We start from the raw sequence: 70,928 nt of genomic DNA, 5'->3' as shown, positions 1-70,928 counted from the left end.
TTGTTTGGTAGTAGTCTAATTTGGCTGTTTATATGGTTATCTTATAAAGTCTGCTGAAACCTGGGTGAAATTATTAGAGGAGAGAGGCTAGCAAAATAGAGGATTGATAGGAGCAGATGAGTAACAATATTGAATTTGGGTTTTAAAAATTACTCTGATAGAAGCTAGAGGTGGTTTAGAGAGTACAGCAAATAGGGGAGACCAGTTAGGAGTTAACTGCAATAGTCCAGGCAGTAGATGAGATCCTGACCTAAGGCAGTAGCAGAAGGATGGAGGTAAGGTTCATTTTGATAAAAGACTTGTTCGATCTTGGAGAATGGATGTGGAGGATGTGACTGAAGGAGAAATAAATAAAAGTTCTAGCTTGAATAAATAGGAATGCCAAAAACTGAAAGGAAGGAATGAAGAACGTCCCAGTTTTGCAGAGTGGCTGGCAGCTGAACTCAAATGCGCCATGTCTGAGGTCCAGTGGCAATATCCAGCAAGGAATTTAACGTGTTCATATGGACAGAATTCAGGAGGGAGATCAGGACCATAGTGGAAGGGTGGGAGGAAGCTATGAGAACAGCTACAGTGAAATTCTGTTCAGCCCAACATTACAGACCGTAAAGGAAGAAGATGTGAGGAATAGTGAAAGAACTAATATCCCCCCCACCCCCCGAAACAGTCTCCCCAGACCTGAAGGAGGGAGTAATCATTGGTGTAGATAGTGTCAAATACTGCAGAGATGCCAAGTAAGATACCATCAGCCACTGGATCTGGGTGGTCTTGGGTAAGCTAAAGTGAACGCAGTTACAGAGGAGAGTGGGAGCAGAAGCCAGACTGCAGACCATGAGGAATGAACCCGCTCAGACATGTGAAACCCTGGCTTTACCTTCACCTCCACAGTGAATGGTGGAACACAGGCATTTTCTGCTCTGCCCACTATCACTTCCTCTAAGGGGTCCCATTCGTTGTAAGAGGAGACAGGGCAGTCCTTGGGCAGAGGATCAGTGGCCTTGTCGTCAGCTGCACAGGAATTCCGGGAGGAAGCCGTAGCTGCCTGGGTGCTCTGGAAAGTTCGCTGCACCCATCCTGTTACAGTTCTTCCAAGCTTCCAAGAACAAAGAAAAGATTATTGTGTGGTCCTGCACAGTACTTGGGGGAGGGGGAAGTAGAGGTGGGATGAAAACCCAGGACAACACAGCCAGGCATTTAAAATCTTTTAGGAGAATGTAAACCGAGATGTTAGTGGATAGGTGGGTAGTGGGGTTACAGATTTTACTTTTGTGTTTATTTATACATTATCTTTTAATCTATTATGTTAATTGGTATAACTCTTTAAAACTTCTCAGAAGATTTTGTCCCCAAAGACCATACACCCCCATTTATATCTCGGAATGGTTTTCTGCAATCAAGCCTTAAGCAAGTTTTCTGCAGATGATGGGTCACCCTTCTTCCCAGAAAACTACAGAAAGTGGCTCCGGATCTCCCTGCCAAGTCCAGCTGGGGGAGGGAGCCTCCTGTTCCTTTCAGTACCAAAGGTTACTAGTGTTAGGATCCTCTCCCCCCGCCCCACGCAAATGAAAATATAGAAGCATTTTAAATGACTTTATCTTTCAGAATAATCAGCTTCAAACCATCAATTTGTCCTCACTGACACACACTTCACATTATTTGGCACTGCAATTATGAGAGAGTGACCAAGTGCCATGGGCTTATTTTACAGATGGTCCACAGTACCCTAGCCAAGATAAGGATTAACTAACCCAGGTACAAACTTAAACAACTAGGAAGGAGATCTAAGAACTTCAAAAAAGGCTTTTGAAAATGTAGAGCCCATAAACTCTAGAGCAGGGAGAGTCCCGCATACACCGGGCAAACCTCAACCCCACAAATCTCTATCCGGTTCTGTGAAAAGCCTTAGGAAGGAGGCAGGAGGGGAGCCAGGGTGGAGACTAAAAAGCAGGAGGGAGTGACAGCTGTTCTGAAGCCAATTGCTGGGGGAAACCAAACTGCCTGGCTATTCCTGTCCCAGGAGCTAGGGAGGGTTTGCTGCAGGCGCGTGCTTCCATACCAGGGAAGCGGAGGGCAGGACCGGGCAGAAATCTGGGTACAGACCGAATTCGCTCCAACTCCTCTCGCGACTCAGGACTCCACGTTACACTTGGAATGAGCCTGCTCGCTCCCCCTCCGTCCCCGAGTCCCACTTCGCCCCTTCTCCAGTCCATCCACGGTACACGCATGCCCAACTCTCTGCCCACCCATAGCGATGAGCCGCCAAAAGGCCGCCCGTTTTCACTAATCGGTGTTGCTTGTCGCCCTCACCCCCTCCGGCTGGGGAGGGCGGCGTCCCCCGCCCTGACGGCCAACGCAGCCTGAGGCGCGCAGACCGCAGCTGTGCCCACTGGGTGTGGCCCCAACGCACGCCCCCTTCCCCTGGGACACCGCCAAGCTTCCGGCAGCCGGCAAAGGCTCCTAAAGACGAGCTTCCAAGGGGGCCCAGAAAGGACAGGGTCGTGCAAGGCCGGCGGGGGAAAGCCAGGGAAGGAGAGGGGGAAGAGAGCACGCGGCCGCCCGAGGCGGCGGCGCACGCACCCGAGACCCGATGTAGTGCACCGCTTCGGCGCCGCGGCTCCCGCCGCGCAGACACCGCACCCGCAGCATCGCCTCGCGCCCGCCTGGTCCACAAGCCGACTGTTCCCAGCGCTCGGCCACCTCCTTCCGAGTGCCCCGAGAGCGCGCCCGCAGCAGGGTGTCCCGGTGCGCGGCCTTTTGTAGCCTCGCCCCGCCCCGGCCGCCCCCCCGCGCGCCCCATTGGCTGCTGGGAGCAGGTGGCGGGGCCGCAGAGCGCACGGCGGCGCGCGGGGCCGCCCGGGAGTTAGGAAGGGCAGGGAGCGCGGGGGACGCGGGGTCAAGTCCCACGGGCTGGCCTTCTGTTAGCTTGTCAGTCCGCCCACTGGTTTCTGCTGAGCTCTGCCAGCCCCGCCCGGGTCCGCCGAACCAGGCCCCCTGTCTCAGGGACGGGGAGGAGGACGCGATTTCTGACGAGTCAACGTAATGATATATACAAGTATGGTTTTAAATTTACATTTATAGATTTAAATATGCAAAGCGTGAGTACAGTCTCACGTTTAAATTCATCTCCGTGCACTGACCCAGTCCCCTCATTTTGTAGTGAACAAAACCACCTCAAGTTTAGGTGGCTTCTTAGGGCAACACCGGGATGGAGCCTGGAGGGGACCAAGTCTGGAACTCAGGTCATCCGCTCCCCGGGGTGCTGCGTGGTCCACCCACTAGCCTGTTACGTGTTCTTTGGAATACTTGTCGTTTCAAATAGTCTTCGGCCGTGTGTCCCTGGCTTGAGAAACTCAGTCATGAAAATAGAGATAAATGTGGGCCAGAAATAAGGGAGGACTACCGGGAGTTTTTTCCCTTCTATTTCATGTATTTAAAATTTTGTTTCAATTTGATAAGGATACATTTGTTAGAAAAGTAGCTCCCAAACAGTGCAAAGTTTTAATTGCTGCGTATTTGTGCAAAACTAGAGAACTCGGTTTAACATTTATGTTGTTAGAAGGAGAGGGGACAGAGTTTCATGTCTGTGCCTACAATATATGTAATTATTTATTTTTAATGAGCTGTCTTTTAAACTGTGGTGTCTCGCACTCATTTTCCAGTTCAGGCGCTAGACAAGCAGGATAGCATGGTGGAAACAGCCATGGAGAGGGAATTGGGAGAACTGGTTTCTGGTCTTGACTCTGTTATAGACTACCTTGTGTCTTCTTGAGTTGCAATCTTCTTATCCTCAAAGGGAGAACAATTGCATTTATTGTCCCCAGCACACAAATGGGCCAAAAGGAGAGATCGTACACGTAGAACTTAATGTGGCACTAAGAGCTATACGAATTTGAGGTGATATTTTACCAGCCCTAACAATAAGGAGGCTTCCAAATGTGATAATCAGGTGAAAGGAGTCAATAAATCTAGGTTCTTGTCTTAGCTTTGCTACTAACTTGCTGTGTGACCTGGAATCAAATTCTTTCCCGTTTCTCATGAAGGTGTCACACTTCTAGTAAAGGCTTTGGGAAATCTCTAACATTTCTCAAAATTTACAGAGTGCCTTCTCCCAGCAATTAAATGCAGCCACCTCTAAGTTCTAATTCTCTCAGTGTACTTAGTGTGGCCAGAGATGTGCTGCTCTTCAATAAAGGAATGTAAGGGGACAGTAAGTATACACAGCAAGTGGTATTGACATTACTTGTTCCATTTCTGTCTGAGATCTGAGGACATCCTCATGTCATTCATTAAAGGCACTATTTTGATTCTGTAGATGTAAGAATTGGGATTGTCTGGAAGTAATAAGGCCAGGAGGTTATTAAGTTTTACATTACAAAAAAAACCTCATTATAGTCATAGAACATACCTTTATCTCCTGGAATCCAGAGGAAAGTGTATGGATAGAGCCACCCAGACCAGTCCTACCACTGTAAAAGCAAATCAAAGCACTTTCCTCACCTCCTAATTTTCCTTTCCTATTTATTAATTAATTAATTAATTTATTTTTTATTTTTAAAAATTTATTTATTATTTTTATTTTGTCTTTGTCTGTGTTGGGTCTTCGTTTCTGTGCGAGGGCTTTCTCTAGTTGCAGCAAGCGGGGGCCACTCTTCATCGCGGTGCGCGGGCCTCTCACTATCGCGGCCTCTCTTGTTGCGGAGCACAGGCTCCAGACGCGCAGGCTCAGTAGTTGTGGCTCACGGGCCTAGTTGCTCTGCGGCATGTGGGATCTTCCCAGACCAGGGCTCGAACCCGTGTCCCCTGCATTGGCAGGCAGATTCTCAACCACTGCGCCACCAGGGAAGCCCCTTATTAATTTATTATTCATTTGTTTTTTGCTCTTGAAAAAGTTCTGTAACAATTTTTAGATTGACCTTATCAGTTGGAAGCACACGTCTTCCACACTGGTTTGTTTGTGTACTGCTGAGCCAACTCTGCAAAGTATTTGATGGTGATACCTGTTAACACCTTGGTCTTTGGTTGCTGCTTTTTTCAGAAGAAATGGAATACACTGTGAACTCTACCGTCTTTTCCCTCATTGGCAATAGGTTAGTATGACACCAATAACTTTGACTGAGCCAGTACCTGTAGGATCTTGGTGGTCTCGTAGCTAATGGTTATGCATATTCATGTCTAATAGTAGTATACTCTTGTAGGTTAATCTAGAGGCATAATTTAGGGTAATGTGGCAGATGGGGGGGCAGGTAAGAGGACAAGGAATAGAAAACACATCAGAAGCATGGCAAATTCTGCTTTCCAATATCTCCCTCGTTACTGTTGCTTTGGGGATATGCCCAACTCTACCTGGTTCCAACCAACAAAGTACAGAGTTTTTGAAACGTGTCCTGAGATTAAAACAAAAAGCTAGTATAGTTATAGGGTCCAGAAAATAAATAACAAAAGAGCTTATTGTAAGAAATCATTATTTCACTATCATGACTGACATCAGAATCTGTACATAGGAAGCAATCATAATGTGTTCCTAGAACTTAGAGATACAGATACTCTGTGAAGCTCACACTCACACACACACACACACACACACACATACACACATGGATGAGACTGGCTATCGGCAGAAGTTACCCACTCTAAGAGACATTTGTACCTATAGTTTAAGAGACAGGATATCTCTCAAATGAAATCAAAAAAGTGGGATTACTCAAATTCAAACAAGGTGACAAATATATTCTCATGACTGGAATGTAATTAAAGGAAGATGCAATTTTTAAAAAGTATTATTTGGACTGCATTAATAAAATATCTCTGGAAGGGTACACAAGACACGGATAACTTAAGTTGGCCCTGGGACAGGGGCCTGGGTGACTAGGGGACAGGGCAAGAGGGAGATTTTTCACTGTATACCCTATTGTACTTTTACATTTTGAACATGTGAATGAATTACCTAATGAACAAATAAATATGTAAAGGACTGCATTTATAGAGGTATGATTGCCAAAATGGAGGTTTTACAAAGGAAGCCAGAGTGTACCATCTATCAGAGTCTATTCATCCAGCTCTATCTAAGGATGGAATCAGAATATTCTGGTGTCTGGAAAGGTGATATCTATTGAGGACAAGAATGATTTCATGGGTTTTGATGAAATATCCTTTAAGAATATTCACCTCCTTCAGATTCTGAGTTTACCAAGCAAGCTTCCAATTCCTGGGAATGGGGACATGGGGAGGGGGTTACCCTGCAGGATGAGCACAAGTGAAAGATAAGGCTGGAAAGACAGAACCTTCATCGTCAAGTATTAAATCCTTTGTCTAGCTTATCCTTCACAGTCTGGTGAGTGTGGTTAGTGTAGCTCAGTCCTTGTTGTCAAAGTATGTTCTCCTTCTTAATGTTCTCCCTTTCCTGCCTGCCTAGTCAATTCTGAGTAAACTGATAAAATTCAGTTTCTGGACCTGAAATGCTGGGGGACCAGCTTGGCCCCCCAGCACCCCATTCTCTTACCTCACAGCATCTGTCACACTGCACTGGAATTGCCTGCTGATCTCTCTCTCACTGGGCCGTTGGCTCCAAAAGGGCAGGGAGCCTCTTTTATCTGCCACTGTATCCTGAGCACAGCGCCTGACAAAACATAGGCCCTCCATCAATCGTCCAGTGAAGGGAGGTGCTGCTCTGAAAGCCCAGGCTAGGATCACCGGACCTCCCTCTTTGAGTCATTGCAGTCATTGATTTCAACATCCTTTATGTCTCTAGAAATCCTCTCACATAACTTCAGCTATCCCCACTATTCAGCTGACTTCCAAGTTGTTCTTTCCAAGTAGCAGCGCTTTCTCTCCTGAGTGTCTGATCTGCATTTCCAACTACTTGCAGCTCAGAATGTTAGCCTAGGAGCTCTGATACCAATTTTCAGCTATACCTTGGGCAAGTCACTCGCCTTCACTCAGCCTGAGGTTACTCATTGAAAATAAAGGCACTAGTCACTAGATAATCAATACGGTCGCTTCCAGCTCTGAAAATGCTATACTTCTACACTGGTGTTTTGTCAGCACCTCAAACTCAGTGTGCCTGCAGGGGAACTCACACCAGCCCTTCCTGCTAACTCTTGTCAACGGCTCTGTCATATTTTAGTCATTTTGGCTTGAAACTCTCTGGGCATTTTTGCCTCCTCCTCCTAATCTAGTCCTCCATATCCAATGAGTTGCAAAATTTTATGAAAGCAGCCTCTGAAACACTGTCCTCTTACACATCTTTTTAGGATTTTTATTAGTTGTCAACAGCAGGGTTATTACTGCCCAGCATTTCTCAGTGTGGTGGAGTCTTTCATCAGATGACCACTGCAAACCGTAGCTCCAACTAAGTTAAACCCAGCTTCCTCCAAGTATTTAAAATAATCTTGGCTTAAATCGGCATTCAAACTGACCTGGCTTTAAGAAAATTAAGGAAGAAACATGTAGTGTCTGCTTCAAGGAATCTTCTAATTTCTTTCACTTCAGTCTTTAGTTACCCTCTGGAATTTAAAAGCAGTAAACACTCTTCTACTCTTTCAGGTCCTAAGTAAACTTAAACTAAAAGGCAAAGGTCATAATGATAATATGTGATAATGTCTTGATACATGAGTATATGGCAGGCAATTTTTGTTAATGGAAAAACAACTGCACCTGTTCCAGCCCAGTCTTTTACTTTTAAATAGCAGCTTTATTGAGATATAAATTCACATAGCATAAAGTTCACTCTTTTAAGGAGTACAAGTTGGCGGTTTTTAGTATAGTCACAGAGTTGGCCATCTATCATCACTAATTCCAGTACATTTTCATCATCCCCCAAAGAAATCCTGTACTCATTAGCAGACACTCCCCTTCCACCTCCTCCCAGCCCCTGGCAACCACTAATCTACTTTTTATCTATTGATTTACCTATTCTGGGCATTTCATGTAAATGGAGCCATGCAATATGTGGTCTTTCGTGTCTGGCTTCTTTCAATTAACATAATGTTTTTAAGGTTAATCCATATTGTAGCATGTGTCAGTACTTCATTCCTTTTTTTTTTCTTTTTAACATCTTTATTGGAGTATAATTGCTTTACAATGGTGTGTTAGTTTCTGCTTTATAACAAAGTGAATCAGCTGTACATATACATATATCCCCATATCCCCTCCCTCTTGCGTCTCCCTCCCACCCTCCCTATCCCACCCCTCTAGGTGGTCACAAAGCACTGAGCGTATCTCCCTGTGCTATGCAGCTGCTTCCCACTAGCTATCTATTTTACTATTCCTTTTTAAGGCCAAATAATATTCCATATCTATTCTATCCATAGATAGATTTACCACATTATATTTATCTATTCTTCAGTTGATGGACGTGTATAGTTTTCATTTTGGGCTATTATGAATAATGCTGTTATGAACATTTATGTACAAGTTTTTTTGTGAATGTATTTTTCATTGATCATGGATGTATATCTAGGAGTGGAATCACTGTATCATATGTTAACTCCATGGTTAACACTCTGAGGAACTGGCAAACTGTTTTCCAAAGTGGCTGCATGAGTCTTACATTCCCACCAGCAATGTGTGAGGGTTCCAGTTTCTTCACATCCTCATCAACACTTGTAAGTCTATTGTTTTTGATCATATCCATCCTAGTGGGTGTGACATGGTGTCTCACTGTGGTTTTAATTTGCCTTTCCCCAGTGACTAATGATGTTGATGGTCTTTACATGTGCATATTGGCCATTTGTACATCATCTTTGGGTCACTTCAGTCTTAGGACAGATAAAAATTAAAATACCTTTATTTAGAGAGGAACTGATGCCCATTTATAGGAACCAACAGCATTCTTTCAAGTGAGGCCAAATTAATAGTTGTTTAAAAATGCAAAGGGGGAATACGTCTTTAAATATATAGCATAGGGCTCTGGGGTTAAAAACACACTTTTATCTTTAAAGAGTTACAAAAGTTAACCTCAAAGCTAAGTGATTTCTCTTAAGGAAAGCTAAGGAAATTTCTCTTTTAGAGCAGAAAAATAAATAGTAACTACTGCTCACATCAAGAATTAAACAATGGGGGGCTTCCCTGGTGGCGCAGTGGTTGAGAATCTGCCTGCCAATGCAGGGGACACGGGTTCGAGCCCTGGTCTGGGAAGATCCCACATGCCGCAGAGCAACTAGGCCCGTGAGCCACAACTACTGAGCCTGCGCGTCTGGAGCCTGTGCTCCGCAACAAGAGAGGCCGCTATAATGAGAGGCCCGCGCACCGCGATGAAGAGTGGCCCCCACTTGCCGCAACTAGAGAAAGCCCTCGGACAGAAACAAAGACCCAACACAGCCATAAATAAATAAATAAATAAATAAATTTAAAAAAATAGTAAGGTTATGATGCTGGTATATGGTATTTGTATTATGTACAACAAGCATTTAAAAAAAAAATTAAGCAATGGGCTTGTAAGAGACATTACCACCAATATCCCCATCTTTTGGAGGAGCCTCTGAGACTTGCTTAGGACTTAGTAGATAATGTAACAAATCTACTGTTTCGAAAAAGATAAAGTTATCATTTTAATATAAATGAACCCACAGAGAAAAACTCAGTTCACATGAAAGATAAAGTATAAGGGGAGGGGGGCTATCATACAGCCCTGCCCCTGACAGTGCTCAATTAATATTTGTTGACTGAATTAATCTGAAAATAACTTCCAGTCTACTTAATAATAGCTACTATTTACTGAGTGCTTAAATGTGCCAGATTAAGAGCTTTATGTATGTTACCTTATTCACTCATCTATGAGGAAGTATTCTTTTTTTTTAAAATAAGGACAAATTTTATTTATTCATTTATTTTTAAATTTGTTTGATTGATTGATTGATTTTTGGCTGCGTTGGGTCTTTGCTGCTGTGCACGGGCTTTCTCTAGTTGCAGCGAGCAGGGCTACACTTCGTTGCGGTGCATGGGCTTCTCATTGCGGTGGCTTCTCTTGTTGCGGAGCACGGGCTCTAGGCGCACGGGCTTCAGTAGTTGCAGCACGTGGGCTCAGTAGTTGTGGCTCACAGGCTCTAGAGTGCAGGCTCAGTATTTGTGGTGCACGGGCTTAGTTGCTCCGGGCTTGTGGGATCTTCCCGGACCAGGGATGTGTCCCCTGCATTGGCAGGCGGATTCTTAACCACTGCGCCACCAGGGAAGTCCTGAGGAGGTATTCTTAAAATAATCTCAAATCTCATGTAGATGAAGAAATTAAGCCTTAGGGAGGTTAAATAAATTGCCCAACATCAAACAGCTGCCAAGTGACTGACAGAGGCAAATTCAAACACAGGCACAGACTTCAAAGCCTGTGCCCTTACCTTTCATACTCTTGATTTTCTCCAAATTCTCAGGGAAATACGTATTGCAACACAAGGTATATGTGTAATCCAACTACTTTCAATATCAGATACTCTCCTGTAAGCTTCATGTTGTGTCACATGCTTCCATTTATCCTTCAGGATATCTGAGTGTTTCTTCTGGGAGTTATTTATCAGATAACTGCCCTTCTTAGGATAACACTGTACCTATAAAGATTGCGTGGTAGAGTCTTTGACAAATTGAACTTCTACAGGTCAGCTACAGCTGAATGCCAAAGACAGGGAAAGACCAGAACATAGTATGAGCCCTCCAATGCTCGCTTCAGCAGCTTGTATACTAAAATTGGAACAATACAGAGATTAGCATGGCCCCTGCACAAGGATGACATGCAAATTCATGAAGTGTTCCATATTTTTATGTAAAAGAACGAAATTAGAACATTCTCTAACACCATACACAAAAATAAACTCAAAATGGATTAAAGACCTAAATGTAAGACCGGATACTATAAAACTCTTAGAGGAAAACATAGACAGAACACTCTGACATAAATTGCAGCAAGATCTTTTCTGATCCACCTCCTAGAGTAATGAAAATAAAAACAAGAATAAACAAATGGGACTTAATGAAACTTAAAAGCTTTGCACAGCAAAGGAAAGCATAAAGTATGAGCACTCTAAACAAGCACAGGAATGGCTTAGGTGTTTTACTGAGAACTCTACAAAGGCAAGAGAAGGTATTTTAGCGTAGGTGTAGCTGTTGCCCCTGCACTTCAGTCAAAGAGGGGAGAACATCAGGAAGGGGATGGATGTGCCACAAGGGTCTATCCTATGGGGATGGTTCTGGAAATAGACTACATATTCATCCCCACTTGAGTCCACCCTTAAGACTTTTCGCAGGGGCTAAAATAGCTCCACTCGCCCTGCTGAAAAAGGTGCCTCACATTTCCCCCTGAGTTGGCACTTCCCTTTCCTAACCCAACAGCCGCTAGCACTGGTGGTGCTGGCCAAGGGTGGGCCACATCTAGTCAGCACCCAAGAGTGAGGAAGGCATTTGGCCAATTCCAGAAATGGTGGAGAAGTTACTGAATCACCATCATTCAGTTATATAATGTCAGTGCCACAAAGATTTCTTTGCCCATGAACAATTCCTGATTTTGCAGGAAATATCCTTGGATGCCTTAGTGGTGGGAGAGCAGCTTTCACTGGACCCTCTCCCTCGTCTCATTCATTCAGCCTAAATTCCTCTCCCAGTATTTTTTCAACCTTCTTTAACTCTGACTCCCTATTTTCACGTCTGGCCTAGATCCTCAAAAAAAAAAAAAAAAAGCTATGAAATAAGGGATTGAGTGGCCAACAACTAGCAGATGGGTAAGGAAATTAAAACACATTCAGCACTGGGCTCTTAAGTGAAAAAATAAAAAATTTTAATGAATATTTCTTAAATGAATGAATAAATTTAGGATTTAGAGTAAATAAATTTCATCATAGGATAAAACATGCAGCCACTAAGAAGAATGTTTACAGAGAATTTTAATAACCTAGGGCAATTCTTCTGTCATGATATTAAGAGAAAAAGAACAGAATATGAAATTATACATATAGCATGCTGTCAACCGTGATGAATACCTATGCATGTAAAATCCTGGAAAGAAATTCACTAAAATTTTAATAGTTACTATCCTTGGATAGAGCTATAATGGGTGTTCTTTATATTCTTCTTTCTGCTTTTCAGCAACTTGTGCAGTTTTCTCTATGAGCCATTCTTACATTTATAATCAGGAAAAAAAACCCATAAATGTCAATTTTTTCTTTAGAAGAAAAGGATTCTGTGTATACTGCAAAGAACTCTCTTTGTGTCCCAGATGTTTTCCCTCACAGCCCCAGGAAAACTGTAAACCCTGCTCTGGGAGAACACCTCCCATGGCCACCTGGCTCCTCTGTGTCCACACAAGTGTTGACCTGGCAGGACGCGGGGATTAGCATGGGAAGGCACGTCTGTCTGTTGTGCACTTTGCCCAGCTCTCTCAGATCTGTGCTTGCTGTTTCACTCCCATCTGTCTCACTTGTTGCTGGTGAGGAATCTCCCCAAATTATCACTCCCAGCAGAAAGCATTTCTCTAACTAGGCCTTGGGAAATGGAGACGTAACATTTGCCAGTTTTCTGTACCCCTCTCTCGGGTTGGCTTGGGCAACATCCCAGGAGAAAGCACTTATCCCCACCCCCCCAAGATCATTTAAGTGGCAAAGCTCCCCCTACAGTCATGTCATGTTCTCACTAAAGAAAGCCCTGCCTAAATAGAATTATTCAGAATTTGCAAGTTTAGGGTCCAAGTAGGAGCCAATTTTGAATTTTTGCTTAGGAATCCTAAATTTCCATTTCTTCCAGGCTGTTCAGAATTTAAAAGCAAAGCTATGTACTAAGACTGAGGATTGTAAGGCCTGAGCCACAAATGTTCAGCCGTAAGATGGAAATGAAATGATCTGAGAGACATGAATGTTTAATGAGGCCTGATTTAGAAATGACAGAATATGTTGCCCACACATGGCCTTTTCTAGAAAGTTATCTTGTTCATGTGAATGTTGATGCATATCAACATTCCCCAGAGAGTGCATCCGCCATGTGAGACGGTGTACTTTTCCGGCCCAGCTCTGAAGCAGCAGAATTACTGACTCAACAACCAATGTATGGCTGGGAAAATCCAGTAATCCCAAATTCTCATACACAGCCAATTAAAATAAACGTCTACTACTATAGGACAGATTCTTCACTGACTCTGGTTAGATCAACTTGTAATGTTTCATTGTTGTCCTTGTTTCTCAGGTCCAAAGCCGTCTCTAGCCTCCACAGGCAGAGCGAAGCAATTCCTCCCTGAGTACCAGTGCACCTTGCTAATACCTCTTTTACAGCACTTGTTACATGCCTGTAACAGCTTGTTTCCAGATCTGTCTCTATCACCAGACTGAGACCTCTGGAGAGCAAGGGCTATAGGTCCCGTACCAGAGCACAGTGATTGCCGCTTAATAAATGTCTGTGGAATTAATTGCCTAATCAAAATGTTCATTGTTTTCCCCTCTCAGAATCGATACCGCACTTTAAACAATGTTTAACATATTTGAGAGAGGCATATTTATAGAATTTTAGAACCGGGAGGGACCTTACTTTGTCGATGGGATAACCACGGCTCAGAAAAGCCCAATGACCCATACGAATCCATCAAACGTTGCTGAGATCAGTGCAATTCTCTGTGCGAGAGTTAAATGAGCTTTAGGAAAATGGACTTTTATTTTGCGTTCTGGGAATTCAAATCTGTAAAACTTTAACTTCCAGGCTTAGCAAAATGGTGCTAACAGGCCTCAAGAAGTATTTTAAAGGTGGATAGTATAGGTCGGCGTTTGGCCCAAGTCTGCCCTCTAAACTTGCAGAAGATACGTTTCAAGAGAAATCTTACTTTAATGTGTTAAAACTATTCTCATGAGTTTGTGGGACATTTTATTTTTATTTTCCATTACAGGTTTTAGATTTATAGAAAAGTTACAAAGGTAGTACAGAGTTCCTATACACCTGTCACCCAGTGTCAGTTCCCCCTTATGCTGTCATCTTACATTACCACGGTACATTTGTCAAAACTAAGGAACTAACACTGTGTATTCCTATTAACGAAACTCCAGACTTTATTCAGATTTCACCAGTTTTCCTACCAATGTCCTTTTTCCATTCCAGGATCCCGTCCAGGATACCACATCATGTTTAGTTGTCGTGTCTTCTCTGGTCTTCTCTGGTCTGTGACAGTTTCTTAGTCTTTGCTCTATGACAGTTTGATTGTTTTTAGTTTTTATTGGAGTATGGTTGATTTACAATGCTGTGTTCATTTCAGGTATACAGCAAAGTGAATCAGTTATACATATACATATATCCATTCTTTTTTAGATTCTTTTCCCATATAGGCCATTACAGGGTACTGAGCAGAGTTCCCTATGCTATATAATAGGTCCTTATTAGTTATCTATTTTATATATAGTAGTGTGTATATGTCAATCCCAATCTCCCAATTTATCCCTCCCCCCCTTACCCCCTGGGAAGTATAAGTTTATTTTCTACATCTGTGACTCCATTTCTGTTTTGTAAATAAGTTCATTTGTACCCTTTTTTTAGATTCCATATATAAGCGATAGCATATATTTGTCTTTCTCTGACTTACTTCACTCAATCTCTAGGTCCATCCATGTTGCTGCAAATGACATTATTTTGTTCTTTTTTATGGCTACCATGATAGTTTTGAAGAGTACTGGTTGGGTATTTTGTAGATTGTCCCTCAAATTGGTTTGGTCTTATGTTTTCCTCATGATTAGACTGGGGTTATGTGTTTTTGGAAAGCATACCACAAATGCCAAGTGCCCTTCTCATCACATTACATCAGGAGGTAAATGATATCCCCGTGCTATCACTGGTGAGGTTAACCCTGATCACTTGGTGAAGGTGGTATGTGCCAGGTTTCTTCACTGTAAAGTTAGTATTTTTCCTTTCCATTCTCTATTCTTTAGAAGTGAGTCACTAGGACCGGCCTGGAAGGGAAGAGAGGTTTATCTTCATATAGTATTTGGAATTCTTTCATTAGGGAGATTTATCTCTTATCCTCCCTTTATTTATGGAGATTTTAGTTTAGTAGATAATAGCAATTCCTTGAATTTGTGGGAAGTTAATCTAAAATTATAACTGTATAAGACAGTAAGTTTGGGCAGATATAAAGTAAGCATATGGTGTTAGAATATGAATTTAAGAGATAAACACCTCTTTGGGGGACACCACCATGGCTGAGAAAGTTCACATCAATAAACTTTCCAGATTACTGAAATGTATTCCTTCAATCACCAAGAGCTTTTTTTTTTTAATATATAAATTTCTCCCATTCTTCTGGCTGCCTTTCTACGGTATATCATATGCTTTTATCTTCTTGAAGAGAATATCCTGAACAAAAATTTAGCCTTTTTACAAAAATTGATCATGATACTGAAATTCACAGCAATGATGATGGTTAAACTTGATGACCTCTAAAGTTTTTTCCAATCCAAGTTTAACAACTATCAGACAAGATTAATGAAGTTACGTCCCCAAATAACCAAAGACTTCTTATGTTAAACCTAAGGTTTTTACTTTGGGCTGGGGTACAGTGGTCTCAGCCTTACTTCTAGACCAGAGAGAAGCAACAGGTGTTCACACAAGAGCAGGCAGGACAGCTCATACAAATCACATGGGGAGGTTGTTAAAAGCCAGATTCTGATTCAGGCCTGAGATTCTGCATCTCTAACAACCTCCCAGGTGATGCCAGTGCTGGTGGTCCATAGATCATTCTTTGAGTGATAAGGACCCAGGGAACCCTACATACCCAACTTTGTAGTCTGGCTGTTGGCAAGGCTTTTAGGAGGCCAGGAAGTTCCTGGGACAGGGCAGAACTTTTCTCTCATGCTGCAAAGAGCTTTGAATAGACATGGATCACTCACAAAGTACAGTCAGAGCTTAGAAAAAGAAGGAGCTAGGTGACAAAGATAAATAGCTCATTCTTCTAAAATAAGCCAAAGGAGGGAAAGAGAATTCTCTTCCTTAAGAGAACTACTTTAGAGGTAAACAGTTCTTGGACTTTTTGGTTCCTTTGATGTTGAAAAGAAGCACCCAGACTACATCAAAAGGGCAGTAAACTAGTTTTACATAAAGATCAGTTTTATGGAGAGAGGTCCACTTCTAGAACTTGAGGCTTCTTATCCTAAAATTACACTTGAGGATTTTAAAATGGATGACACTAATGTACATTTTATATGATTGCTTCTATTTTCTCACAAACACAAGGTGGGTTTGTCTGTCCTTCAGGATCTAAGCCAAACCCTTAGCTGCTTTCAAATTAAGCTAATATGACATATGGAATCTACTTATTTAAATCTAAAGTCATTCCTCACTATCCAAGGGGGATTGGCTTCAGGACCCCTGTGGATTCCAAAATCCATGGATGCTCAAGTCCCTTATATAACATGTTTGCATATAAACTACACACACCCTCCTGTATATTTTAAAACATCTCTAGATTACTTATAATACCTACTACAATGTACACACTATGTAAATAGTTGTAAATACAATGTTAAAACCGTGTGAATAGTTGCCAGAGTGCAGGGAATTCAACTTTCGCTTTCTGAAACTTGCTGAAAATTTTTTTCCAAATATTTTTGACCCGCAGTTGGTTGAATCCACAGATGCAGAAGCTGGGGATACAGAGGGCAGACTGTACAATGAAATTATGATTCCTGAGTGTAATGTAGTGTCTTTATTAGGGCAACTAATGAAGGGTTTCTTGACTGTGAAAAGGCTTTCACATCATCGTATGCATTACAGCAGCCTGTCTGAGATAGTTCTAGTCAGAAATGCAGTACTGAGGAAAGAACACTGTGCAGGCTAATCTGGAGACCTGAATTCTAGCCCCCATTCAACCAGTAACCATTTGGATAACATTAACTACTTGGGCAAGTCACTTAACCTCTCCAGGCTTAACTGTACAAACTAGATGATTTCAGGGTTTCTTTCAAGTCCTAGTCTTTCACCACTCCATTCCCATAGCTCAGAAAGATATTTTGCATACATTTCAAAAGCTTATCCCTGTTTACAATGTCATTAATAAAGCTGATTCTGCCAACTTGTGCCTAACCCTTGAGCAAGTTGCAGCTTTAATGTTATATCAAGTAATCATCAGAGGAAAAATAGCTGAGATTTGACCTCATTTCTTGAGTAGATATGTTTGTGGTTGTCAGCTAGCTAAGCTAGTGGTTTAGTTAATATTATACAGAGTTATTGCTAAACTCTTTTTTTCCCCAGATAATGACTAAAAATCAAAGTTTATAGCATGAATTATTACCAGTTGATAAGATTCTGAATTTATCATACTGGGTAACAAATATTATATGAGTTGATTAAAGTAATTAGTTAATTAATTTATATATTTTTAATTTTTTGGCTGCACTGTGAGGCATGTGGGATCTTACTTCCCCGACCAGGGTTCCAACCCGCACCCGCTGCAGTGGAAGCACGGAGTCTTAACCACTGGACCACCAGGGAAGTCCCCAGGGTTGATTTTAGATGAAAAAATGACTCTGGTATCATTGACTGAATTATAAAAGGTAAAGAAGAAAAATGTTGACTGCTGCCTGAAAAAATTTAGCTTGGTAAATATATATCTAAGACAGTGGCAGGCACTATGGCAGGGTGAGATGCAGTCAGCATAGTAGTGGGAACATGGGCTCTAGAGCTGTACTTCCAGGTGTGAAGTCTGACTCTACCACTTGTTGGCTGTATGACCTTGTGAAGTTGTTTAAACCCTCTGGATCTCAGCTTTCTTGAATGTATCAGGAATAATACTAGTACATAACTCACAGAGTTGTTATGATGATTAAATAATATATGTAAAGCACCACTCACTACACATTCAGTATTGTTATTATTATTCATAGGAACTGGGGGACTTCCCTGGTGGCGCAGTGGTTAAGAATCCACCTGCCAATGCAAGGAACATGGGTTCGAGTCCTGGTCCGGGAAGATCCCACATGCCACGGAGCAACTAAGGCCATGTGCCACAGCTACTGAAGCCCGCACGCCTAGAGTCCGCGCTCCGCAACAAGAAAAGCCACTGCAATGAGAAGCACGTGCACCTCAACGAAGAGTAGCCCCCTCTCGCCACAACTAGAGAAAGCCTGCGAGCAGCAACGAAGACACAGCGCAGCCAAAAATAAATAAATAAAATAAATTTATTTTTAAAAATAGGAACTGAAATGGGGAGAAGGGGAACTAGTCAAGACAGGAAGGCAAGCGTGGCCACATTAAGAAAAAGATGCTGAGAGCAAGTTCAGAAATGGGGAAGATAATACTTTCCACATCTGCTTCCTACATCAGGTATTCTCTGGACGTGACTACAACACTCTTGTATATAACTCTTCACTATTTGCATGTGTGTTTGTGTGTGTGTGTAATATTTCAAAGTGATTTCCTATATATCATTTCATTTGATTATCAGCAATCTAGGGAGGTAAAATCTCTTATGCAATCTAGCAAATACTGCTGACTCTCACGGTATGTGGGTAAGGCAAGCACAGGATGGACCCTCAGAGCACCAAAGTACAGTGCAGGAGAGCACAGTAGAGCATAGCAGGCCATCCCTTCCTGTCTGGATTACCAGAAGTGTTGCTGGGCTCTTTATATGTCACTGGAGATGTAATGTGGGGCTATTTTCTTTCCCAAGATGACCTTATTGTACATTTCCTGAAAGCATTATATTTGATGATCCTCACAGCTTCACATTCATCAAATATATTGGGTTGGCCAAAAAGTTTGTGCGGGTTTTTCTGTAAGCTGTTACAGAACGAACTTTTTGGCCAACCCAATACTTCACGTTCCTTGGTAGTAAGCATATTTTGCATGCCTCACCCAGCCTTAGCTATGTATCAGAAAGTAGCCATTTAAAGCACTTTCTCTGTTTAGCCCTGAGAGATACTTGTATTGCTGTTTTGTTTTGTTTGTTTTTGCTATGATAGCAAGGCAATATCCTATAGAACAGTGCCACAAAAATATTTCAAATAGAATTAAGGGACCAGTAGAAATGACAATATGGTGATGATCAGAACATAATCTCTAGCTGAGTAATAGGAAACGTGTCAGAGAAGTTATTGGCTTATTGTTATTAATTAAAACAATAATTAACATTGGCCACTTACCATGTGCCTGGCAGTATGCCAAGTGTTTTATGTGAATATAATCAACGTGATATTGCAATATGCCCAGCATATAGCAAACAGGAGGAGTTTAATAGATATTTGTTGAGTAAATAAATCTGTGACATAGGAATTACTTTTATCAATTTTACAAATGATGAAAATTAGGTTTAGAATTTTAAGCTTTGCCTAAGGTCACATAACTAATAAGTAACAAGTGAACCTAGCTGGTAAACCGAAATTTGATTGTAGCATAACATAGTGTAGTGGTTCAGAGTGGGAACCACAGAGCTAGTTTTGAATCCTAGCTCTGCCACTTACTAACTGTGTGACCTTGGGGAAGTTACTTAGCCTTTGTGTGCCTCAGTTTCTTCATCTGCAAATTAGAAATAATCATCCCAACCTCCCAAGGTTATTGGGAGGATTAAATGAGATCACACATGTAAAGCACTTAGAATTGTGACTGGCACCCTCTAAATATAGCTATTACTGTTTAGTAGAGCCTTATGTTACATACCAATAGAGTTTTCTACTTTTCAAAAGAAATTTTTATACATTATCTCATAACGTCCTTATAAGGTGGACAATAATCATTGCAATTAAGATAATAGAACCTCATGGAATATAATCTATAAAAATATTGAATCACTGTGTTGTACACCTGAAACTAATATAATATTCTAAATCAACTATACTTCAATTTAAAAAATAATATTATCTCACTTAATCCTCAACAATAATCCATTTTATAGATTACAAGAATCAGGCTCAGAAAGGTTAAATGGATTGCTAAAGATCATACAGCAAGTAGTTAGGCCCTGTTGAGAAAAGGTAGAATGAAAGATTAAAGATAACACAGTGTCAACTCCTAAAATAAGAAGGGACTAGAGGGAAGACAGGTAGGAAAACAACTAGCTCATTCAAGGCATAATGAAGCCATGTACTAAAAGGGGTGCAGGTGACATGCTGAGGAAAGCCAAAGGAAGAATTGATGAATTCTGTCAGGAGGTGGTATGTTTGCCTTGAATCCATCCCAGTGGCACCAAAGCAGGTCAGACACTGTTTCATGGCAATGAAACATATTGAGTCTGCTTGAAGTCAGAAAAGTTTGAGGGTCTGGGAGTAGGAGAGAAACATGGAAAGAAGTTTCCCAAAGAAAACTTTGAAAAATGCCTAAGCATTCATGACTACTCCCACACATTTTTTGGACGTGGGAGGGAAACAGTGACCTTCATTTCAAAGGACAAATGAAGTATTCATTACCGAGGATAATGTGAACAATGTGGGAAGTGAGTTATACATGGCCTGAGGCATGTAGAAATTATGTGAAAATAAGTAACTCTATAGTCAACAGATTGTTTCATACACCTGGGTGTGAATCTTGGGAAAACCTAGAACCACAGTTGAGAACACTTCAAACTCAAATTTTACAGCCTTAGGGCTTATTTGGTTCTGGACTCCCTCTAGTGGTTCAACCTTTGGTGCTTTAATTGCTACTCTTCAGTTCGTAGAATCATCAAATTTTGGGTCATATTAAAAACAAGCAAAAGGACCACACAACTCCTATTAGAGTGGTTTCCCACAAGAAGAAAACTATGTGATTGAATGGTATGATAATGTGGCTATTAAGGTAGTTGAAATAATAGTGTTGCAAATGGTCTGACCTAAAGGGACGCAGTGCATTTCACTGGCTGACTAGAAAAGCCAGTTATAGTTCTGCTGAGAATGTGTGGATAATAGCTGAAGGTCCAGGAACAGGATTTCTGTTTGCTTTTGTTTGCAACCTAAGGTGAGAATTCAACCTTTTAGGGATAGAGAGAAGTGACTATTTTCTGGGTATATGGGTCCTACAAGGTCAGAGAATTCTAGCTTGACCTTGTATAAAGTCAACCTTTCAGACCAACCCAAAGCAACATGTGGTTTCCTTCATATCATATCCCTAATATTGCAGCCTGTACATCTGTTTTAAACCAAATTCAGAAAATTCTAAGAGTGATTTAACTTTATTTGCTTCCCTATATTGGCTTTGGTTATGCCCCTTGGCTATGTCTCCTACTTCTTGCACATGACCACATGAGGAGGCAGACTGTTGTGTTCACTCCATTAAACTTTCACTTCCTGGCCAGTTCTGCATTATAGATATACATAAATCTGCCAACTCTTTAATATGACGGCCCTTTGCATATTTAGGACAGTTATCATGTCCTGTCTTCTTTCCCTTTTTTGGATCCCCAAAGCTTCTTGGAACCAGAATAAAAGAACCTCTGTGAGGTAGAGGTATCATAATTGAATAACTTAATGGGCATTTTGTTCACATCTTCAGAGGTAAAAACACTGGCTTTTTAAAGAAATTTTTATTGGACTATAGTTGATTTACAATGTTGTGTTAGTTTCAGGTGTACAGCAAAGTGAATCAGTTGTGCATACACACATATCCATTCTTTCTTAGATTCTTTTCCCATATAGGTTATTACAGAATATTGAGTAGAGTTCCCTGTGCTGTACAGTAGGTCCTTATTAGATATCTATTTTATATATAGTAGTGTGTATATGCTAATCACAATCTCCTAATTTATTCCCCCCCCCCCCCCGCCTTCACCTTTGGTAACCATAAGTTTGTTTTCTCCAACTGGGACTCTATTTCTGTTTTGTAAATAAGTTCATTTGTACCCTTTTTTTAGATTCCACGTAAAAGAGATATCATATGATATTTATCTTTCTCTCTCTGATTTAGTATGATAATCTCTAGGTCCATCCGTGTTGCTGCAAAAAAAAAAAAAATAATAACATTGGCTTTTTATTTCAGAAAATACAAAGCTGTTCTTGAAAAGTCTGAGTTTAGAGTCTTTGTTCTCCAAAGAGAATAGAAGGCAATACGATTAAGAGAAAGAAGCAAACAGGATGTAATGGGTGATTTACCCATTTCAGGACCTCCTCTTAGTATGCTATTTTCTAGTTCCTTTTAAGTTGTTCCAGCACAGTAGTTGGAAACATACAGCAGAGATCTGATAAGTGACTGTGGACTCCAGAAGTTAGTCATAGTGTCTGCCCTGAGGTTTGGATAGAGTGAGGCCAGGAATGGGCATTAGTCATAAGATCCCAGATCTGACAGTACTTTCCACTGAGAAGAGACCACTATAGAGTCTGCAGCTGATTATTTGCATCAGTAGGAAGAAAAAGCACTCAAACCCCAGTGACTTAAGCATTCCGTCTGCAATCTCAATTTTGTAATCACATAAATTTGGGTTTCAGTGAAAGTGGGAAAAACAGAGGTAGAAAGATGTGAGTAGGATAAAAAACAAGGCATGTTATCTTGACTTTGAATATCTGTAGCTCTTTTTGATGAGCAGAATTTAAAAGGATAGGAGGAAAGAGTAATTCCCGGTGGGGAGGGGAGAGGAGAGGTGGAAAGAGAATATTAGGTGGAGGTCTTAATAATGTAGACAGGCATTGCCTCTAATACAGGACTTAGTATTGTTGTGCCCCAGATAGACAATAAGGACTTAATCACATGAACAGAAGAGGTTATGATAAAGTTGTTGTCAAAGAACATTCAAAGGAGAAGTCAGGAATATGAACAGAATGTACTGGTGTGCCACAACTAAGTCAGATGGCCTGCTTTTCCTTCTTTCCCTTCTTCAAGGGATTTAAAATGCTACACTGTGATTCTCTTTTGCTCAGCTGGTGCTTTTGCATACGAAGGACATGCATGGACTTTACAAACAGGTTGGAACCCAGGTTATTGAAGGTGCCAAGGCTGTATTTCTCATCCACTCCAAGTCACCTAAGACATTAGCACCAGAGCACTCCAAAATACTGTGCCCCTGAGGACTGTCGAGGTTTTTTCACAAAATAGCAAAGTCTCTAGGCTTATACTCCAAAAGCGCAGATGGTGATGCTCGAGTCCGGGAGCCAGGGAAAGAATGCTATGTGGCGACTCCCCAAACCACCAAGGTACATGCTTAATGACCTAGTGAAGGTAGCTTACGCTGCCTCCCAGACACCCGTGACGAAGACCTTGTCCGTAAAGCTATGGAAAGGACGACTGGAGTTCATCAATCCCAGCACCACAGCAAACTAGCCCCGAGGATCCGAGCGTTGTTTAACTTCGTCTAACTTCGTCTAACTTTCCGATTGGTCCTTTCTGCTTCATGTAAGGGAACGGCAACTGATCCCTGGCGCATGCGCATCACGTGCTTCCGGCAGAGGCGCTCTGTGTACCGGTCTTTCTGGCCCGGGTGGAATTCCTGCCCCACTTTCCTGGGCCCTGCGTCTTCCTTGAGTAATGGCTCCGGACTCAGGTCCCTTTCCCGAAGGGCCGCTCTTAAAGCTGCTACCCGTAGACGCTAGGGACCGGGGCACCCAGCGCTGTCGCCTGGGCCCGGCGGCCCTCCTCGCCTTAGGCGCGCACCTGGGTTCGGCGGTGGAGATCTCGCTGCCTGACGGCGGCTCCTGCCTCTGCACTGCCTGGCCGCGGCGGGATGGAGCGGACGGCTTTGTGCAACTGGATCCGCAGTGCGCGAGCCCGGGGACGGCAGTGGGGGTGCCGGGGTCCCGGGGGAGTCTCAACCTGAGCCGACTCCGCTTAGTGCCCTGCCCACCCCTTCGGCATCTCGCCGTGTGGCCGGTGTTGCGGGAGCTGGCGGGCGTGCCCGGTGCCCCAAATCCAGCTGCGGTGCTGGAGGCGGCGCAGGAGCTGCTGAGGAACCGTCCGGTCTCTCTGGGCCACGTGGTGGCCGCTCCTCCGGGCGCTCCCGGCCCGGTGGCCGCCCTGCACATCGTCAGCGGGGCACCCAACCCGAATCCGGCCGGGCTGGTCACCCCTCGCACCCACATCAGTCTGAGCGGGCTCCCTCCGTCGGAAGCGGAGCCGCAGCCCGAGGTGCCCCTGGGGGGCCTTTCCGAGGCGGCCGACTCGCTGCAGGAGCTCCTCCACCTGCCGCTCCGCTACCCCCGCGCCTTGGCCTCGCTGGGGCTAGAAGTGCCACGCGGGGTGCTCCTGGCCGGCCCCCCTGGAGTGGGCAAGACCCAGCTAGTGCGGGCCGTGGCCCGAAAGGCGGGCGCGGAGCTGGTGGCCGTGAGTGCCCCCACGCTGCAGGGCTCCCGGCCCGGGGAGACCGAGGAGAACGTGCGGCGGGTCTTCCAGCACGCCCGGGAGTTGGCCAGCCTCAGGCCCACCCTTCTTTTCCTGGACGAGGTGGACGCCCTGTGTCCCCGGCGGGGCGACCCACACCAAGCCCCCGAGAGCCGCGTGGTGGCCCAGGTGTTGACGCTGCTAGACGGCATCAGTGAGGGCCGGGAGGTGGTGGTTGTGGGATCCACCAACCGGCCGGACGCGCTAGACCCAGCGCTGCGCAGACCTGGGAGATTCGACCGAGAGGTAAATAGGCTCAGCCAGCTAGCCCATTGCCCCTGGAACCCCGGCCTCTTCTGGCCCTGGTTGGCTGCCCCGAGGCGTTTGCCACTTAGGTTTGGAAGTCAGTGAAGCTAGAGTGGGGCTCTGTAAAGCAGAGAACCCATTCTCTGCTCCACAAATGATCTGCGAGCCAGGACCCTTTCCCCCTCCAGAGTCAAATTGTTCTGAGAAGCAAGGGGGCCGTTAGGGATGAGTTGTGCAGGTCCTGAGAATGGGGAGTACTATAATCAGTAGTGTTAGTTTTTAAGGGAACTAGGACTGCTACAAGCATATTAAACTCTTACGGATCTGGAATGAGAATTTAAAGTAGGATAACCTCAAGAAACAAATGTATTGAAATAAGGGGTAAGGCAGGGAAGGACTAAATCAGCGCAGACATTTAACTCTTCTAGATTTATTCATTCCTTGTCCGAACGCCAGCCTCCTATCCCACAATTGCTCCCTGAGTTGCCAGGAAGGTTGAATATTCAAAGCTGTCCTATTTTATAAACTTCAATCCTAAATTCATTCTTGACTTCTACTAAATATTTTGAATAGTGATTATTTAAATGATGTTTGAACTTTGTGGTAGGATTCTAAAGAGACAGGTGATAATTGCCCACTTTAGCATAATCTGTTTAGAACTTGAGTGGATTTCTTCCTCACACCATGTAGTACCTGTCTCCTGAATAAGCTCCATAAGGGCAGGGACATAGACTATCTAGTTTACTGGCTCCTAGAACGTGGTAGGTTCTCAAAAATAACAAAAACTTATTAAATGACATATGTAATTTTAATTGTGCAACTTTCTAGCCAGTGTTACTCCTCTGGAAGATAAGGATTTTCATGTATTCAGAATCTAAGGTATGCTTAAGAGTACACAGTAATAGTTCCAAATTTGTTCGCTAAATTATTATACATGTTTGTGAGGATTAAAAAAATAATATTTTAAGCTGTAAACTTTTTCTTTCCTTGCTTTGCACATAGGTTGTCATTGGAACTCCCACACTTAGACAAAGAAAGGCGATTCTACAAGTGATTACCTCAAAGATGCCCATCTCCAGTCAAGTCGATTTGAGCCTCCTTGCAGAAATGACGGTTGGCTATGTTGGCGCAGACCTGACCGCACTCTGTAGGGAGGCTGCCATGCACGCTCTGCTTCATAGTGAGAAGGTAAAAAGGATTGATTTATGACCTTCTATGTGAACCCTTTTATTAATGTAACAAGTTAATTTGGAGATTGAAAAAAGTGGTAAGTACATTTTCTTCAAACTTTTGATACCATCAACAGCTGTTTCTTAACATATTTTTTAAAAAATAAATTTATTTATTTATTTATTTTTGGCTGCGTTGGGTCTTCGTTGCTGCGCGCGAGCTTTCTCTAGTTGCGGTGAGCGGGGGCTACTCTTCGTGGCGGTGCACGGGGTTCTCACTGTGGTGGCTTCTTTTGTTGCAGAGCATGGGCTCCAGGCATGCAGGCTTCAGTAGTTGTGGCGCATGGGCTCAGTAGATGTGGCTCACGGGCTCAGTAGTTGTGGCGCATGGGTTCAGTAGTTGTGGCTCACGGGCTCAGTAGTTGTGGCATGCGGACTCAGTAGTTGTGGCTGGTGGGCTCTAGAGCTCAGGCTCAGTAGTTGTGGCGCACGGGCTTAGTTGCTCCACAGCATGTGGGATCTTCCCAGACCAGGGCTCGAACCTGTGTCCCCTGCATTAGCAGGCACATTCTTAACCACTGCGCCACCAGGGAAGTCCTCTTACATATATTTTTACATCTGAACTCCATATAAATAGTATATGACTGAAAGTAGGGACAGAGAGCTGAGTTCTTCAGGTTTGCCCAGAGCGTTTTCCCGCACTCCCATAGTAACTCTTTAGTGCTGAAGCCCAGAGCAGTCAGGAAAAAGACAGTGTGGCCCCAGAAGAAGCAAACCTATTTCTTTTTAATTTCTGTTTTATTTTGAATCTATTTCAGACTTAGAGAAAAGTTGCAAAAATAGTACAAAGAATTTTTGTATATCCTTCACACAGATTCGTCAAATGTAACATTTTACCACTTTTGCTTTATCATACTCTCTTCATGTGTATGAATGTCTATGTGTGTGTGTGTATATATATATACTCATACTCTCAAATGCAGCCATGATGCCCCTTTAGCATTGAAAATTTAAGTGTATATTTCCTAAAAACAAGGACTTTAAAACCACAGTACAATTATCAAGATGAGGAAATTAACACTGACATGATACTTCTACCTAATCTATATAGACCTTAACCAAATCTCACCATTTGTCCCACTAATTTCCTTTGTAGCAAAAATTTTAAAAGGAAAAAAGAAAAAAATATTTTTTAATCCAGGATTACACATTGTATTTAGCTGTCATGGTTGCTTCATCTTTAATCTAGAAACATTCTTCAGTCTTTCTTTTACGACTTTAATTTTTTAAAAGTACAGTTCAGTTATTCTGTAGAATAGTCCTCAGTTTGGGTTTGACTGATGTTTTCTCATGATTTGATTCAGGTTTTGCATTTTTGGCAGAAATATCACAGAAATGATACTGTGTTCTTCTCGTTGCATCTATTAGGTAGCAAATGATATATCTTTGTCCTGTTACTGGTGAAATTAACTTTGATTTCTTGGATAAGGTGGTATCTCTGAGATTTCTCCATTGTCAAGATACTATTTTTCCCTTTGTTGTTAATAAGCATCTTGAAGGGAAAATAAGCTTTTCTAACTCAGGAGATGATTAGGTGCCTGGATTTTTATTTAAATTCATCTTTGACATTCAAATCCTTAATTCATGACTGCTTTTCTTAAAAATAGTCAGGATATTATCTTAAATATAGTAGTTATCAACACTATAGATTGGAAAATCTGTTCACTTTTATGTAGTGTCATCCTGAATCCCTAAACCCCTTCAGAAGAAAATTATTTTCAGCATGCTGAGGATTCTGTTGTAACGTTAAAATTGTTCTTTGACCTTATAATTTTTTAAAACCTAATTCTGAGTTTGTTTAAGCTATAAAAGGATGATTTATCATCCTAAATTTTGAAAACCTTTTTACCTAGGTCATTTATATCCTTCCTCATTTTCTTTGCCTTTATTTTTACTCTTACACCAAAGGTGGGGAAGGAGTTATGTGAACTTGTTAAGTCCTCATCTTTTCGGTTTAGAACCAAAACTGCTTGAAGATTTAATGACAAGTCCCATGTGTGAAGATTTGAGGATATATGCCTCTTGAGGGGAGGACAAGAATACCAGGGTGTGGGAAAGGAGGTTTACATTTAGAATTCCCTCTGCTTTGAAGTTCCAGGTTTGACCTTAAGCACGTTGGCTTAGGTGGACCATCCAGCTGCAGCCGTCCTAGGGTGGAGCCCACTGCTACTTCAGGAGGGGCCTGCCCAGGCATAGTTACCACAGGTGATGGCTCAGTTCATAAACAACCAGGGGAAGTGGAAGAAAGAAAGGCAAAAAGGAAGAAGGGACAGAGGCATCTGGGAAGGTACTGGCTCCATCTTTTTCTTCTTTCCCTCCCCAGGCAGCTGAGGGGCTGCTGCCTCTATCTGTGCCAGGGCAGGCAAGGGCACATCACAGTTTGTTCAGCTTTTTGTCAAGTATGCCTATTAAAGGGTTAGAAAGACAGTTTAACACACACACATATACACATAGAGGGGAAAGGATTTTTATCTGCCTGAAAGGATTATGAAAATCAAGTGAATAGTGTACACACAAGTAATCTGCAAGTGTAAATGGCATTTTCAAATGTTAGTTGGTGTTACCTAAAAATTAATTAGTATTCAGTTACCCAATATCTAATACTGCTAGCTAGTTAAAAAAAAAAAAAAAGCACTATTTCAGAAAACTATTTAATAGCATTCTTTGTGAGAAATTAAATAAGATAAAAATTATAAAGAAAGTAAAAATTGTCTGAAATCTCACCTCCCAGAGATTATAATTATTGACATTTTTTAGGAACACTGTTCAGAAAAGCTCCACGTATACATATTCACTTATTTAATCTTTCATAAATGGGATAAAATAGTTTGTTATTGAAAATGGGAATTTTGGGATAACTAAATGTTCAGAATTTGTTGTAAGAGGGCAAATACTTAAATATAATACAGATATTACAAATAGAAATATAAGTTTTTAATAGCCAGAAAGGAAATGAGTTACTGATTTGACCATTTTAGAATGGCAAAACAATACTATTAAAAAAAAAAAAAAGAAAGATGACAAGTTCAAAAGCAAAACAAACAAACAAACAATACTATAAGCAAAGGCAAGACATGAGACAGACTGGGAAAAATACTTTCAGCCCATGACAAAAGACCAATTTCCTTGGTGTAGAAAGAACTCTCACAAAGCAATAAGAAAAGACCAACAATCCAAGAGAAAATGGGTAGTAAGCTATGAACTGGTAGTTGGCAGTAAAAGGATTACAAATGGCTTATACACATGAAAAATCCTCAACTTGCTTTAAAAATTAGTCTTTTGATTCTTTTTCTTTTTTAAAAACTTATTATTTTGAAATAATTAAAACTTCAGGGAGAGTTGTGAGATAGAGAACTCCTGCTAAATCCTTTATCCAAATTCACCAGTTTTTAACATTTTGCCAAATTAGCTTTATCATTCTCTCTTTTCTCTTCTTCTCTCTGTACAGTTGACCTTTGAACAACACAGGTTTGAACTGCACTAGTCCACTTATACATGGATATTTTTCAATAGTAAATACTATAAGTACTGCACGGTCTGGGGTTGGTTGAATCCATACAGGCGTGGGGAACGGCAGATATGGGGGGCTACCTCTATTTAAACGAGGATTAACTCCCATGTTGTTCAAGGGTCAACTGCCTAGGTATACACATTGTTTTTTTCTGAATCATTTGAGAAGGGGTTGCATGCATCTTAACCCATTATCCCTTAATAGTTTAATGTCCATTTCCTATGAACAAGTATGTAAAATCTCATTATATTCAGGAAATTTAACATTGATCAAAATGTTGTCAGATTTACAGTTCCTATTCTAATTTTGCTAACTGTATCAATTTTTGTAGCATTCTTTTCCTCCAGTACAGGATCTAGTCCAGGATAATGTATTGTGTTTAGTTTTTTGTTTCTTTTTATCTTGAACGCTTCCTTAGCACTTTTTTGGTGTGTGTGCGACATTTGACATTGACATTTTTCAAGGATGCAGGTCAGTGATTTTATAGAACTTCTGTCAGTTTGGGCTTGTCTGTTTCTTCACAGTCAGATTCAGGTTATGCATGCCCATTGGGGATACTACATAAGTGATAGTGTGTCCTTCTTATGATGTCACATGTGGAGGCACAATATGTCCACCTGCCCCTCATTGGTGGTGTCCCTAATGGTGACGGATGTGATCAATCAGTCAAGGTTTTGTCCAGTTTATCTACTGTATAGCTGCTATTTTTCCCTTTGCAACTAATAAGAAATCTGTGAGGTAACCCTCTGAGACAATGCAGATAGCCTGTTCCTCATCAAACTTTCCCTCCCCTAGATTAGCATCCATTGATTCTTGCCCTAAACAGCCTTTACTGCGATGGTTGCAAAACTGATTTTCTAATTCCATTATTTCCTCTACCTCACTCTTGATTAAAGAAATTTAATTAACACAATAGTGAGCACCATTTCCTCTGTCACACTGGCAGAAACTTAAGGTTTGGTAATGTCCATTGTTGGAGAGGTGTGGGGAGAGCAGCTTCTTATATTGGTGCAGCTTTGAGGACAGTTTAGTAGTAGCTGTGAAAATTGTAAGTGTGCATACTCTTAAGCACAATAATTCTACTTTGAGGAAATTATTATATAAAATACTTGAGCATGTGCACAAGGACTTTCAGTTGCAGCTTTGTTTTTAATAACAAAAGACTGGAAACAACCTACGTTCAACAGAAGAATGTCGTTAAAATACTCATACAATATGCAGTTGTCAAAAAGAATGAGGTAGAGCTGTATTAGTTGACATGAAAAGATTTCTAAGATAAATGAAAAAGTACAAATTAATATGTATGGTATGGTCGCATTTGTGTATCTCTTTGAAAGCATATACATATGTCATAAAACATACTGGAAGAATACACAGGAGACTGTTGACATTCTCTGGGGATGAATATTGGTGGAGTTGAGGGGGAGGCATTTAATTTTTTTATACCATGTGTTACAAATTTCTTTATAGTCATAACAAAATAGATGTATAAATTCAAAAGAGGATTTAAAATTAAAAAGTAATTGTGTTTGTGTACCACAAAAAAGGCCCACCTGATTTTTGGTTTGATTTTGCTTTTTGGGGTGGATTTCTTCAGAACCAGGACAATCCAATGATTGATGAAACAGACTTCCTTGAAGCTTTTAAAAAGATCCAGCCCTCTTCATTTCGAAGTGTCATTGGACTGATGGACATCAAGCCTGTTGGCTGGGAGCAGATTGGTGGCCTTGAAGACGTAAAACTGAAGTTAAAACAGGTGAGATAGAGAATCTGCTTAAGCCAGTAGAATATGACAGTCTAAGTGTAATGCTTTATGGTGAAAACAAGCTGCACTGAAACTTCTTGCCGTCATCACTAATGCGATCCTAACATCTAGATCTAATGGTCGATTTTCAGTCCTTATTTAACTGGACTCTATAGGCATCAAATATTATTTTTCATACTTTCCTGCCTCACCCTCTTTTTGTTTGCTTTTTGCTCTAAAGAGTTTATAATTTAGACCGGGGTCAGTAAACTCTTCTGTAGAGGGCCAGAGAGTAAATATTTTAGGCTTTGTGGTCTCTGTTGCAACCACTCAACCCTGCCATTGTAGCACGAAAACAGTCGTAGACAGTATGTAATGAGTATCTGTGTTCTGATGGAACTTTATTTATGGACACTTAAGTCACATAATTTTCACGTCACAAAATAGTATTCTTTTGTTTTTTTTTTTGAGCATTTGGAAATGTAAAAATGATTCTTATTAGTTCATGGGCTATACAGATTCTTTGTTCATAGGCCTGAGTTTGCCCTGGGACTAGTAAAAACACAAAATTATAATAAACAGTATGGCCTGGGTGGCTACTTGATACTGGTTCTCACAGTGTCTGTTGAGGGACACAGCTCTCCTCAGCCCTTCTTACCTGCATTGCAGGTTCAGCAATTGATTTTGCCAATACCCCTTTGGGTGGTCCTGCCATAAGGAAGTAGGTTTCTCTAATTGCACACACACAAGACTGATTTATAAGTATCAATTATAATTTATTTGTCTTAACTGGAAGCTATATCTACAGTGAACCCTGGAATCCTTGTGTCCTTGGATAAGCACGTTTATAATATGCCCTAATTTTTTATTTTTTAATTTTATTTATTTATTTATTTTTGGCTGCATTGGGTCTTCGTTGCTGCACGTGGGCTTTCTCTCGTTGCAGCGAGCGGGGGCCACTCTTCATTGCGGTGTGCAGTCTTCTCACTGCAGTGGCCTCTCTTGTTGTGGAGCACGGGCTCCAGGCATGCGGGCCTCAGCAGTTGTGGCACACAGGCTTCAGTAGTTGTGGCTCGCGGGCTCTAGAGCGCAGGCTCAGTAGTTGTGGCGCACGGGTCTAGTTGCTCTGCAGCATGTGGTATCTTCCCAGACCAGGGATCGAACCTGTGTCCCCTGCATTGGCAGGCAGACTCCTATCCACTGCGCCACCAGGGAAGCCCCCCTAATTTTTTACATGCTTTGTCTCATTTAATCTTCACAAAATACATGCAGGAGATGAGTAACACCTTGCTGTTAGAAACACTGTTTCTTTAGCTCTGAATATTAAGCTTTCCTGCCTTTCTGAGCAATCCTGTCCCCTACCTTAAATGTTAGTTGTCCAAGCTCCTGAGTGTTTTCTTTTTGCATTTTCTGAGTGAGCCTTTGATCTCCTCAATGTCCCAGGCCTCAGCTGTCCCCTGAAAACTGCTAATTCAAAAATCTTTATATCCAGCGCAGATAGTTCTTTTGATCATTAGAACTACTTAAATGCCTGCCTACTGGATAACTTCCAGGGATCTCAAACTCAGCATGTCCAAAGTTCAGCTAATCAGTTCCACCTCTACACCTGTATTCCCTCCCTCAGTGAATACAGCCGGTCACCCCATCCCCTCAGTCAGAAACCTGTCTTCTAAATGCATGGAGTCATGTCATGCATCACGTAACTTCCCCTCTGGATTTCCCCTGCGTAAAATACAGTTACATTTTATGTTTCATATACATCCCTCCCACGCCACCTCCGCTGCCTGTGACACATCAAGCCTTATTATTTTTGTAGTCTGAATCCTTGCAAGAGACTGCTAAGTGGTCTCCCTCCCTCTAGTTTCATCTCCTTCTATCCATTCTCTATACGGCTTCCTCATTGTTGACTGAAACTGTCAAGGCCCAATGTGATCTGAACCCTACTTGCACTTCAGCTCTATTGCATCTTGCCTCCCTCATCCTCCCCTCTGTTCCTGCTTACTGTTGGGAGATGAATTGGATGCTTTCATGTGTCTCTGTATATACTGTTCCTTGTCTGTGGAATGCCCTTCTCTGGTCTGCTTGTTAGTTTACAAGCCTGTCTCCCCAACTAAAATAGGAGTTTCTAGGTACAGGGGTCTTGTCTATCCTTTTCTGTAGAGGCAATATATCAGTAGTTAAGAGCTTGTGCTCTTGATCTACACTGTCTGGGGTTAGTCTTAGTTCTGCTGCCTCGCTAGCAATAAGATAATAAGATCTGGGCGGGTTACTTCACTTTTTAAGCCCGAGTTTCTGCATCTGTGAAGTTATGATGATAACAAAACCACCTACCTCAGAGGTAGTGAGGATTTACTTACTATTATGAGTGCCTACTTTGTGAAGGTGTCATTCTAGGTGATGGGGATTTAGAGGTGAACTTCACTTACATTCTAGCAGGAGCAGAATGACAAACTCAACATGGAAAAATAGTAGTTTCAGATAGCAAATGAATAAGTGCTCCAAAAGTAGAAGATGGGTAGTAGCGTAGACTGCCTAGGAGGACGAGGATCTGCTTTAACTATAGTGGTTAGGGAAGACCTCTCCAAGGAAATGACATATGAGTGGAGACATGTATGATGAGGGACAGCACACAAAGATCTTAAGGGAGTGTTCAGGCAGAGAGAGACTAGCAGGTAAAGGCCGTGAGATGGGAACAAACTGGGGTGTTTGGGCGATGGGTTATGTGAGGCCTTGTAAGCAGTGGTAAGTTAGGAGTTTGGATTTGGATTTTATTCTAATTCTGATGAGAAGTCATTGAAAGATTTTAAGCAGGAAGTGATGTGACCTCACTTAGGTCATAAGATCACTGGCTGCTGTGTGGAGATCGGACCACATTTCCAGCTCATAGCAGGTACCTGAGGATTGTTGAATGCATGAATTTACTGAATTTTTTGATGTTCATCATTATACTAAAACAACTCTCTCTTTTTGTGTCCTGTCTCTTTTTGTGTACTTTTAGAGCATTGAATGGCCTCTGAAATTCCCTCGGGAATTTGTTAGGATGGGCCTGACAGAACCAAAGGGAGTTCTCCTGTATGGTCCCCCTGGGTGTGCTAAAACCACCCTGGTGAGGGCCCTGGCCACGAGCTGTCATTGCTCTTTTGTTTCAGTGAGCGGAGCTGATCTCTTTTCACCTTTTGTTGGAGATTCAGAAAAAATCTTGTCTCAGGTTTGTTTTTTTATTTTCCCTCATGCAGTTAAGTTTACTTTTGAATTTTTGTTTCATGCCTTAAGGATAAACCTTATTTTTTTAAATATAACTGGCTTGTTTCCTGTTAGGAAAGTTATACCTGATTGTGTATAGAAAATTTAGAAAATATAGAAAAGTGTAAATAAGAAATCCTCCATGATTCCTCTACCTACCGTTAACATTTTGGTGAATTTCCTTTGTCTTTCTGTTTCCTTGGGCAGGGAATGGGTGGATGTAATATATATCTGTGATTTTTTAACTTAATATTATCACCTTTAATATTCAATAATATTAAATATTCTTTGAAAATATGATTTTAACCCCTATATAATACTGTTATTCCTTACTTATTCATTCCCTAGTTCTTAGACATTTAGAATCTTTCTCTTCTTTTTATATTTTAAAAATTATAAATACAGAGTAATGCAGAAAACATACATTCATATAAATAAGGCATGATGTATAGCTTTTAAATATTTCCATTTTTCGAACAAAAGGTATTTCGACAAGCAAGAGCAAATACTCCAGCAATTGTGTTTTTGGATGAAATTGATTCAATCTTGGGCTCTCGATCAATCAGCAGAACAGGATGTAACGTTCAAGAGCGTGTTCTTTCTGTTCTCCTAAATGAATTAGATGGTGTTGGATTGAAGACTATAGAGAGAAGAGGAAGTAAATCAGATCAACATGGTAAATACAAGGAGCTGGAAAAAAACGAAGAGGTATTTATTAGCCAGAATACACCAAAAATCCAGGCCAGCATTAAGTAGAATGCATCTACACTAGCTTTTCCTATGCTGGATTTATCTCATAGAATTATATAATTTCAGTGTGACTCTTAGGACTTTTACAGAGCTGGTAAAATAGTGATTTACCTGGGAAAGGTGAGGCAAATTTTATAATAAAGCATCTTAGATATATATGAATGTGAATTTTTTCCTAAGATTAGAAACATAACTACATATTGCTAGTGGAGAAGGGAGTTTCTTATTTTTATACCCTGAAAAACTAGTGTTCATCCCTTTCTAAAATTGTTTATGTGAAATGAAACAAAACAGACTATTATTTCCAATGATCAGTAATTGAAAATTTTCAGTTTTCTTGAGGAATGGGTTTCCTTGGTTATAACAAAGTTAAAGTGACCTTGGAAATCCTCTTCCTCTCTTCTGAGCCTTCTCCAGATAGAGTTTGGTATCCTTAAGTAATTCCTGACAGATAATTTTTTTTCTTTTATTTTTTTCTTGTTCTTACTTGTTTCCCATTTTTTAAATTGTTCCATGGAAAGAGAGTCTTACAGCTCCTTAGGAACATATGCCACTAGAATTTGACGGGACCCATCAGGTTTTCTAATCAGATCTCCTCATCATGCAGGATTTCCTTCTATAGCCTCTGACAGGTGTTTACCCAGCCTCTGCTAAAATACTTGCAGATATAGGGAACTCATTGCTTTGAGAGATCACATCACTGGAGAACTGCTCTGATAATTAAGTTCAACAATTTTGAATGCTCAGCATGTGTAAGGCCTTGCTCTGGTTGCTCTTAGATATTTCTTATCTTCAGGATTTATATAAATGCAGCTTATGTTAATTGTCATATTTCTGCCTGTGGAAAGAAAACAAAGAGGTAAAATAAATCTCCCTCTTCAAGAACATGAGAGCCAAGACTTTTCATAGCTATACATGTGTTAGTCAGATGCTTCTGTCTTTTCAAGTTGTCCATTTAAGTTGTAATCATTCACTGGGGCTCAGGTGCATTCAACAGATGGATGTTCTCTGCTGTGGTGTAAAGCTTTTCATCAGTTCTCACACTGAGAGATGCCCCATCAGGATTGATCACTCCCTTCACTGTGTACACAGAGTAGCTATTTGATAATAATTTGTTTCTGGGGTACCTTGATATTGAGAAGGTGGTCTGGAAAGGAAATGTAAGCATTCTAGTCCCAAGAAAAAAACATCCCCCTATTTAGAAACAAACGGACCTTCTGATTTGTAATTTAAAAAAAAATACATTTAATAATTAACAACTTATTGACATTACTTTGTGTTGTATGTTTTCCCTCAGCTAGAGTTTCAGGAAGTTTTTAATAGCAATGTCATGATTGTTGCAGCAACAAATAGACCTGATGTGTTAGATGATGCCTTGTTACGGCCTGGAAGACTAGATAAGATTATTTATATTCCACCTCCAGATGAAAAGGTAATCACTGTGCACGTTTACTCTGTGTGAGCATTTCTAACAACACATCAGTGTCTGGGCTCTAAGAAGACGGCAGAACTGAATCCCTTACTGGTGTAGGTGTACATGGTGTGTGTCCTGTATTGGATTCTGTGTTTTTCCTTACCTGGGCCCGTCATAAATCATCATTTTCATCTGCTTTTGCTGGGTACTCTGGCCCTGTTTTCAGAGAAACATAAGCCTAAAAGCAAGGTAGTAATTTCCTTTTTGTGGAAAACTCAAAATACTGAGTTTATTGAGTCTACTCAGCATTATTTTGCAACAAGAATGGAGGAATCCTAAAGTGTTAAAAGGGTTTTGGAGGTTATCTGGGTCAGCATTCTTATTCTTCAGTGGAGAAATCTGAGGTTACAGAGATTATACAATGTATCCACAGCCAAAGAACCAGTAAATCCGTTGCCCTTCACATCCAGAGCCACTGGCAGTGAGTGGTGAAAGACACAGAAAATGAATTTTTTTCCTTCCTTAGGCTTTTATCAGATTTTGAAGGGATGGGAAAAAAATTATATCTATTTTATTTTTAAATTGTGTCTGATAATTTATGTATTTGCTTTTGAACCATGTCTGATGGGACTGTTTGTACCCAAAAGAGAGATTCATCAAGTCTCTTAAAGATTATATCTGTGGCTGGCTATTTTTTTAATTAATTATAAAAATATTAAAATGTATCATGATGTCACATTTACTTTCTTACTTCTTGAGAAGAAGTGATTCTTTCTTATTCTTTGTTTCTGAAATATATATACTTTCTCTGTAATATGATAGAAAACCCTAACTTGAAATGTTTTAATACAGCATTGTATCAGGCATAAATTTTGTAAGGTTATAAACATATTATTTTTTATTTTGTTCCAGGGCAGGCTTTCTATTCTGAAAGTCTGTACAAAAAACATGCCAATGGGGCCTGATATTTCCTTAGAAAACGTAGCGGCAGATACCTGTTTTTTCTCTGGAGCTGATCTTGGAAATCTCTGCAAAGAAGTAAGTTAATTAGTGAAGAAAACCTATAGTTCAAAACATTTCTTCATTTATTCAGAACTTCATTCACTTGGCAGTATTTACTGAAAGGGAGGCACTATGTGAGGTGAAACAGACCACTGTGGTCCCATCCCTTCTCTTCAGAGCTTACAGGTTGATGGGGCAGTGGGGGAGGTGCAGAGAGGTAATACTGAATTAAAACATGTAGTGAGTCAGGGAAGTTCAGGGTGCTGTGGGAGTACCTAGGAAGGACACCAGTCCAGACCTGGGGGCATCAGAGAAGGCTATCTGAGAGAGGGTGTGTGTACATTGAAACTGAAAGGATGATTAGGGAGTTAGCTAGGCTAAGGGAGAGAAGGGGAGTGTTTGAGGCAGAAGGAATAAAATGTGCAGCAATTGGAGGTGATAAATGACATTATTGAAGAGGTGGAGTGGACAGTGGCCAGATCACACAGGTTCTTGTAAGTCACTTTAAGGCATTTAGACTTTATGTTGGCTGCCAAGGCAGCCACTGTGGGTTTTTCCTTTCTATAAACTTGTGTTAAATATAACATTCAGAAAAATGCACAGATCAGAAGGATATAGTGCACTGAATTAACATAAAGTGAACACACTTGTATAACCACCTCTCCAGAAGCTTCCCGTGGGCCTTCCCACTCTATCCCAAAAGAGAACCACTCTCCTGACTTCCAGCACTGGGGAGATTAGTTTTGCCTGCTTTTGCACTTTATATAGATGGAACCATACGGTATGCTTTTCTGTCTGCTTCTTTAACTCAAGATTATGTCTGTGAAGTTCATCCGTTGTTTTGTGTGTAGCAGTAGTTTGTTCATTTCTATTGCTTGTAATATTCTAGTATGTGAATGTGCTGCATTTATATACGCATTTTATCTTTGAACATTTGTGTTACTACTTTTTGCTATTATGAATTATGCTGCTATGAACAATCTTGTACGTGTCTATTGGTATACGTGTGTGTGTATGTCTGTTTCGTATACAAAGAGAATTGGTGGGTCATCGAGTATGTGTTGATCTGTTCCTTTATGATCAGTGCTGTTTCCTGTTTAAAAACTCCTACTCTGAGGTCAGGAATATAGTCTCTCTTTTTTTTTAATTTTATTATTTTTTTTATTGGCGTATAGTTGATTTAAAAAATTTTTATTTTATACTGGAGTATAGTTGATCTCATCTTTAAAATATATGCACTCACAATGTCTATATTATTCTGCAGTCTGCTTTCCCCCCAGCCCCCCACCCATTTAAGGCTAGAATTTAATGTAGAAGAAAAGATGGTCTACTGAGAGGACTTTTAATCACTTTAACTTTTTAGCTTAATGTTTCTAGCATCATGAATATTGAAATTCTATGAAGTGAGACTGAGATTTTTGTGTTCAGATTTTAAAGTATTACCATATATTGTAAAACAACAATGAAGCATATTTATTATTTCCTGTTGTTTGTCTCTTATAGGCCGCCTTGCTGGCTCTGCAAGAAAATGGGCTGGAAGCGACCACAGTGAAACAAGAGCACTTTCTAGAATCACTTAAGACTGTAAAACCATCCTTAAGTCACAAGGATTTGACTTTATATAAAAACTTATTTCAGAAACAAGGATTTTCTAACTTAGAAGATACTTAAAAATTATTTTACATACCTGCTTAAGGATTAACTGAAATGTGAACCTGCACTATAATTCGCAACTTCACACTTTGTGTGTGTTATTTCCTATAAATAAAAAAACTTGTGCCTAATAAGCTAAGATTTCATACTTACAGAAAAGTTAAAAGAATAATAGAAAGAACTCTTATATACTCTTAACCCAGATTCACCAATTTTTAACATTTTCCTACATTTGTCTCCTTTCTCTCTCTCCCTCTCCCTCCTCCCCACCACAGTATTTTTCTGAACTATTTAAAAGTAGATTTTACACATCATGCCCCTTTATCCCTTTAATATTTCAGTGTACATTTCTTATAAATGAGGTTATTTTCTTATATGACCACAGTGCAGTTATCAAATTCAAGAAATTTAACATTGATACATTTTAATCTATTGATGATGAATTTCATCCATTGTTCCAATAGTAATTGTTTTCCCATTACAAGATCCAGTCTAGGATCATACACTGCACTTAGTTGTCATGTCTCTTTAGCCTCTTTGCCTTTTTTCATCTGAAACAGTTCCTCAGTCTTTCTTGACCTTGACACTTTTGAAGAGTACAGACTAAGTATTTTATAGAACAGTTGGTTCCTAATTTGTGTTTGTCTGATGTGCATCATGATAGGTTCAGGTTATGCATCACCAGTGGAGCATATGTATGTGCTGTCATGTCCTCAGATCACAGCTGGAGGCACGTGACATCTGCACATTATTGGTGATGTTAATTTTGATCACTTGTTTATGATCTTGTCCATCTTCTCCACTGTATAGCTACTAGTTTTCCTTTTGTAATTGTATTTTTTTAAGGAGATAGGTTATATATAAGTTTTTATTTTCCTTTATTAAAAAAGTAATAATGCTAGAAAGTATAAACATGAAGAAAACGTGGGTATTTAACTTTCCAGTCCGTTACACATGTATAGATAACTTTTTAAAACCAAGAGCATGGTACTGTGTAACTCTTGTTTTTCTCGCCTAACAATATCTGGTAAGCATCTTACTGAGCCTTTCTTCACTCACAAGGTGCCGTACAGGGTGCAGGAGTGTAAGTGAAGGAGACAGACATGGCACTGATAGGGCAGCTGGGAGCGGGGACCTCCAACAAATCATGCAGTGAATAAAACACAGGAGACGAGCTTCAAAAGAAGTATAGGTACAGTCAGAACATGGTGCGTGAACTATATGAAGTCATAAATGTTAAGCAGTTGGAAAGTTTTCTGTTTCTGACGGGAGCCAGTACTATTATTAAGCAAAACCTCAATATTGGGGAACAGTTAAGGAAAAGGCCTGCCTTATTTATAGGTATAAAATATAATTCAGTTAAAATTATTCTAACAACCTGACTCTTGCTTTTGAGTAGTAGGGAAAATACCTAGAAACTTTATTAGATTTCTGAATATTTTCATTCATGTTCTGTCCGTTATTGATTTTACAGGAAAAGGCAGCCATTAGGCCTTTGTCATCCCTAGGCCTGAACCCCTTAACTCAGATTCTAGCTGTATGCCCCTTGTTTTTTCCTAGAGAAAGTTTCTAGTGGTCAGCCTAGAAATTTAGTACCCACACTTTGGTTAGAGGCTGAGTTTTTATTTGAAAATGTCTTTTTAAACTGTAACTATAACTTCGCAACAGAACTTTGGAAGCCTCCTGAGGACAAAAACCATGTTTCTTCTCTCATTGAAATAAATCAATAAATGATGAAGTCAGATCAAGGATTTCTTTGACTCAGTTTCAGTGTGATTAGAGGATGGCTCTGGGAAATTTCCAAAAGCTGTGTTCGTAATCGGTGAGAAAACACTTCAGCTTCTAAGTATTATACCTGGAAGTGTGAACAGCTTTACATTAAGCTCAAACTCCTTTCTGAGCCACATTACAGCATTAAACAATGTATCAATAGTACACTCCCAGACCATCTGAAATATAGCAAATCCATATTTGCTAAACCTGGTAACTAGGCAGCCACTGAAGGATGGGCAGAAAGAATTCCAACAAAAAATATTTAATGAAAGGATATTCTATTTTTCTTATAAAGCCTGAGCTGGGCTGATTAAAATCTAAGTTTAAATTCCTAGCGTGGGAACCAAGTAGCTGTGGTTCCATGCTCCTGCAAGCCCGGGTTGCAGCAGCTAGAGAAGGTTCTAGAAGTTTCTGGCAATTGGGGTGGGGAGGGGAAGCTCCCCCAAGGGATTTTGGGCTTTGGAGCAGCCACAGAGGGTAATGCTGGTGAGTATCCTGAGTGGGTTCCTTTGGGGCGCTGCCAAGATTTGAAGGGTGAGAACTGTGTCTGCTTGTTAGTCATTCTGGGAAAGACTAAACACAAGCTCAATAAACCTGGGCATTAACCAAAAGAGGGAAAGTACGGCTTGCAGGGTCTAGTTCTCATTGTGAGCTTTAAAACAGCCAGTCTGAAATTTCCTGAGCAACACTAGCGAGGTAATCTGCATGATAAAGACCCCTCCGGTTACTTCCCGATTCCCCCCTCCTCCCGCCCCCTCCTGGCCCCCAAAAGAAGACAGTCTGGCTTGAAACAAGCATTTTCTTTTGCTACTACTTCTTGCCCCACCCGCCTGCCTTTATAAAAACCTTCTGTTTGTACTACCCCTTGGAGCACCCTTCTAGTTCATGAACCATTGAATGAAGCCAATTAGATCTTCAAATTGACTCAGTTGAATTCTGTTTTTTAACACTATATACAATTTATAAATTTTTAAAACATTTTATTCTGAACATTTTCACACACATTTAATAATATAACAAACTCCCACATATCTGTCACCTAGACTGAATAATTAGTATTTTGCTAAATTTGCTTCATTTTCTAACTGAAGTATTTTCAGGTAAATCCCAAACATCATGGTATTTCTTAATTATTTCCACATATAATCTCTTTAAAAATGTGTTTTTTTTAAAAAAACATAACCATAATACCATTATCACACCTGAAAAAATCAACAGTACTCCCTTTAATATCATTTCATATCTGGTCTGTATTTAAGTTTCTCTAGTTGCCCCCAAAATGTCTTTACAGTTGGTTTGTCTATTTCTATGTTCAAATAAATATCCTCACCTTTGGTAAGATTTCTCAGAGCCCATTAGTCAGAATTAATCATCGGTCTTTGGCACCAGATCATGACAGAGCGTGTTAGAGTTACTTACAGGCACTAAATTGTAAGAAACATGAAGTAAGGGACTCGTGTTTTATTCTTTTTAATTTACCATGCCCCATTCCGAGAATAATGCCTAGGCTATTACAAAACTGCATTTTGAAAAGAAATGACATTGGCAAAGTAGGGCTCTAAGTTTAAGGTCATTACTAGGCATGGGCTACACTTCCCCCCCTCCCCCCCCGGGGGCGTGCCATGCGGCTTGCAGGATCTTACTTCCCCCACCAGGGATGGAACCTGGGCCCCCAGCAGTGGAATCACGGAGCCCTAACTACTGGACTGCCAGGGAATTCCCAAGGGCTACACATTTTAATTTTAATTTGTGGGCCATGATATATTCCTATAAGATTTCCTTTTTCTCCTGCTTCTATCCTAGAAAAAAATTTATATTTAATTAACAAATTGAGGCTTTTCTTAGAACCTTCTGACAAAAGAAGCTTTAGAGATTGTGCAGAAGGAGCATTAAAAGGCTTCTTTGATTCTATTCAATACAAACCACGGAAAATGTTGAATTTTCTTTGAAGTAATCAACAAACGTCTCCAGCTACAGCTCGAGTTACACAGTAAGAACTCTTGTCAGTAACTGGGTGAGAAGTTATATTTATGATCTGCCTTATATAAAACAAATCTTTGCAAATAATAATTACTATTTATTGAATGCCTACTACAGGCAAGGCAGACTGCTACATGCTTTGCATACATTCTAACATTTTTTCCAACTCCCTGCCGAAGTAGGTTTGTCCCCATTTTACAGATATATAAACTGAGAGTCATGAAGGTTAAGTAGTTTCCTCGAAGTCAGTCAGCTAATAAAGTATGGCAGGGGTGGGCTCTGAACTCAGGTCAGTTTGAATGCAAAGCCTATGACTAGAAATAAAATGGGGCTGAAACAGAGCTGGGTCTGGCCGTTCAGAAAACATTAAGATGTTTTCGTTTTTATGCTAACTCACAGCTTGAACTTCAAACAGTTTTAAAATAATTGTTTTAAAATAACTATTTTTAGATAACTGAGCTTGCACTCTTGACTTAATCGCAGTTGCTAAGAGCAGGGTGCAGAAAGAACAGTGCTGCCTGATTGCCAGACAGACCGGGCTTCTGATTACATCGCCGCCGCTTACTGGCTATGTGCCTAGAGCATCTCTGAGCCTAAATAACATACCTTGCAAAAATGTCGAGAAGATTCCAGTACAGTGCCTGGCACACAGATCCTGATTTAATTATTATTCCCGTGGTTCTGCAGCCGCCTTCATGCTCCGTGCAAGGCTAGGCTGTTAGCTTAGGGGCGAGTTCCTTCAGGGTCGTCTCAGAGATCTTCTCTTGGAAACCTCTCCAGTTGATTCTTTCTGTTTCTTCTCCCTCATCTCCTGATTCTTTTTTTTTTTTTAATGGAAAAAATCAGGACAACAAGGAATTATTCTGAAAGGAAATTTACAACTTAAATTATCTCCATAAGTGCGCCACATCACATTTTTGGAGCTTTTAATGTGACTTGGATTAATTCTAGTTTACCTGCCTGCACCAAGGAGCCTCCCATGGGACCCCGGGATCTGCGGCTCCTTTTCCGGACCTCCTTTTAGAGGGGCTGTTTTTCACCTGTTCTTGGCCATCCAAGCGCCCCTTGTTCTCAGTTCCACCCCCTTGCAGACGCGCCAACGCCCAGCCTGGGCTCGCTCCGAGCGGCGGGTAAGAACCGCGGCAGGCGGCAGGGAGCGCTAGCGTCCGGCTGCGCGGCGTTTGAAGGCCCGGCGTCCCGCAGGGGGCGCCCGGTTGCCGGGCGCCGGGCATGGGAAGCGAGTCAAGCCCCGCACGCCCCCTGCGCGGCCCGCGTGACCAGAACGCACCGGCCGGCCTTCCGGAGAGGGTGGGGTTGGTATATAGTGCGCGGAGGTCGAGGTCGGCATTCGGTTCTGGGCGTTAGCATCGTCCGCTCGCGGCGCCCTGCCAGGTCTCCCAGGTGAGCTGCCCTCGGGCGGAGGCTCTGGTGAGCCGGCTCGAGGCTGGCTTTGGGATACGTTGGCCGGTTTGGAGCCCACCAGGCTGAGTCCTAGTAGCTGAGTTTTGATCAATATCTTGGATTTTTTTTTTTCTTCTAGATTTGGCATTCTACACTGAAGTCATCATGAGCTTTTTCCAACTCCTGATGAAAAGAAAGGAAGTAAGGTTTTATTTATTTGTTTGTTTATTTATGGCTGCGTTGGGTCTTCGTTGCTGCGGGTGGGCTTTCTCTAGTTGCGGTGAGCTGGGGCTACTCTTTGTTGCGGTGCACGGGCTTCTCAGTGCTGTGGCTTCTCTTGCGGAGCATGGGCTCTAGAGCGCAGGCTTTAGTAGCTGTGGCGCAGGGGCGTAGTTGCTCTGCGGCATGTGGGATCTTCCGGACCAGGGCTTGAACCCGTATTCCCGGCATTGGCAGGCGGATTCTTAACCACTGCGCCACCAGGGAAGTCCAAAAGAAAAAAGTAAATTTTTAAAGCACCTGAAAATCTGACTAAAAATATTAACTTTTAAAGATGTTGAAGAAAGTATAAAATGATATAGAGCTATTCTGTTATATTTCAAGTGTTTCATATTGAAACGTCGGAGTATTTTGTTCTCTGTTAGCTTATTCCTTTGGTGCTTTTCACGACCGTGGCAGCGACTGGAGCTTTGTCTTTTGCTCTGTATTCCCTTCGAAAACCCGATGTGATGTAAGTATGCATTCATCATTTATAAAAACGTTTTTAGCCGTGTTAGGTTGACCTTCAGTTTATGAAATGCATGGTATCAGTTTCCTGGTCTTCCCCCCAGGATAAGAATGTCGAATTGTGAACTTGGTTGGAGTCAGGGCCAGAAAGCATCCAGGTATCAGAAGACTATCAAATGATGATTAGTGATAAAATAAGTTTACTAATATAAGTTCCTTGTATCTAAATACCCTTTCATCCACTGGCCCTCCTCCTCTTCTCCTGCAGCAAAATAAAGCTTGTTGGTTTTTTTTTTAAAACTTAAGTTTTGAAATTTAAAGTTCTTAGACTGTCTTTTGGGATATATATCATCAATCTTAATCATTTTAATAACATTTTAAAATGTCAGTTCATTAGAAAGGTCTTTACTAATGTGGTAGAGTTTATAGATTCAGTTGTCTACAATGAACCTAATCTTAGCCCTGGATATAAGGTAGAATACCATGTATCCTGGAATATGAGGAAGAGAAAAACCTGAAACTGATATTGACCGGGTGCAGGGCTCCGTAGAGCCTTAATGCTAGGCTCTGGCAGTTCATCACCTACAGGTTTCAAGCCCAGCCCTTCTGCCTCTTCCAGAAACTGGGGTAAGAGCATATTTGCTTGCTCTTAGCCTGGGACTTCCACCCTAATTGCTCTTCAGCTTATGAGAACATTCTCCAGTCTAGCCCAGTAAAGGGAATATAGACCTCCTACTCTGCAGAGGAATTGATCCTTGATGTTTGAGCCAAACTGTGAAGCTTTTTAAAGGAATGTTCCATCAATTTCAATTAACTCAATGCCTAAGTATGCACTCTGAGTCTGTCCCAAGAGTATTTATAACCCCAATATCAGACTTAGTTTAAATGCACTTACTTTAATGTTTAATCAGCTTTCTTTTATTTTTAGCATTGATCGAAAAAGAAATCCAGAACCTTGGGAGACTGTGGATCCTACTGCACCTAGAAAGGTATTGCTACATTAAAACGTGATTTATACTTAGCCGAAACCTTAACACATTTGTCAGCAAAATAGATGTAATACCTTTTCACCTTTAGGGTGCCATTTAATGTGTAGTTCAAAGAGAGTGCTGTAGGGTTATGGAGATTTAGTTCAAATCCTTGCTCCATTAGTCACAGGTGATTTTAGATAATTTGGCCTCTCTGAGGGTCTCAGAATCTATAAAATGGGCACAATAATAGGGCTCTTCCTCAGAGTTTAGAGGATTAAAGAAGATAAGATAGAGTCCTTTAGCACAGTGCCTGGCCCATAGTCAGCACTCAAATATTAACTTTTATCATTATTGTGACACATCATCTCCTTTTTTAATTTAATTTTTATTTTATATTGGAGTATAGTTGATTTACAATGTTGTGTTAGTTTCAGGGGTACAGCAAAGTGAATCAGTTATACATATACATATATCCATTCTTTTTCAGGTTCTTTTCCCAAATAGGTTATTACAGAATATCGAGTAGAGTTACCTGTGCTTATTAGTTATCTTGTCCACAGCTCTGTGCCTTTTCCCTTATTGTATAACTTGGATCATTTGTACCTTTGTCGAGTAATTACAGTGAGGAAATTTTAAGAGCCTACTATGTGCCTAGCTCTGTGGTGGGAGCATCATACCTCCACTCTCACGGAGCAGACACACTTTTTGAGCTTATAGTTCACATAAAACCATAGGAAATTTAAAAATCCAGAACCTGTTAAGTGAAAGTAGGGTAAATGGATATGACCTTTCTCTCTGATCCTATAACACTCAGGAACCCAAAGGCTCTTTAGAGGGGTAGAGGGCTAGAACCAGCCCATATTACTGTTTTAGCGATGGGAAGAGGTGATTCGTTGACTACAAATGTTATGGTGATGCTTTTTCCAAAGGGAGCTGTGTACAAATCCCAGGAGGGGACCTGAGGGTGGACAGATCCTAACAAAACATTTTTATTCTTTTTTTAAAGCTTATAACAATCAACCAAGAATGGAAACCTATTGAAGAGTTGCAGAAGGTCCGAAAGGCAACCAGGTGACCAGTCTTCGCCATTTTCTTCCAAAGAGTACTCTATGAATCTAGTGGAAACACTTCTGCACAAACTAGATTATGGATACCAGTGTGCGGAAATGCTTCTGCTACATTTTTAGGGCTTGCCTACGTTTTCAGACTCTGGATAAAGAATTATAAAGGTAGTGCAACAATAACCACATAGTCCCAAAATAAGATTCTATGTTTATTTTCTTGTTGTAAATTTGTTTTGCGTATTGAAATTTTTGTGTTTATGATGCCTGAATGTTCTACTTAAAATGCATAAAGATTTGTTAAATTTGATCATCTCCAATAAAATACCATTTGTGCGAGATTTCTTAAAGTTCCGGTATATATTTAAATAGAGGAGAAAGTCTTTTTATGGGAGATAAACACATTCTGAAGCATGAAACTTCATCTTTTTAAATAACACCCAGTGCAAATTTCTGTATAAACTTTTTTTCCAAGTTCACTCATTCATCAGAAATCTATTGAATAACTACCGTTATCCAGGCACTGTTCTTGTGCAGCTGAGATAAAGCAATGAACAAAACCAAATTTTGGAGGGAGAGGAATAAAAGATGGTAAGTACAGTGAGGAAAATGAAGACAAGATGGGGTATGAGACTTGCATGGGGATTGGTCTTGGAGGAAGTACTGGGATTCTGGCAGTGATGGGAATGTGGGGCATGCGAGAGTAGCCCTCCAGATGCCAAGGCTAACAGTGGTGCTCCTGTGAGGCGTGGGGAGGGGAGGATGGAGAGCACCCCACAGAGTCTGGGGCTCCTCTTCACTGTGGCCAATGGTCCCTTGGAGATCAAAGGTATGATCAAACCCAGCGTGCCCCTCGGCTCCCCCTTGCCTATTCTTGAAAGTGGGACCAAATAGAAAATAGCTTTTCATTAACTTCTTTTAAAAATTGAGATACAATTCACAGAACATAGTATTCATCCATTTAAAGTGCACAATTCGGTGGTTTTTAGTATATTCACAAAGTTTTACAACCATCTCTACTATCTAATTCCAGAACATTTTTATCACCCCAAAACAACACTGTACCCATTAGCAGTCATTCCCCCATTTCTGACCCCTCTGCCACCAGCCTAGGGAAACACTAATAAAGTTTATCTCTATGGATTTTTCTCTTCTGGGCATTTCAGATAAATGGGATCACACATAATGTGTGTGTTTGGTGCCTGGCTTGGTGCCTGGTGCCTGGCTCTAACTTAGCATAATGTTATCATGATTCATCCGTGTTGTAACACGTATCAGTATTTCTTTCCTCTTTATGACTAATATTCCATTGTATGGATATGCCATATTTTGTTTATCCATCAGTTGACAGACATTTGGATTGTTTCTACCATTTGGCTGTTATGAATAATGCTGCTGTGGACAGCCATGTATAAGTTTTTGTATAGCCATATCTTTTCAATTCTCTTGGGTGTATACCTAGGTTCATTAACTCTTGTAAATAAATATCATAAATCCCTTTTTCTTAATTTCCATCTGAACGTAATAGAAATTTAAGAGAAGGGCTAAATTCGAATCACCTTCACGGCAATAAGAATTAACTAGATCTTTCTAGAGACTCGGCAGTTCTGAAGGGATTAAAGCAAGACTACTTCTGCAACTTCTACTTTCCTTATCACCTCAAATTTTCCCAGATGAAAATCTCCGATTATTGATTTCAAGGAATTACATGTACCAGTTAGGAAGTACAATTTTATTTGCTTAAGCTTCTAAAGGGCAATGTGGTACCATATAGGCAAACAAAAATGAACAGCCTTGTGATGCTTGGCCAATTAGGAGAGCAAATTGGTAGTGTTTGGGAGGGGACTGTGCCTTTCAACTTTAAAACACAAACCTGATTGAAATACAGTGGCTTTATGGGGTGAACAAGGCAGTGGAAGGTACCATGCAGCAGGTTTGGGAGGGAGAAAGGCCAACAGCAATATTGAAACTTAAATTTCAAAAGATTTATTGATTTTATTTTTGATAGTATTCTTAGCATTTTCCACACATGTTTTATTTTGAAATTTTTCAAATATTCAGAGAAGTTGAAAAACTAGTACAAAGGATACTCACACTTTTAATCACTTAATATTTTGCCACATTTGCTATGTCTCTCTGTATATTATGCTCTTTTAAAATGAACTCTGAAAATAAGTTACAGACATCATAAAGCTATTCATGCCTGAGAGAAAGGACATTCTAGCTGTTATACCATTATCATTCCTAAGAAAATTACCATTAATTCAATACTATCACCTAACATATAATCCATTTCCATTTCCTCTGACTGTAATGTCCTTTATAACTGTAGTTTTAAGTCCAGAATCCAATCCAAGTTTCACTTGTTGCATTTGGTTGTTAGGTTATTGTACTGAGTACTTGATGGATATGTGGTCATGGAAGTGACTCCCAAGGAGCTTGTATAGAACTCTCTCTACAGAGTTTGATCTGGATAAGATTCTCTTGCAAGTGGACTTTGAAGTTTTAAAATTTGAGACAAAATAAAGACGTTTTCAAGTAATTTAAATATTTAAGAAGTTGTAAAATTGTTAGGCATTCACTATGTGGTAGGTGGTGTGCTGGCCTCAAGGATTTGACATAGGAAAGGGAGGTACATCTGTGAACAAATCCAAGCAATACAGTGACAGTAAGGCACGGATAGAAACAAGCACGTGGTACAAAGGAAGGTTCCGAAGAAGATGGGTCCCTGAAAGCCTAGTTTCTTCAAAAACCATTAATTAGGGTAAGATAGGGAGGGTGGGAGGGAGACACAAGTGGGAGGGGATATGGGGATATATGTATAGCTGATTCCCTTTGTTATACAGCAGAAACTAACACACCATTGTAAAGCAATTAAACTCCAATAAAGATGTTTTTAAAAAGCCATTAATTAGAAGTCAGAAAGGCAATTGAAGTAGAGGCATGTATTTACCTAGCCATAGAGAGCTAAGACAGCATCTCTTCAGAAACTTGGAGCAATTTAGTACATGAAATTTAATATTGGAGTGTAGAGTGGGATAGGTGAAATGCATAGGGCCTTTTATGCTATTATCCTGCAAGCACAAAGGAACCAGAATAGGATTTTAAGATGGGGAAGGAGATAATACTGTTTTCTCAAGGGAGTGTTGGCTATATCATCTAGAGGTGGGTGATGCGCACTGGAGGGCCATAACTAACCAAGGCAGTGGCAGAGGGAATGGAAAAAGGAGGATGTGTCTGAACGTGATTGAAGAGAAGACCTCAAGGCTTATTGGATGTGGCTGGCAGATGTCCAAAATGACTCCCAGATTTCTCACCCGAGTAGTTGGGTGCACAGTGGTGCCAAGACAGAGAATACAGGAGGAAAATAAAATGGAATGTTCAAGGGAAGCGTAGATGAGGAATGAGTTAGGCTTTGGAACTGAACGTTGGAGAGCCCAGTAAGCTATCTAGGTAAATTACTTCTCGAGAACTGCCAAGAGGTGTGACTTGGAGACAGTTCAAGGGGTGGTAAAAGCCAGGGCGTGGGTAAACCTGCCTACAGAGGCAGTTCTAAAGTGATACGAAGACTGAACAGAGAGGAATGTCATCATGAAGGACGTGGGCAGGGGAGAGGATTTGGTCCCTGATGGGGACTGAGAGAAATGGGGAAGGAGAACCAGGAGTTGCATCATGGAGCCCAGAGAAGAAGGAAGGCTCATCCACTGTTGGTTTCAGTTTGCAATTAAACCAAAGCCCAGAGTCCTTCAGCTTTATGGCCGTGAGCCTTAAGCAAACACCTATAATTCTCTCATATAAAAAGATGTGAAGTAAGCTTTCTGAATAAAAAAGTTAAAGTCACACACCATATCACTAAAAACGAGTGAGGTCTAATTAAGTACTCATTCATCATCATTTTTAATTTTCTTGGGGAAATTCTCTCACATTTTAGTTGAGACTTTGTGGGAGAATGAAACTACAGGCTCTGAAATCAGACCACTTCGCCACTTTACTACCCATGTTGCTTTGTACCTCAGATTCCTGGTCTATGAAATTGGGTTAATCTGTTACTTGCTTGGGTTAATTGTGAAGATTATGTGAGGTAATAGAAGTTTCTGACATGGTGTTTAACATACACTAGTTGTTCAATAAGTATTCCCTTTTTGCTTTTTAAAAAATGATTATCACTATAAAAGAGAAAGCTCTTTGCACAGTGAACACCCAAGTGTGCTTTATAGTTCCCTTGGCTTTGACTCTGTGCTAGAGCAATGTCTGTTCTTTTCCTCTGCATTGAAAGGAGTATTCAGAAAGTCAGCCCATTATATTAATTGTGTTTAAGGGTATGAATGATCTAGCATATCCCTTCATAAATTTGCTTTGTCATGATCTGTATTTGCATCTAACTGGAAAAAAAGAAGAGAAAGCTCTTAATGTGTATAAAATTATATTCTTCCATGAGTGAGAACATTGCCTGTTTGAGATTCACACACACCTACTTCTGGTAACTGGTCCACCTTTGGTTCATGGCGCCCCAGTTATAAACCTTTGCCAGAGCGCAAACACACCCGAAGATAAACACATCTCACCTTTACTCTCACCTACACAGACACCTAGCTAGAAATAAGAACCCCCGCATATGTGCCCACCTAGATGGCCTCACATCTAGAAAAGACATAGTAGCAAAAATAATTTTTATGTGTATAATATAAAAATTTGTCCCTAGCAACCACTGTCTACATTTTAGTAATCACTATATTCCACAAGCACACTACACATATTCTTACATTCAAAGATGATGGTATGGGGCTTCCCTGGTGGCGCGGTGGTTAAGAATCCGTCTGCCAATACAGAGGACACGGGTTCGAGCCCTGGCCTGGCAAGATCCCACACGCTGCGGAGCAACTAATAAGCCGGTGCGCCACAACTACTGCAACTCATAAGCCCGTGCGCCACAACTACTGCAGCCCGCGAGCCTAGAGCCTGTGCTCCGCGACAAGGGAAGCCACCACAATGAGAAGCCCGCGCACCGCAACCAAGAGTAGCCCCCGCTCGACGCAACTAAAGAAAGCCCATCTGCAGCAATGAGGAACTAATGCAGCCAAAAATAAATAAATACATTTATTTTTTAAAAAATGATGGTATGTGGTTTGAATAAGGAAGGGGGGTGAAGTTGAGTATATGTACCTAAGAGAGCAATAGGAATTTTTAAATTTTTATTTATTTATTTTTAGGATTAAAATAGTAAGGAAGTTTTCCTGGCATAAAAAAAAGTATCTTCTGTAATTCCAAGGGTTTCTTATTAATTGGTTGTTTCAATGGCTGAACAGTAGTTTTACACATTCATGATAAATTCTGTTTCCCTTCCTAAAATATAGCTTTAGGCTGTTGCAAATTTAATTCAAGAGATCTTTTTCACCTGAGTGAAAAAGATGAGGAACCTTTGAGATACCTGTTTAGGGTATCAATTTTTTTTAAATGTAAGCTTGATAGAAGGGAAACGCAAGCTCCACTATTGATTAACAATAACTCTATTTATGGAGCACTAACTAAGAGCCTGGCATTAGCTCTTTAGCAAGGATTGCCTCTTTTAATCCTCTCAACAAACCCCAGAGGTAGCTTTTACCACCCCCATTTTACAGAAGGAGAAACTAAGGCTTGGAGAGGTTAAGTGAGAGCAATAGGAATTGAATTAGTTTTTCTGGTAATTATCCCTCATAATATCTTTTCCTCATGCTTAGAAAGTTGCGTCAGGTAATTATGTAATTTCTCCCTAGAAACTAAGGCTTGGTTTTGGTAGTGTTTTATTTGCTTGTGTGCATACTACTTAGTTTTAAAATGAAAACTAGAATAAAATTAAGGAAAACACTAAATTTGATAACTCTTGATGACATGCTAAAAGCAACTTGCTCATTCACTTGGTATGACTTATGATACATATATAATAAAATATTGCTTATTTGGAGAGTGGGCATACTATGTAAAAAATTAAACTCCACTTTTTTGTATTTACATCAAGTAATATATGTGATTTTTCCTTTACTTGGTTATGTGGAATCATGAAGTCGATACTGTTCCCTTGGTGTTTATGTTCTAAAGGTTATGCTGTTCAGGTTATGTTGCCTCAGGCAAGTTAACCTGATTATTTTATTTTATAATTCCTTTGCTTATCTGAATTCTCCTTATCAACATTGATGAGAAATGGATTCATATTGCAAGGCAAATGTGACCTATTGTTTGCTTGTTATTTTCTAGACAAGTTCATTGAGTCAACCACTGGACACTTCTCAAATTTTGTTTCAGATTATTTTTTGAAGTAGCACCATTTATTTATTTATTTTACTTTTATTTGACTTTTTTTTTTTTTTTTTTTAACTGAATTTATTCCCGGGCCATAGTTTCTGCTTCTTCAGTTTCTCCTGGGATATCTTTTTCTTCTATGCAACCTCCTCTTCTGGTTTCGGAACAATCTGCTCTTTTTCAGAAAGGATCATCTCAATGTGGCAGGGAGAGCTCATGTACGGGTTGATCCCACCATGAGCTCTCTAAGTCCTGTGCTGCATCTTGGGGGCTGTGTTCACCTGGATGTGTTCAATGACCAGAGGATCTACACCTAAGCCCTTCAGTTCAGCATTACTCTCTGCATTTTTGAGCATGTGCAGTAAAAATTCAGCACTCTTTTGGGGCCATTGACCCTGAGTCCAGCCCCACTGTTTGGCCTAGGCACACCTACAAACTCCACCATTGTAACGACAGAATGGCACACGTTACTTCTGTAAAGTGATATCCTTCAGATACTTGGTGGATTTTTGGACCTGCATACCCTTAATGGCACGAAGATTTGAACCTCTTGATTTGCATGATTTTTGTGGGTTTTCTGGGTCAAGAGAATAGCGAACCATTTTCAGAGGCCACCTTGGGCTGCTTACTGGGAAACTGCACCATTTATTATACTTTTTAAATTATTTTTTAAATTGAGGTATAGTTTAGACAGAATAAAATGAACAGGTTTTAATGGTTCAGTTAGAGGAGTTTTGAAAATTATATGCACCCATGAAAGCATCATGCAAAACATGCTATTGAACATTCCTATTACCCGAGAAAGTTCTTGTGGCACAATTTACTTTTTAAGTTAAAACCCACTAAATTGTACACTTTAAAAGGGTGAATTTTATGGTATGTGAATTACATCATCAAAAAAAAATCTGCTCCACATTTACTTGCTATCTCACCTCAAGAACTAACAGAGGTTTCCACCATATGTAGTAATCCGTCCCAGCCCCCGCCCCCATATATTACATTTTATTTGCTTTCTTTTTCGAAAACAGGAAATTGGAGGTTACTGAAGATTGTAAGTAGCACATCAACAAGAACAGCTGGGCCAGGGCTTGTAGTTTAGGCTGTCCCTGCAGTGACAACAAATAGGCTTCCCTGGGCTCTGGTGTGGAGAGACCCGGAAGCAGAGTTCGGACACTGGGTTTACCTCGTATCTCAATTTATAAATATTACCACCCACAGAGTAAGGGCCCAGGCAGAGTACAAGAGTTACTGTAGCGGAATAAAGAAGTAGAGAATAGACTTGAGGACACGGGGAGGGGGAAGGGTAAGCTGGGACGAAGTGAGAGAGTGGCATGGACACGTATACACTACCAAATGTAAAATAGATAGCTAGTGGGAAGCAGCCGCATAGCACAGGGAGATCGGCTCAGTGCTTTGTGACCACCTAGAGGGGTGGGATAGGGAGGGTGGGAGGCAGACGCAAGAGGGAGGAGATATGGGGATATATGTATATGTATAGCTGATTCACTTTGTTGTACAGCAGAAACTGGCACACCATTGTAAAGCAATTTTACTCCAATAAAGATGTTAAAAAAAAAAAAAAAAGACTGTCCCGGCAATAAATCCTCTCCAGGGCAAGGCTGTAACCAAGCTAAGCAAGAGAAGTTACAGTTGACTTCACAACTGGATTAGTATATGCTTCACCAACTCTTCTATCACGGTGTGTGTCAGAGCTTGCCCAGAGAGCAGGGAACCCTCTATGTCACCAAACCAAATCCTCCCAAACTGCACTAGGAATCTGGCTCATTCTTTCAGTAAAAACGGCTGTTCTCAAACTTTGGCTGTGCATCAGACTCTCCTGAAAGGCATGTTAAGACGTGGATTGCTGGGCCCCAAACGCAAAGATTCTGCTTTAGTAGTTCTGGGGTGGGATCTAAGTATTTGGGTTTCTAACGAGTTTCCAGGTGAATCTGATGCTTCTGGTCCGGGGACCACACTTTGAGAAGTACTGTGCTGAAACTGCTCCTACAACATTTGGTAATCAGTGGGGAATTTCACCCAGTTGGTAATACCCTAGACCAGCCTTGAGATGTCAGTTGAACTCTTGCTATCAGGAGAGCAGGGTCAGGCCAGGCATGGAACACTCGAAGGGTGGGAGTGCCTCTCCTGGCCAGGCTGCCCCGGCTGCCTGTTCAGTCACATTGATCCCAGCACCCTAACCTGAGGAGTGGTGGGTCTAACAGGTATCAGTGGGAGTAGATGCGGATGCATTTGTGAACGTCTTCATTTCTCTGCAGAGATGACACTACTGACCACCCATGTCAGGACAGATGGCAGTGGTTCTGCCAGTAACAATCAAATCTGACATTAATTCAGCTTCATGGTGGGCACAGTGGGCAGGGAGCAAGCAGACAGGTCAGCACCCGACCCTAGGCTCTGCAAGTCAAGAGCTGGGTGACCTGGGTGGGTTTCCTAACTTCTCAAAACCTTGCTTGGCAAAGGGGGATTCATCTCAGGGGTAAACCAGTGAGGTAGGTTAATATTTAGAAATGTCTTCACTGAGATATCTCATCCCTGCACTATTTCCTCATTGCTCTTCTTCCCTCCAGTGTTTAGCTGGAGTGACTTTTGCTTCAGGGTGAGGACTGGACAGTCCTCCTCCAAGTGCAGCTGGGTGGGCTGGCAGAATCCGCATCACCTGGGTCTGCACCCCAGACCTGCTGAATCTGAATCTCTGGCAGGGAGGCCCAGGATTCTGAGTTTCAATACACAGACTTTTCAGGTGATTGCATGGCTAAAGTTTGAGAAGCTCTGGTCTAGAGCAAATAAATATTAATGTAGAGGCTTCAAAATCCATAGCTGAGACCACAGCCTTCCCAAAAGCCAATATGCATATATGTGTGGCAAGTTGGGAGAGAAAGGGTTTTGTTTGGAGGACAAAGCTCGGGAAACTGAGCCCAGAAGTTATGTTCTAAGCCACGGTATCCGGAAGATTTTATGATGGCGTAGTAGCCCTCTTTACATCCAAAAGGAAAACCAGTTTGATCAGCAGGAAGGAGAGAAGATGAGAAAGGGCTGAGATTAGATCTTAAAGGATCTACAGGGTTTTCAGTCCTCTTCTGAGTGGCCCCACGAGACCTCAGCTTGAAAAGGCTTATTATGTCAGTCAGACTCTCTCAGAAGCTTAAAGTAAGAGACAAGGGTGACAGCCAGGAGAAAAGTCAGGGCCGTCATAGGGCCACTTGCACCCCAAGTTACTGAGGGAGTAGAGATGGAAAGAAGTTAGTCGGGAGAGAGAAAGGGGACCTGAGCAGAAAGCCAGGAAGAAGCCGAGGTGTGGGCGACAGCTGGTGTCCAGAGCCAGCAGGATTACTCTTATGAGCTCAGAGCCCTGGGAAGGGGTGAGGGCAGCTCAGAGGCAAAGCATCAGGGGGCACAGTCATCAGCCATCTCCTGATCGTGGGCGGACAGTTTGGTCTGTGCCTCATCCGACTGGTCTGAGGGTCCCTCCTTCAGGCCTGCCCTTGACCCTGCCCAGAGCAGACCCTGGAGAAGGTTCATTTGGGGTGGTCCCCTGCGGACCTCTGGCTACAGCGGAGCTGGCACTAAGGAGGGGAAGGGGCTGGGAGGTGTCTGGGCTGCACTGCCCTGCAGTGTTGGGCAATCTGGGTGTGTCCCGAGGTTCCTGGAAAGTTGGCTCATTACCTTCACCAAAAACAACCTGAGACACCCATGGTGAGGTCAGCTTCAGTTTAAGCTGCTTCGCACACACGCACACAAAAAAATTCTTTTTCCTCTTGACCAGAAAACTTACACTTAAAAACTTGAGCATGTTGTTGGGTGAGGCCTATGCAGCCAGGAGATGTGGGTTTCCTCTTGCTCTGAAGGACCTTGGGGAAATGATCTGCGAGCAGTCAGTATGTGCTGGCACCTTGGTAAGCAAACCCTGGAACGTGGTCCATAATGTATGGGTGGGTGGATGGGTGGATTGATGTGCAAACCTCTTCCTCAAAGGAGCCTTCTCGGACCCACGGACAGGCCCTCTTGCCTGCACTTCCATAGTCCTGTGACCCTCTCCTTTAATAACTTTTTCACGATGTCATTCTATGCGCATTTGGGAAATTAATTTCTTCCCACACAAATCTGGAGCGCCATCCGGATTTTTCACTCATCATTGGATCACTAACCGCTGGTGTGTGCCTGGCGTGTAGTAGGCACTCATCATATCTATTTGTTGGTAAAAGTATGCCAGAGTTCAGTAACGGCATGAGTCTTTGTGAAAGGATTCATCACTGGGTTGAATCATCCAGAAAACATTTAAGGAGCATCCGTCACATGCCATGTACCATGCTAGGTGATACGGGGAGAGGGCTTATACAAAGGTTAAGAAAACAGGGGCTCTGCCCTTAAAAATAAGCACAGGCTGGGGGTAAGGCCCACCCTCCACTGTGGCTGCTCTGGTGTCTTACCCTGTTGTTCTCCTTACGGAGGAAGCTCTTTCCCACCTGGTCACGGTTGTGGGGGGGTAGTCACAGAGCACATCCTAGCCCTCCAAATTAGAGGAACAGATGTGGCCATCCTAAGTGAGGGCCTTGCATGGTCAGACAGTCCATGAATCATCTAGATCTAGGATTAGAGAGGCAGGAAGTTGGGCACTGGGAGAGACTTCAGAGATGGCCCACAGGTCTGCTCACCCTGGACCCCCAGACACAAACCAGTGCTTTGCACATAGCCATACTCAATAAATATTTGTTAAATAAAGGAGTTGGAAGGGGATCCTTGGGCAATGTTAAGACTTGTTTCCTAATTTAGCTCTGGAGTAAATCCAGAGTCCATATACTGATTTTGTTTAGCAATTTATGGCTTTTTTGAGTGTCTACTATGTGCAGGGCTCTGCGAATTTGAAGATAAAAACATAATTGCTGACATTGATGAGTTGAGAGTCTGGTGGGGACACAGATTCATGACCTTGTATTTTCTTTATTATCTATAAAGTTAGCACAGAAGCACTCCAGGCACGAGGAGGAGGAAGGGTGGGGAGGAGGGAGGGGGAGGAGGGGGAGGAGGAGGGGGGGGAGGGAGGAGGGGGAGGAGGAGGGAAGGGGGAGGAGGGGAAGAGGGAGGGGGAGGAGGGGGAAGAGGAAGAGGAGGAAAGCATCTGCACAGAGGATGGGAGATGACCTCTGAGGCGGGTCTTAACAATAAGGAGCTGGTTATGTGGAGAAGCAGGGAAGGGTGTTCAAGGCAGAGGGAACAGCACCTATAAAGCCAAAGAGGGCTGGAGGGTGTGGTGCCATCTGAGGACGGTGTGACAACACAGGAAGGAGCGTGGGGTCCACGGTGGTGGGAGATGAGGCTGGACAGGCAGGTTGTAGCCCGACTGGGAAGGGCTTGAGGGCTGGGCTAAGAGGTTGGAGCTTTATACTGTCAGGCGGGTAGAGACCCATCACATTTGTGAGCCAGGAAAGCACACAGGGCACACCTGTGCTTGGTTTCCTTCCTTAAGGCGGTAAGGCAGCTACTCCCCGTCCAGGTGAGTCCTGCCTCAGAGTCACTGTGTAGCCCCTGCTCTCGGTCCCTGCCTGGGAGAGCCTGTCAGGTTGGGTCCAGCTCTGCCCCACCTCCCGGTCAGAGGGGCAGATGAACAGGTGGGTGTGGAGGAAGGTGCAGGGGGCGGTGGCCATGAGGCTTGTGAGTTTCATTCACTGGAGGCATAACTTTCAGGGTCAAACCAGCTGGAGAAGCTGGGGCAGCCTACCCCAAACAGGTGGGCAGCGGGGCTTAGCAAAGGGGCCCCAGGCTGAGTGAGGGCCAGGAGACTGCCTTTCTTATTTGTTTGTTTTAAAGCACGATTGCCCTTACCGGCTGTGGTACCTTGGTCACTAATCCCCTCTCAGGAGCGCAGCTTCCTCAGCTGTTAAGTGAAGGGGGCCGACCAGGTGATCTTCCAGCTCTGTGATTCCGAGGGAGGAGGAAGCTGCGGGAGCAGCGTGGGACTCTGCGCATGAGCTGCTGGAGGTGGGCGACTCCCAGGCAGAACAAAGGCTCTTCTAGAGAGATAGGCGGCTTTTGCAAGCGGGTGAGTGACAGGGCTCGCCTCCCTACCCTACCTCGGCTGCTCCTGGACCGGCTGCCACCACGGGACTTCGGCGGGACTTCGGCGGTGGGGGTGGAGTTCCTCCCTAAGACCCGGCAGATGGGAGTCCAGCCGGCTCGGCCAGGCTGCCCCGGGGTGCAAGAGCGCTAGGATGCAAGAGGGTCCAGCTGGTCCAGCCCCCTTGGGGTTCCCCTCCTTTCCCGGTGCCCCTCTCTCCCCGGGGCAATGAGTAGACCACAGGAGCTAAGCCCAGGGGCAGACACCGGGCTCCGGGGCAGGATGGTGGGTGATAGCAGGAAGTCAGCAGGGGCTTCTGGGCCAAGAGCCCGCGGGAAAGATGGTGACGCCCCCTCCCCCCACCCCAGAAAAGCCAGCCTGACCGAGGGCGCCCCTCGCCCTACAGCCGCCCTCACCACGCCGCCTCGCCTCCTCCGCAGCCCACCCCTCTCACTCTCTGACTCACAGCCACCTGAAAGCTCTCATCTTCACAAGCATCCTTGTTTTAAAAAAATTTTCTGTTTTCTTTATTTGCACTCAGCTCCAGCCTTCATAAATATGCGAAATCGATGTAAATAATTTTATAATGAAAAAAATTTTAAATGCAAACATTCACACGTGGATCAAGAGGGACCTAGTGGTCATTCGCAGGAGCCCTGTGCTGGGCCTGGGGGACACAGGCCTGTACTCAGCGTCCTCACAGGGGTGAGACCCACCACAGAACCACAAGAGGGTTCAGGGAAGACTCCCAAGAGGTGGGAACCTTGACCCGAGACCCGGGGGGTTACAGAGATCTGGCCAATTGAAGGAGAGAGGGCATCTCAGGAGAGGGAATGGCGTAGGCAAGGCCGGCAGGCAGACACCGCGAGGAGTAGTGGTCAAAGCAGGGAGCTGAGGAGGAAATGTTCCTTTTCCTGCCCTCATCACAATTATAATCAATTATTTGTATAAGTATCTGCTTGAGATCTGTATCCCCTGCTAGGTTACAAGCTCCAGGAGAGGAAATGGTGTACATTATATTTTCTCAGGATTCTGGTGCCCAGCACAATGCCTGACACATAGTAAGTGTTCAATTAAATTGGTGTTAGGTGAACGAGTAAGTGAGAATTCTCATGTTAATGTAGGTTGGGTCAGTAAGGGCTGAGAAGACAAGCTAACTAGAGTTTGGATGTTATCCTAAGGGCAATAGGGATCCATTAAAAGTTTTACATAAGGGAATGACTGGGTCGGCTTTGTGTCCCAGGAATCCCATTTTGTCTTTGGTCTGGAGAATGGCTGGAGACAGAGTCCAGGTGGCAGAGACATTGTCCTTACCTCGGGGCATTGTTATGATTTTATTACTTCTTTATGTGACTCTCCCCTAAGTAAGCCGTGAGCCCTGGAGGGCCAGGGCTGGGCCCTGTTCACCTCTGCATCCCCGTGCCCAGTACACTGGCCAGCACGGCATGTGGTAACTCTTCAGTGGGTGTAATGGGTGAAATTCTGATTGGAAGTTGCTTATGCAACTTTAAGGGTAGGTGATGTTGTTTAATACATGCAATGTCATAGGCAACTTTCAAAACATGGGGAACATGAAAGAAAAAGTCATTTAAGTTTGGGAAGCAGTGGTCAGAGGTCTGGGAGGCAGGGTGGGGGAGGAGGAGGGGTGTGGGGTGATGGAGGGGCTCCTCTGAGCTGTGACAGTAGTTGGACCTATGAGGCCTTCTAGGTTTGGCATCTCCCTGAGATGCGAGCCCGTGGGGAGCAGCAGGTTTGGAGGACTAGGTGAAAAGTTGGGCGCCTGTGGGACATCCAGCTCCAGATTGGGGTGTCTCCAGCAATAGAAGATTCTGGAAGCCTTAGGGGTGAGTATATGGCAGGATATGGGGAGGAGGGCTGGGATGCCCTGGAGAGAAGAACTTTTAAGTAGGGGGCCGAGGACTGAGGGAGTCAGGGGGGATGGAGAAGCACCAGGAGCTCCTACCTCAGGACTGTGAGCCTGTGACTTCTCTGTTCCCTCCAGCCTCCCCATTACGATCCCATTATAACAGCCCCGGACAGGCACCAGCACTGCAGAGCCTTCGGTGAAACCCAACTCCATGGGGCTCAACTTCTGTGTGTTCTGCGCTCACTTCCCCTTTGTGGTCACAAGAATGCCACATTCTGTGTTTCCCCTTTGTCTTCACAAGGCCCGCCTCCTGGACATTACACTTGCCTCCACTCAGTCGCTTATTTCATTTCTGCTTGTCACTCTCCTCATGCTCCTGGCTTTTCTCCCCTGAGTTCCTCCGGATAGTCCTGCCCACCCCCCAGGGAGCCAGGCTCTCCACTGCTGTGTCCTGCGGGAACCAAGGGCGTTTCCCAGTTTCTATCCACTTCCTCCGCTTCCCTCCTCCCTCATCTGCCTGAGAAAAGGTCCCGCACTGGCAGCAGGGGGTGGAAAGCCCAGGGCCAGCTGCCCTCCCAGCCACTGCACATCCAGGTCCCCCAGCTGCAGCGGTGCTCTGGCCAACCTATAACAGGCACTGGGGGCGGAAAGCCCTGATGGGTCGCATTTCCTGATTTCCACAGTGTAAATATTCCCACCGAGACCGATTTCAAGCTACCAACAGGATGTCACTGAATGCAGAATTGGGAAGAGATGGGCAGTAGTACACTGTCACATAATATTTCCAGCAAGCAAACACAATAGGCATAGACAGCCTCAAAAGCAAATATAATTACAAAATGCAGTAAAATAGGAAGTTTTGAGTATTTGCTGCTTCTTAAAAATATAACTTATTCTCTTGTAAGATTTTGTAATTTAATTGTTAAAATAATGGCTGTTTTAACAACTGCTTTGCAAAATTCCTGAAAACTTAACAATTGGCTCTTGCAAGCAGTACAAACCAGCTCCGGCAAACCACTGAGTGCCACCTGGGCCAGGAGAAGAGGGGGAGATTCCAAGCCCCAAACTTCAGTGCACTCTCGCCTGGCATCCTCTCCCTGCCCAGGCCGTGTGGGTGGCATGTGACAGGTAGCAAGCCTCTGAATCCCCATTTAGAGTCAGACCCAGGAGGAGCAGAGCTGGGCCCTGGGCACCTCTCCCACCCGCAGATGTGTGCCTTCTGCCCCCGCCCAGGCCCCAGCCTCTGGACACCCACCCTGGCAGCCCCCAGAGCCAGGAAGTTTGAGTGGTGCAATTGCCTTCACCCTCAAAAGTGTGAAATCCTGTGAGGATTGGAACTTCCATATTTCTCAGAAAGCAAGCTTGCCCGATCACCTGCAATGAAGAAAACAAAAGAAGACAAAGCCTCTCTTTCTGAGCCTCTCTTTATATCTATGGGCTGCAAGGCAGGTCATGCTGGGTCTGAACAGATGTGGGACAGAGAGAGCTTCTGGGGTGCAACTCAACCTTCGGGCATTTCTGAACAGTGAGAATGAAAACCACCAGAGACATGTTCTAAATGGGCCAGTCTTTGTCCCCCTTTGTGGGGACATCAGATGTGGTGACCCACTGTGGTGGAAACCTTGTCTTGGCTACTCCAGGAAGTAAGCTGAATCTCTGGTTTGATGTTCCTGTGTTCTTGCCAATCACCATTGTGAGAGTTGGAGAAAAGGGGTCACCTTCTCACCACACCCCAAATATGCCTCGGTCCTCGGTTTATGTCTTCCTGTAACTAAAGGTGCCTTCCCCTTGCTCATAATCACAGCCCACCACAAGCCAACCCATCGCACCCGCCCCCTCCAGCTCTTGGAGTTGCACCTCTATTTGTAGCGTTTCCACATTCTCCCTTGGGGTCTTCCTTTGAGTGTAGGTTTATGTGCTCTGATTTCTAAGCTCAGGAAAGCCAGGACCTTGACATTCACTCACTCGTTCATTCCTTCATTCAGTGGGGAGCGGGGATAGGGAGGAGGGAGGAGGATGGAAGGTCTGTCCACCTCTGAGTGGGGCGCAGCTCAGGGAAGCCTGCACCCTGAGTGGAGGCGGAAGGAGGGGCAGAGGGAGGCAGGAACTGAGACCAAACCCCTGTTCCCCTCTCCTCTCAGACCTTGTGCTAGTGGGTACCTGCCTTTTGTAAACAGTAAAACAGTGTCTAAATGCTAGGCGTGGCAGTTATTCGTTTTCTTCCACCTGCAGGTTACTCTCAGAAGGTGTTTCCATGGATTCCACTTGGTGCCCCGCCCATCACAGGACAGCCTCGCCAGTCTTTCCTGTCTTGTGGTAAAGACCTTTTTATTCCTTTATTCGGAGCAAAAAACATTAATGTGTTGTTCCTACCAAAAGACCCAGTTCCAGCTGTATTCCATCTAGCTGTGTGATGGTTTAAAGTTTGATTTCTCATTCTTTAACACTTGCTTAATTTTGGGAAATTTAGTTGAAAGTCAGGCACAGCCGGTGGAAGGCTCAGGAGCAAGGCTAGGGCGCCATCTACTGGTAACTTCTAAGTATGACAAAATGGAACTTGCGTTGAGCCTCTTGCACAGGTGAAAATGTTATTTTTTATTTTATTTTTTAAATTGAAGTATAGTTGATTTAAAATGTTGTGTTGGAAATGAGTTGATTTAAAGGTTTAAAATGGAAAAGATGTGTGCAACAACACATGCAAATAAGAAAGAGTTTGTGCCAGAATCTGTAAAGAACTCTTACAAGTTAATATAAAAAACCTCAATAGAAAAATGAGCGTAAGACTTAAAGGGGCACTTCATAAAAGAGGATATCCAGTGCACGATGAATTTATGAAAGATGGTCGACTTTTCATTCTTGGAGACTCTTGGAAGAGGAAGAGAGGTGAAGGAGGGCCTAGATATAGGGGAAGCCTGAATACTTAAAACAGACAAAACCCCCCCAACTTCCCAGGTAATTCAGATTTCAACCACTAGGGGGAGTACTTTCACTTAATTTGTATCAGGGAAATGCAAATTGAAACCACAATGAGGTATCATCACCATTTACCCTCCAGAATGGCTAAAATTAAAAGACTAACAACCGCAAGCTGGCAAAAATGTGGGGCAATGGGTATTCTCATACACTGCTGTGGGGAGTGCAAACCGATACAATTTTGAAAAATTGTTCTGCATTATCTAAAAAAAAGTTGAACAATGGCTTACTCTGTAACCTAGCAACCTGACTCCTTGGTATACACCACAAAAAATGTGTGCGCATGTACACTAAGAGGTATACAGGATTGTTAACAGCATAATTGGTAATAGCCAAGAACTGGAAACAGTGCAAATGTCCATGAAAATAGGCTGGATAAATAAATCGTAGTATATTAATGCAATGGAATATCTAACAGCAAAACAAACAAAAGCAAACAAAAAATGCAGCTACACACAGTAACAACATAGATGAATTTTACAAACATTATGTTGAGTAAAAGAAGTTAGACATAAAACAATGCCTACTATGTGATAATGATTATATAAAAGTCAAACAGGCAAATCATTTTATAGTGTTAGGTGTCAGGATGATGGTGTGGAGGACGCAGGCAGAGATTGGGACTGGGCCGGGGCTGATGACAGTATATTTCTTGGCCTGGTGGTTATATGGGTGTGTTCACATTGTGATCATTTATCTTTGATTTGAGCACTTAAAAAATGCACTTAACACTTCAGTTATAAAAATAAATTAAAAAAGTGAAAGGTGGAAGGGTAGAGTGGGATTCCTAACCAGGAGAATATAGGCAAGAGTGTGGAAGGAAGGTATAAGAAACTCAGGAAAGGGGAAAAGCAGGTGCTGACTACAAAAAATCTCCAGGTAATTCAGATTCTTCCCACTAGGGGGTCTGCCTCTCTGTCTTCCCCCCTGAGAATTCTTGCCCTATGCAAACATTTTGTTTGGGCTTTTTTTTCCTCTTGAATTATTACCAGAGGGAAAATTTCCAGGAGTAGAATAATTTGGTCAAAGGGTACAGCTATTTTAATGCCTTGTTTTATAAACTTTGCCAGATTGTCCTCCAGAAAGACTGTACCAACCCATAGCAACTCAAGAATGCTTCAAAGTGTGTGTTTTCTAAAACAGGGTTTTAAGAGCTTATTGATTTAACATTTGCAAAATGGTATGGGGGCTTCCCTGGTGGTGCAGTGATTAAGAATCCGCCTGCCTATGCAGGGGACACAGGTTCAAGCCCTGGTCCGGGAAGATCCCACATGCCACGCAGCAACTAAGCCCGTGCACCACAACTACTGAGCCGGCACTCTAGAGCCCATGAGCCACAACTACTGAAGCCCCTGCACCATAACTACTGAAGCCCACGTGCCACAACTGCTGAAGCCCACGTGCCACAACTACTGAAGCCCGCGGTCCTAGAGCCTGTGCTCCGAAACAAAGAGAAGCCTCCACGATGAGAAGCCCCTGCACCGTAACCAAGAGTAGCCCCCACTCGCCACAACTAGAGAAAGCCCGCGCTCAGCAATGAAGACCCAACACAGCCGGAAATAAACAAATAAATAAATTTATTTTTTAAAAAAATGGTACGGAAGTGGACTAATTTACATTTCCTTAATTATTAGCGAAACTAAACATTTTCCTTTAAAATGCTGACAATAATTCCCTCTTATACACACTGCCTGGTCAGTGTGTTCTCTGCCTATTTAGGAGTTTGTATTCTTTATGGGTCTGTATTTAATCTTTTTTATGTTTTATTAGAAAATTCTTATCTGTCATAGTTGTCACAATTTCTCCAATTCTAATGGTTACTCTTAAACAAAAGAAAATAATAAAAATTTACTTGAATGCTCCTGTGGTTACACCTTTCCATTTTTTCCTCAATTTTTTTTTTATTACCTCAATAGTAAGTAATAAATATGTCACCAGTGGAAGGGCGATTTCCTGGGTTCTTGCCCTCTCAAGGGAAAGAATTCAGTTGAGAGACACAGAGGAGCTTTAAGGAGTTTTAAGAGTTTATTTAGCAGAAGTGGAAGTATGCTCTTGAGAAAGGATGATAGCGTGCTGTCTGGAAACCAGAAGCAGCACTGCAATGGGGTAGAGTTGGGTTTTTTAGAGTGGTGGTTCCTCCCTGTGTCCTGCATCATTTGACTGACAAGTTGATTGACAGCTTTAGGTTATATAACTTTTCTCCCAGTGTGCAGGTGCTTACCCATAAGCACCCACTCGAAACCCATGGGGGGTGGAGGGGCAAAAACCGAAATGCTAATTTATTACAAATACGGCATAATGAACCCTGGGTTACCTTGAGCCGCCTTTTAGGTCTTGGTGCACCTGCATCAACCTGTGCTGGCAGTTTTTATCTTGTTTGGTCCTGATATAACTGGAAACCTAGCAGTGGTCCTTGGCGACAAGAGGGAGGATCTCTGGGTGTGATCTGATACCAGTGTCCAGGTGGGGGAGGGAAAGATGACCCCTTCCAGGATGGGGTGTGGACCTGCTCATGTCTGACTACCTAACATATATATATTTCTTCCTAAATTAAGATAAATTTCTTCTAAGCAGTGTTTCCCACGCCAGTTTCCTCTTATCTCTTTGGGTGTTAATGCATTTTCTCAAGGGGTTCTATAGTCAAATAAAACTGGAAAATAATGAATTAGACAAAAACTAAGCAGCTCCGTTATTATAGTACTTATCAGATCATAAATATGGTACTTTATTCATTGAGCAAAATATTTGTTGAAGACCTATTATGAGGCACTCTAGAGGCTGGGAATACAGCAGTGAACAAAGAGACAAATGTATGTTGTGTATTTCCAGGAGAAGGACACAGTAGACAAATATTCTCCAATGCATTTGAGCAACACTCTTTCTTACATCGCCTATTAATCTTTTACATGATTCCACGGAATATCCTGATCTAGAATTTTTGTGGCATGAAATGAAAGACATGAATCAACTTCCATTTTTCCTAAGAGATTCATCCACATTACTTAGCAGAATTTGTTAAATGTGGTTCTTCTTTGTGTGGTTTTATTGTCTACTCATTGATTATAAGTTTCCCATAATTTGGGGATTGTGGCATAATTATTTTGTTTCATTGGTTCATATTTCTGAACTGTGTATTTATGATGAAGGAACTAACTGTATCCCAAAAAGGAGAACTGTCACTTTTCCCACCTTTAATTGTTGCTAAGATGAAGTGGTGCCCTTGAGCCTCAGTTTCCCTAGGCATCTGCCAGCAAGGCCTGGCATCTCTCAGCAGAAGCATGAGAGCAGAGGGTTATAAAGTCCCTGGAGCCTCCCCAGCCCATCTGGCCACCAGGACGGCTGGCCTTGGTTGGAGGAGTATTTGGGGGTTGGAGGGGGTGAGGAGTGGAGGAGAAATTGTTAGTTATTGAGTGCTTCCTATGTGCCAGTCACATTGCATTTAAGGAATATTTAAGGAGGAGGTGAGGAAGCCAGAGGAAGCATCAGAGAGGTGAAAGGAGAACCAGGAGAGAATGCAGGCACAGACCAAAGGAGGTGAGTTGGTCAACAGAGTAAAAACTTATGATCTACTCTTATCATATAATCCAGCAAATCACACTCCTTGGAATCTACCCAAAGGAGCTGAAAACTATGGCCAAACAAAAACCTGCCCTTGGATGTTTATAGCAGTTTTATTCATAATTGTCAAAACTTGGAAGCAATCAAGATGTCCTTGAGTAGGTGAATGGATAAATAAACGGTGGTACGTCCAGACAATGACATATTATTCAGAGCTAAAAAGAAAGGAGCTATTAAGTCATGAAAAAACCTGGAGGAAACTGAAATGCATATTACTAAGTGAAAGATGCCAACCTGAAAATGCTACATATTGTATGATTCCAACCATATGACATTCTGGAAAAGGCAAAACAATGGAGACAGTAAAAAAAAATCAGTGTTTGCCTAGGTTTGGGTCAGAGGAGGGATGAATAGGTGCAGCACAGATTTTTAGGGCAGTGAAAATACTCTGTATGGTACTATAATGGCAAATACACGTCACTATAAATTTGTCAAAACCCATAGAATGTACAACATCAAGAGTGAACCCTAAACTATGGACTTTGGGTGATAATGATGTGTCAATGTAGGTTCATCAAGCTGTAAAAAAAAAAAAGAACAAAGAATGTCACTAATAATCCAGTTATGTGGGTTAATTCCACTGACAATGCGCCCTGAGGGAAATTCAGGATGGGAAAAACACATTCTGTGCTTTGGATACACCAGCCTCTAGGTAGTTAAGATGCATAGCTAAGGAAGAATTTCAGTGACCCCAGATTCTTGCATCCTCTCATACATAGAAAAGCACTAAAATCATTAACTTGAGATGTCTGTTCTCTGCGATTAGCAGTAATGTTTTACCAAAATGTATGCTAGAGACATGTATTTCCCAGCCCAAAAATTCACATATGTACTGGCTCTTCCCCTACCTCTTTGAAGCAGTCCCCTCAGAGCTACTAAGAGGCTGTTTTCTGGGATGAGGGGATGTTGATAGTGGGGGAGACCCTGCATGTGTAGGGGCAAGAGGTAGATGGGAAATCTCTGTAGCTTCCTCTCAATTTTGCTGTAAAACTAAAACTTCTCTAAAAAAATTAAATCTTAAAAAAACCCCAACCTTGCAGATCCAGGGAGAACTCAGCTAAACAAGAGTTCCAAGTACTGGCATGAAAGATCACTAAGATAACATTCCTAGATGAGTATGAAACTGAGTCCCCCTAAAACCAAATACTCTGGCCAAGTTACGGTTAACCTCTCCATCCAAAACTTTATTCCTTTTCTTGTCTCACACCTGTCCCCTGAGGATTGAGGAGTATCAAAGAAAAGGGGGCTTTGAAACCAAGCAGGACCCTGCGGTGCCCTCCCAGATACAAAGTCCCCTCGATGCCACATCCCCAACCCCCTTCCTGTTTGTAGATAAAGGCTTCAGCCTCCTAGACCTTCCCTGAGTTCCAAAGGGCAGATTCAAGGATTTACTAATTAGAGAAGTGAGGGAATGCAGAAACAAAGGAAAAGCAGTCAAGACACAATAGTGCAGCAATTAAACAGAGTCCTAGTTCCCCCTCAAGGGATACACACAACAATCTGATACATAGGTCTGAGTTGTTCTGCTGGAACTAAGGCCCCACCTAGGTGGAGGGTGGTAACTACATGCTGAGACCTTAGACTGGTGGGAACCAGAAGGTTGATAATTAAAGTTCCTGGAATACCACCCTGTTACCTCACCACCAACCAATCAGAAGAAAGTCATGCACCCTTCAGCCCTCACCCTAAAGGTTGCCTTTAAAAACCCTTCCCTGAAAGCCATCAAGGAGTTCTGGGCTTTTGAGCATGAGCCACCCATTCTCCTTGCTTGACCCTGCAATAAACCTTTCTCTGCTCCAAACTCATGTTTCAGTTTGTTTGGCCTCACTGTGCGTGGGCACACAGACTTGGTTCAATAACAAGCAGAGCAAATTGGCCTAGCACACAGTGCATATAACACAGGGGGAGGGAAAGAAATGGAGAGAGGTGGTGATCTCTCCTGCAGCAGCTTGAAGCAGGATTTCAGTTCCCTGGCCAGAGATTGGAGTCAGGCCACGGCAGTGAGAGCGCTGAATCCTAGCCACTAAACCAGTGGCCAGTGACAAGGCCTGTGGCCTGTCAGCTTTCTAGAAATGAATTCCCACAAAGAGATGGAAAGTAGTGAAACAAGTAAAATGTTTATTAGGAGAAAAAAGAGTACATGTGGATAGGGACTTCCCTGGTGGTCCAGTGGATAAGACTCCGTGCCCCCAGTGCAGGGGGCCCGGGTTCGATCCCTGGTTGGGGAACTAGATCCCGCACGTGGGCTGCAACTAAGAGTTGGCATGCCACAACTAAGAGTCTGCATGCCGCAGCTAAGAAGTCCGCATGCTGCAACTAAGAGAGTCTGCATGCCACAACTAAGAAGTAGTCCACATGCCGCAACTAAGAAGTCCGCATGCAGACTTCCCTGGTGGTCCAGTGGTTGAGATTCCATGTTTCCACTGCAGGGGGCGCAGGTTTGATCCCTGGTGGGGGAAGTTCCACATGTCGTAAGGTGCAGCCAAAAAAAAAAACATCCACATGCCGCAACTAAGAAGTCTGCGTGCCACAATTAAGACATCCACACGCTGCAACTAAATATCCTGCATGTCACACTAAGACCTGGCGTAACCAAAATAAATAAATAAATATTTTTTAAAAAAGTATGTGTGGATAGATATATGGGTGGACTCAGAGAGAGTTGTGCCCTCATGATAGTTTGAATCACTTATATGGGACATTTCTTCCAGGTTTCCTTTGGCCAATCATCTTGCTTTGCCTGGTTCTGAGTCCATATTTGGTTTATCTCAGGGTCCTCCCATGTGTGCATGCACATCTCTTAGCCAAGATGGATTCCAGTGAAGAGCCCTATGGGTAGGTTGACATCACTCCCTTTTTGACCTCTAAGGAGCCTTTCTGAACATGTATAGTTGGGAAGGTCTCCTTGACCTCGAGAATGAGAAATATGTGGTCTCTATCTTTTATCTGGGCAGGGCTCAGCCTCTCCTATTAGCCTCCTGCTATTACCTTCCTCTTGGAGTCTCTGTCCACAGGGGACAAACTCCAGCTGCTCAGCCTGGGGCCCATCTGTCTCCTGCCTCAGGGGGAAGAAGAAATTTTCCTCTATACTTCTAGGTTCTTCTGGCAGGTCTAAGAATTAAATTGACATGAGACAGATTAACAGGAGGAAATCACACAAAACTTTAATTACGTGTATATATGCAAGAGACCCAGAAAAACTGAGTA

General features: G+C 42.3%; 3 protein-coding genes and 2 non-coding genes across 7 annotated transcripts in view; 4 read left to right on the top strand and 1 right to left on the bottom strand.

Annotated features, from left to right (window-relative positions):
- Positions 1-2,759, bottom strand: part of GATM (glycine amidinotransferase) — a 14,913-nt gene extending 12,154 nt beyond the window's left edge. Inside the window, exons 1-2 of the mRNA XM_061182179.1 lie at positions 2,578-2,759; positions 875-1,093 (exon numbers count right to left, since the gene is read on the bottom strand). Of these exons, the coding sequence (XP_061038162.1) occupies positions 875-1,093; positions 2,578-2,646 (288 nt within the window). The 5' untranslated portion in view covers positions 2,647-2,759. The remainder of the gene's footprint in view (positions 1-874; positions 1,094-2,577) is intronic.
- Positions 2,760-10,641: 7,882 nt separating this feature from the next.
- Positions 10,642-10,745, top strand: LOC133085969 (U6 spliceosomal RNA). The gene has a single exon (XR_009699764.1). It is a non-coding gene; the product is annotated as a U6 spliceosomal RNA (small nuclear RNA).
- Positions 10,746-23,332: 12,587 nt separating this feature from the next.
- On the top strand, positions 23,333-39,117 carry AFG2B (AFG2 AAA ATPase homolog B). Of its 3 annotated transcripts, XM_061182176.1 has the most exons (8): positions 23,333-24,456; positions 25,459-25,644; positions 30,794-30,952; positions 33,939-34,148; positions 34,667-34,891; positions 36,231-36,365; positions 37,260-37,385; positions 38,853-39,117. In XM_061182176.1, exons 1-8 carry the CDS (start codon positions 23,362-23,364, stop codon positions 39,018-39,020), a joined length of 2,304 nt encoding a protein of 767 aa, XP_061038159.1. In that variant the 5' UTR covers positions 23,333-23,361; the 3' UTR covers positions 39,021-39,117. The 3 variants fall into 3 exon arrangements, with proteins under 3 accessions (XP_061038159.1, XP_061038160.1, XP_061038161.1); XM_061182177.1 differs by lacking the exons at positions 37,260-37,385; positions 38,853-39,117 and having other exon boundaries at positions 34,667-34,859; positions 36,231-36,339; XM_061182178.1 differs by lacking the exons at positions 33,939-34,148; positions 34,667-34,891; positions 36,231-36,365.
- Positions 39,118-44,069: 4,952 nt separating this feature from the next.
- On the top strand, positions 44,070-47,220 carry C2H15orf48 (chromosome 2 C15orf48 homolog). Its single transcript, XM_061182175.1, has 5 exons — positions 44,070-44,156; positions 44,296-44,357; positions 44,801-44,886; positions 45,811-45,871; positions 46,860-47,220. The coding sequence occupies exons 2-5, from the start codon at positions 44,322-44,324 to the stop codon at positions 46,926-46,928; spliced, it is 252 nt and encodes an 83-aa protein (XP_061038158.1). The 5' UTR covers positions 44,070-44,156; positions 44,296-44,321; the 3' UTR covers positions 46,929-47,220.
- A 3,879-nt stretch (positions 47,221-51,099) lies between these two features.
- Positions 51,100-51,215, top strand: LOC133086064 (small nucleolar RNA SNORA22). Its single transcript, XR_009699847.1, has one exon. It is a non-coding gene; the product is annotated as a small nucleolar RNA SNORA22 (small nucleolar RNA).
- The last annotated feature ends 19,713 nt before the right edge of the window (positions 51,216-70,928 follow it).

Source organism: Eubalaena glacialis, chromosome 2 (genome assembly GCF_028564815.1).
Source record: "Eubalaena glacialis isolate mEubGla1 chromosome 2, mEubGla1.1.hap2.+ XY, whole genome shotgun sequence".
Classification (NCBI taxonomy): Eukaryota; Metazoa; Chordata; class Mammalia; order Artiodactyla; family Balaenidae; genus Eubalaena; species Eubalaena glacialis.
The sequence above is the reverse complement of the archived record's forward strand: the minus strand, read 5'-3'. Positions and strand labels throughout refer to the sequence as shown.

Excerpts from the sequence above, each read along its gene's own strand:
- AFG2B (XM_061182176.1), top strand. The coding sequence starts at position 23,362 with ATGGCTCCGGACTCAGGTCCCTTTCCCGAAGGGCCGCTCTTAAAGCTG. Across the intron at positions 24,457-25,458 it reads CTGGGAGATTCGACCGAGAG|GTTGTCATTGGAACTCCCAC; the intron begins GTAAATAGGCTC and ends CTTTGCACATAG. Across the intron at positions 34,149-34,666 it reads CAGAAAAAATCTTGTCTCAG|GTATTTCGACAAGCAAGAGC; the intron begins GTTTGTTTTTTT and ends TTCGAACAAAAG.
- C2H15orf48 (XM_061182175.1), top strand. The coding sequence starts at position 44,322 with ATGAGCTTTTTCCAACTCCTGATGAAAAGAAAGGAA. Across the intron at positions 44,358-44,800 it reads TCCTGATGAAAAGAAAGGAA|CTTATTCCTTTGGTGCTTTT; the intron begins GTAAGGTTTTAT and ends GTTCTCTGTTAG. Across the intron at positions 44,887-45,810 it reads CTTCGAAAACCCGATGTGAT|CATTGATCGAAAAAGAAATC; the intron begins GTAAGTATGCAT and ends TTTTATTTTTAG.